The 72,089-nt window shown below is 44.8% G+C and overlaps 3 protein-coding genes across 3 annotated transcripts in view; all 3 read right to left on the bottom strand.

The window, feature by feature from the left end:
* LOC142189033 (uncharacterized) overlaps positions 1-13,495 on the bottom strand; it is a 17,123-nt gene extending 3,628 nt beyond the window's left edge. Inside the window, exons 1-3 of the mRNA XM_075262106.1 lie at positions 13,394-13,495; positions 511-690; positions 301-427 (exon numbers count right to left, since the gene is read on the bottom strand). Of these exons, the coding sequence (XP_075118207.1) occupies positions 301-427; positions 511-690; positions 13,394-13,471 (385 nt within the window). The 5' untranslated portion in view covers positions 13,472-13,495. The remainder of the gene's footprint in view (positions 1-300; positions 428-510; positions 691-13,393) is intronic.
* An 8,707-nt stretch (positions 13,496-22,202) lies between these two features.
* Positions 22,203-33,410, bottom strand: LOC142189032 (uncharacterized). Its single transcript, XM_075262105.1, has 6 exons — positions 33,306-33,410; positions 28,450-28,629; positions 28,175-28,366; positions 27,858-28,067; positions 27,650-27,776; positions 22,203-25,034 (listed from the first exon to the last, which is right to left on the bottom strand). Exons 1-6 carry the CDS (start codon positions 33,381-33,383, stop codon positions 22,450-22,452), a joined length of 3,372 nt encoding a protein of 1,123 aa, XP_075118206.1. The 5' UTR covers positions 33,384-33,410; the 3' UTR covers positions 22,203-22,449.
* Positions 33,411-58,944: 25,534 nt separating this feature from the next.
* LOC142189034 (uncharacterized) lies at positions 58,945-63,027 on the bottom strand. Its single transcript, XM_075262107.1, has 2 exons — positions 63,010-63,027; positions 58,945-60,511 (listed from the first exon to the last, which is right to left on the bottom strand). Exon 2 carries the CDS (start codon positions 60,459-60,461, stop codon positions 59,220-59,222), a length of 1,242 nt encoding a protein of 413 aa, XP_075118208.1. The 5' UTR covers positions 60,462-60,511; positions 63,010-63,027; the 3' UTR covers positions 58,945-59,219.
* Between the last annotated feature and the right edge of the window lie 9,062 nt (positions 63,028-72,089).

The following is a 72,089-nucleotide window of genomic DNA, read 5'->3' as shown; positions in this document are numbered from 1 at the left end:
TGTCAGGGCGTTCACTGTGCAATTGAAATAATATATTTATTGGTTTGGATAATTCCATGCATGGGGGACATCGGAGCAGAGATAGAGCCCCCTCCGAGTGTAACTGCTCAGTTACTGCTGTTACAGGAGACTCACAGCAGAGGGCGCTATATCCCCGTATATACAGATGTAGCAGCGCTAACCCGAACAACAACCAATGAAAAATCACTAGAAAAACATTTGCAACGGCAGAAGTTCAGCTCTGCTACACCTGTATACAAATATATATATACACACACACATCTATAGGTCTCCTCTTACCATGTGATGTCCGGGGGGGCCGGGGGTCCTCCATCATCACCTCCTTGTACCGATTCTCGTGTCCTTCTAAATACTCCCACTCCTCCATGGAGAAATAGACAGCGACATCCTGACACCTTATAGGAACCTGACAACACAATGATACAGTCATCACCCCGACCCCTCCAGTGCTGTTACTGGAGAATTTCCCAGCATTCCCAGCAGTGTCACCTCTCCAGTCAGCAGCTCCAGCATCTTGTTGGTGAGTTCTAGAATCTTCTGCTCATGTATCAGGGAGAGAGGGGGAGGGGCTGTGATGGGGCTTCGGCTCCTACTCCAACCTCCGGAGTCCTGGACATGGCTGCTGGGGGCCACACAGTCCCCCGATGTCTTCTTCACCAGTGAGTATTCCTGTGTATGGAGAGACAATGAGGGGTATAAATCCTTCCTGAGTCCATAGTAAGTCTGATAACCTGGAATATTATTAGACTCCAGATATCTTCTAGATTCACATAATGAATTTCCCATGACACCTTACTCAGAGCTCCGTAGTCTCACTGCTCTTACAGACTCAACTAAACCTTACAGGTTGATGTTAGTGCCAGGTATAAAGAACCGTGCAGAGACTCAAGCTCCTCCTGTAGTGTGATAGGGGTCTCCTTTGACAACAAAACAGAGATGACACGTGAATGGAATATTTGTATGTCTTCTGTGTTTTGTACCTGCTCCTGCTTTCGGGTACTCCTAGTAGTGTAGTGTAGCGTAGTGCTCCTTGTTTCGCATGAAGAGTGATTTGCTTCCATCTTTGTGAAGTGAAGCCGAATACTTTTTAAAGAGGACTTTTCATGGATTTGGGCACATGCGGTGTTATATACCTCTGGAAAACCGACAGTGCGCTGAATTCAGTCGGCTTTCCCGATCTGTGCCCCGGGTGAAGAGCTATCGGTGCCGGTACTGTAGCTCTTCACAGTCAGAAGGGCATTTCTGACACTGTCAGGAACGTCCTTCTTCAAAGCAGTGCCTATCGCGCTGTGCTCTGAGACCGGGGAGGAACGCCCCCTCCATCTAAGGACGAGCAGTGTGAGAAGAGGGAGGGGGCATTCCTCCCCGGTTTCAGAGCACAGCGCGGTAGGCACTGCTTTGAAGAAGGACGTTCCTGACAGTGTCAGAAATGCCCTTCTGACTGTGAAGAGCTACAGTACCAGCACCGATAGCTATTCTCCCGGGGCACAAATCAGGAAAGCCGACTGAATTCAGCGCACTGTCGGTTTTCCAGAGATATATAACACCGCATGTGCCGAAATCCATGAAAGGTCCTCTTTAACAGCGTGTGCTTTGTCCAACCACCAATTTGTGGGTGTTCCACACTATTTTTGCCTACATTGTTTGACAACTCCATGTCATATAAGGGCAGGATCGCTGCCACCCATATTGGGTCTACCTTAAGCCCATTGGTTGTTGTGACTCTTCACAATTGTAGAAGGTAAGAGGCCAATCAGGCTCTTGTACAAGTGACAATTATTATTATCACACTATTCAAAAATTGTGTGACACTATGTGCCGCTCAACGTTTTCTTGTGTTTTGTGAGTACTACCACAGTGTGTCTAGGTCATCTGCCTTCCGTCTCCTCCAGATCTTGGCTGGCCATTAGCTGCTGACTGTCCAGTAGTGGCTCCTCCTCACTGTATAGTGGAGCTGAGCCCACAGCATAGAGGACTTCTCTAGGTGAGGGGACAAAAAAGGACAGAGGCAGGATGAGGACACCTGAGGGTACAGGGCCTGCTCCCGGGCAATGCCAACTTGTGTCTGACGAACCCACAACTTTTGGTGGTGGTGGTGGGGGGTTTCTGATGTCACTTAGGATGAAGTGGATGATTGATTCAACCATTCTAGAACCCGGAACACATGACTCTTTCCTTAAGACTTGGAAGCCATGGTTTCAAGACCAACATACAGTGCCTACAAGTAGTATTCAACCCCCTGCAGATTTAGCAGGTTTACACATTCGGAAGTAACTTGGCATTGTGACATTTGGACTGTAGATCAGCCTGGAAGTGTGAAATGCACGGCAGCAAAAAAAAAAATGTTATTTCTTTGTTTAATTTTTTTTTAAATTGTGAAAAGTTTATTCAGAGGGTCATTTATTATTCAACCCCTCAAACCACCAGATTTCTGTTTGGTTCCCCTAAAGTATTAAGAAGTAGTTCAGGCACAAAGAACAATGAGCTTCACATGTTTGGATTAATTATCTCTTTTTCCAGCCTTTTCTGACTATTTAAGACCCTCCCCAAACTTGTGAACAGCACTCATACATGGTCAACATGGGAAAGACAAAGGAGCATTCCAAGGCCATCAGAGACAAGATCGTGGAGGGTCACAAGGCTGGCAAGGGGTACAAAACCCTTTCCAAGGAGTTGGGCCTACCTGTCTCCACTGTTGGGAGCATCATCTGGAAGTGGAAGGCTTATGGAACTACTGTTAGCCTTCCACGGCCTGGACAGCCTTTGAAAGTTTCCTCCCGTGCCAAGGCCAGGCTTGTCCGAAGAGTCAAGGCTAACCCAAGGACAACAAGGAAGGAGCTCCGGGAAGATCTCATGGCAGTGGGGACATTGGTTTCAGTCAATACCATAAGTTACGTACTCCACCGAAATGGTCTCCGTTCCAGACGAGCCCTTAAGGTACCTTTACTTTCAAAGTGTCATGTCAAGGCTCATCTACAGTTTGCTCATGATCACTTGGAGGACTCTGAGACAGACTGGTTCAAGGTTCTCTGGTCTGATGAGACCAAGATCGAGATCTTTGGTGCCAACCACACACGTGACGTTTGGAGACTGGATGGCACTGCATACGACCCCAAGAATACCATCCCTACAGTCAAGCATGGTGGTGGCAGCATCATGCTGTGGGGCTGTTTCTCAGCCAAGGGGCCTGGCCATCTGGTCCGCATCCATGGGAAGATGGATAGCACGGCCTACCTGGAGATTTTGGCCAAGAACCTCCACTCCTCCATCAAGGATCTTAAGATGGGTCGTCATTTCATCTTCCAACAAGACAATGACCCAAAGCACACAGCCAAGAAAACCAAGGCCTGGTTCAAGAGGGAAAAAATGAAGGTGTTGCAGTGGCCTAGTCAGTCTCCTGACCTTAACCCAATTGAAAACTTGTGGAAGGAGCTCAAGATTAAAGTCCACATGAGACACCCAAAGAACCTAGATAATTTGGAGAAGATCTGCATGGAGGAGTGGGCCAAGATAACTCCAGAGACCTGTGCCGGCCTGATCAGGTCTTATAAAAGACGATTATTAGCTGGAATTGCAAACAAGGGTTATTCCACAAAATATTACACCTAGGGGTTGAATAATAATTGACCCACACTTTTATGTTTAACATTTATTAAAATTTAACTGAGCAACATAACTTTTTGGTTTGTAAGATTTATTCATCTGTTACTAAATCCTGCTCTTGTTTGAAGTTTGAAGGCTCTAACTTATTTGCATCTTATCAAACCTGCTAAATCTGCAGGGGGTTGAATACTACTTGTAGGCACTGTATATCCATCAATACTGACTAGGTTGCTTAATTATGAAGTTCCACCTGACGTACTTAACTTTTATTTCTATTTTCCACTTCCCCCACCCCCTCTACCCCTGCCCTCTCTCCCTCCCCACATTTCCTTTTCATCTTTATCTGTTATATTATTTCTCTGTAACCACATTATTCGGCAGCTTCTCTCCTTCCAAAGTACTGAGGCTCTAGGGCTGCCCAGACGAATGGCTCCTCCACGTCTGATACTTGGATCTAAAATAGCTGTTTTCTTACGATATGCTACGCTGTATGTAATATTTTCTCATCCTTGTGCATCTCACAATTTGTATTGTGTGTTTGATGATATTTGTTATACCAATAAAATAAGAATTTAAAACAAAACAAACCATTCTAGAACCCGTTGGATTGCTGGTCAAAACACGACCATTATTTGACACTGGGAGCTCAGGCCTCTGTGTTTGACCCCTGCTGCGACCTGCCCTGCCCCTTACTCTGCTGTGACCTGTGCCTGCGCCAGAAACAGTTAAGCCTGTGCCCCTCTCCTGTGCAGGGCCTGTCGCCTCTCTGTCTGATATACTGTTACATCAAATAAGTAAATGAATTGGAAATTAATACAGGGCAAAAAGGCTGGAATTTCCCCCCTTCAACACACAACGGTGAATAAGCCCCTTACTCCCCCCCACTAATAGACACCAAGAAGAGTCCTTACAGCAGATACCTGCCGAGATTACTGTATAATACTTGTTCTTGGCCACTAATGCGCGGCAACAAGGCCTAGAATTTTACCACTCATTAGTATAATGGCAGTACAGCGAGGTGTAGTAGTTCCTGTAAGGGTTAACAGTATGTTCAGAAAGTGCTGACAGGCTGTAGCCTTGATCAGAAACAGGGACACTAGCACATTTTGGTTCCTGAAACATTCTTGTATTCTGTCATAAGATGTTTTCGCAACAAACCAGTTTGAAGTAGAATGTATGTGTTAGCGGAACTATGTAACCATACTTGGACATCGTGCCATGTGACTGTAGTATAATCACGTAGGCTATAGAAACCTGTCCATTTTGCTTTAATAAACTGAAGAATGCTGAACAAGATACCCTGGTGTCAGTCTGTATGTCTCCCGAGCTCGTAAACTTCTTCCTGATCAATCAGAAATACGACAACATAACTCGGGGGTCTTGAGCCCCTAACATTCCTATTACCAACGCTGCAGACACCCCAAATGACCCCTGTTCTGCTTCAATACTCTGTAGAAATTCCTCCCGATCCTTTCCCTACATTTCTAATGCTCTTTCCCTGAACTGCGATTGAGCAAACTATCAGTTTCATGTTTTTTCTCCCCCTTTCCCCGGCGCCTGCTGATGTCTCTCCCTACACTAAGTACAATGGAAAATGCTTGAACCTAAGTGCTAGTTCACACGGGGGCAAAGAGGCGGATTTTGACGGCGGATTTCGCCTCTTTACAATAGTGGTCTATGTAGACTGCTAGCTTTTTTATTTCTGTGAGCAGTTTTTTGCCGCTAGCAGAAAAAAGAAGCCACATGACCTTTCTTCAGGCGTTATCGCCTGACGAAAGCAATAGAAGTGAATGGGAGGGTTTTTTAATGTGCGGTTTTTTGCAGCCCATTCACTTTACGGGAGGGGGCTCCAAAATAAGCCTCAAGTAATTTACATGTGAACTAGTCCTAAGATGGCAGAGGGTAGTTATAGGGCTGTGACATCACAGGGATGTCTGACTGCTGATTGGCTGCACACCTGGCATTGTGGGTGATCCCGCGTTACCAGAGTTCCTGCCCCTTGTCCAATCATGTGCAGCAGCCAAGACAGAAAAAACTGATTTGTCAGGAAATCCGAATTAGACGTAAATCGAATATTTCCTGAAATTCGTATCAAATTCCACTTTGTCAACTTAGAATCGCTCATCTGTAGTTATAGAAACAGTCCAGAGTGTCACTGCTCTTACAGGAATGATAGAAATGTAGTACAGATACCTCTCCGCTCAGCAGATAGATGATAGAAATGTAGTACAGATACCTCTCCGCTCAGCAGGGAGATGATAGAAATGTAGTACAGATACCTCTCCGCTCAGTAGATAGATGATAGAAATGTAGTACAGATACCTCTCCGCTCAGCAGGGAGATGATAGAAATGTAGTACAGATACCTCTCCGCTCAGCAGATAGATGATAGAAATGTAGTACAGATACCTCTCCGCTCAGCAGGGAGATGATAGAAATGTAGTACAGTTACCTCTCCGCTCAGCAGATAGATGATAGAAATGTAGTACAGATACCTCTCCGCTCAGCAGATAGATGATAGAAATGTAGTACAGATACCTCTCCGCTCAGCAGGGAGATGATAGAAATGTAGTACAGATACCTCTCCGCTCAGCAGATACATGATAGAAATGTAGTACAGATACCTCTCCGCTCAGCAGGGAGATGATAGAAATGTAGCACAGATACCTCTCCGCTCAGCAGATACATGATAGAAATGTAGTACAGATACCTCTCCGCTCAGCAGATAGATGATAGAAATGTAGTACAGATACCTCTCCGCTCAGCAGATAGATGATAGAAATGTAGTACAGATACCTCTCCGCTCAGCAGATACATGATAGAAATGTAGTACAGATACCTCTCCGCTCAGCAGATACATGATAGAAATGTAGTACAGATACCTCTCCGCTCAGCAGGGAGATGATAGAAATGTAGTACAGATACCTCTCCGCTCAGCAGATAGATGATAGAAATGTAGTACAGATACCTCTCCGCTCAGCAGGGAGATGATAGAAATGTAGAGCATATGTAGAAAAAATTAGGAAGGGCACTCACCCACATCCAAGCTCGTCTTCATAAAATACTTCTTTTATTAAGGTAACAGATTTCTTTAAAATCAAGTAGTGCAGGGAGGGAATAGAGCATATCAGGCAAGTAGGCAACAGCCGTTTCGCGCAACTGTGTGCGCTTTCTCAAGCCTCAGAATGCAATAACAGATGGACAGAAAAGCAGGCTTAAGTACTGTTAAAACAATCAGGCATAATAGGAATCTCATGAGGTGGATTCAGCTTCCGCCAATGGCAAAAGCTACCATGCCCTTCATGAATATTCATACCAGCATAGGTGGACCAGAATGAAGACTGTTTGAAAGTCTTTACACCAATTAGTAATGAGCCAATGCTCAGATGTAGAGTCAGCCGAATGCACTATAGGGTTGTGCATACAAACCTCCGTGCTTCTCAATCCTCCAACGGGGAGAGGCACGGACAAGCAGCCAATCAGAAGAAGGCCTATGCGCAAACGCGCATCGATCCTCTGTGCGGCACTCCGGCATATAGACACAAGGCAGTCTGCCTATTGAAAAAGCGCCGATGCGCATGCGTGTTAAGACGCGAGGGTCTCAACATCGCGTATAAGCAGTCAATTGACTGCTACAATAAACCAGGAGCCAATCCAGGAAGCGCCGATGCGCATGCGCATTAACGCGCATCGGCATAGCCTTGTCCTTACGGCATATGCCGATATATGCCGTGCATCGCCATCCAGAAAATATTTATTAATCATAGATGTTATATTTTTTAATTACTGCATTATTTATGTTGTAGTGTTCTATGACTACTATGGCTGCATATGCTGATAGAAATTAATCAGAGAGGGCACTATTTTATAAGATCCTCCATGCCCGATTATTATTTCCAGACAAAAACATTCAGAAATATGTAGTTGAACGTGCAGTATAATAGAAGTATTTTATAACATTTTTCAAAGATGATGAGACAATTTTATACGAAAAAGAATCATATATGAATGGGATGACAAGAATTAGAAAAAGTTGTTCTTAGAGTTTCTTTACAGAAAAATACCCATATCAAGTCTATCGTTTAACCCTAAGGGGCCGGTCGCATTGGTACGTAGAATCCATTTTGCTTCACATTGAAGCAATAATTTATTATGATCCCCTCCTTGAGGGGGTAGATTCACCTTTTCTATTCCAGCAAATCTCAAACAGCTTGCATCTCCGTTGTGTGAAACAGTAATATGTTGTATTAAACGTGGGGAGCCTTTTTTAGTGGAAATAGATTTGAAGTGTTCCCGAAACCTCACATAAAGAGGACCTCTTCAGAGGAGTCAGGAAACTTGCTTTATGTAAACATTTTTCAGAGAAGTCTAATGAGAATATAAACTTAGAGGAGTTTAGCGGTGAAGTACCTTGTACTATTGGCCCTTTGGGTTTTTTTGTAAATCATCCATTAGAAAAAGAAGAGGAAAATATATTACTAGATCTAGTTGATTGGCCCGATGATAACTTTATAGCCCCCGATAACATAAAACCTTTTGATAGGGGGGTTAAATCCACTTTTAATCCGCCTATTCAACCGGGTAGTGCAATAGACCTTTTTTACCACCAAGTACTTAGGGACGTAAAAGCTCTCATTTATAAGCAAGAGGTATCCAATCTTACGTTAAAAGAAAAAACAGCTTTAGATTGGTTAAAACAACAGTCCCATCTGGTGATAAAGAAGGCCGATAAAGGCGGTAATGCCGTCATAATGAGTCGGGATTACTATCTAAAAGAGGCCGAGAGACAACTGAGTGATCAATGCACATACAAATTATTGGAAAAGAACCCAATTCCTGCTATAAATAAAAAAATACATAATCTTTTAAGATATGGAGTGGACAAAAAGGTCATATCGAAAAAAACAGCCGAAAAGTTATTTGTTGCCTTTCCTAAAAAACCATCGTGGTATTTTTTACCCAAAATACACAAAAATTTAAGACATCCGCCCGGTAGACCTATTGTGGCAGGTATCGGTTCTGCTACCGAACCTGTTTCACAATTTCTAGACTGGTTGCTTCAACCTCTCCTCCCGATGATACCTTCCTATCTAAAGGATACTAACGATTTTCTTAGACGAGTCAATGAGGTCTCCTTTGAAAGCAATATAAAACTGGCATCTATTGACGTAGAAAGCTTATATACCCGCATTCCACAACAACAGGGGGTTAATTCTATCATTAAGATCTTGAAACATGCACAAAAAGATGTCGACTTAATCGAATTTATTAAACGAGGTATTGAAACCGTATTAGGTAATAACGCGTTCATGTTTAATGAGCGCTGGTACGCCCAAATTAATGGCACGGCAATGGGCACGCCTTTAGCGTGCACCTTTGCAAATATTTTTCTTGCCGATTTCGAAGATGAATATGTGTATTCCGTAAATAATAGATTCTCTAAATTTATTCAGCTCTATCTACGGTATGTGGATGACGTCTTCTTACTATGGTCTGGCTCAGAGGAGGCTTTCTTTGAGTTCGTAAATTATCTCAACACTAATCATATGAACATGAGATTTACAGCAAAAATCAATAATGATACTCTTGAATTCTTAGACGTTTTAGTTAAAAAAACAGGGAACAGCATCTCCACGGAGGTCTACAGAAAACCCACAGCGACAAATACATTGTTGCACTATAAGAGCTTTCATGCACAATCCGTAAAAAATTCCATTCCTTACGGCCAATTCATTCGTTTAAAAAGGATAAACAGTGAGGTTGAAGTCTTCGAAAAACAGGCTGAGTCTCTGAAAAAACGTCTGAGATTAAGAGGCTATCCCGACTACGCTATTGAAAAAGCATATGTTAAATCAAAAGGCTTGGATAGAAATAAATTATTGAAAGGTCCAAATAAATGTAAGAAAACTCAGAATAGGTTTACCTTCACCTTTAAGTATAGCCCTATGGAAAAACAAATTCGATCAGCCATTTACCGTAATTGGAACATAATCCAGAGTGATGCCACTTTAGCATCAAAAGCAGAAATGAAGCCCCTTATTAGTTTTAAGCGTTGCAGAACTGTAAAAGATACATTAGTGTCCAGTCGTCTGTCGTCTAAAAAAGACCCCAGCTGGCTGGAGAAATCATGTCCAAAAGGAAATTTTTCCTGTGGACAATGTAAATACTGTCGCTATAATCTAAAGAAACATATACTACCTTTGGGCAAAATTGAACATACGGTAAATCAATTTCTGACTTGTAAAACAAAATTTGTGGTTTATGTGGTTTACTGTCCATGTGGTTACTACTACATTGGAAAAACTATTAGACCTCTTTATGTGAGGTTTCGGGAACACTTCAAATCTATTTCCACTAAAAAAAGGCTCCCCACGTTTAATACAACATATTACTGATTCACACAACGGAGATGCAAGCTGTTTGAGGTTTGCCGGAATAGAAAAGGTGAATCTACCCCCTCAAGGAGGGGATCATAATAAATTATTGCTTCAATGTGAAGCAAAATGGATTCTACGTACCAATGCGACCGGCCCCTTAGGGTTAAACGATAGACTTGATATGGGTATTTTTCTGTAAAGAAACTCTAAGAACAACTTTTTCTAATTCTTGTCATCCCATTTATATATGATTCTTTTTCGTATAAAATTGTCTCATCATCTTTGAAAAATGTTATAAAATACTTCTATTATACTGCACGTTCAACTACATATTTCTGAATGTTTTTGTCTGGAAATAATAATCGGGCATGGAGGATCTTATAAAATAGTGCCCTCTCTGATTAATTTCTATCAGCATATGCAGCCATAGTAGTCATAGAACACTACAACATAAATAATGCAGTAATTAAAAAATATAACATCTATGATTAATAAATATTTTCTGGATGGCGATGCACGGCATATATCGGCATATGCCGTAAGGACAAGGCTATGCCGATGCACGTTAATGCGCATGCGCATCGGCGCTTCCTGGATTGGCTCCTGGTTTATTGTAGCAGTCAATTGACTGCTTATACGCGATGTTGAGACCCTCGCGTCTTAACACGCATGCGCATCGGCGCTTTTTCAATAGGCAGACTGCCTTGTGTCTATATGCCGGAGTGCCGCACAGAGGATCGATGCGCGTTTGCGCATAGGCCTTCTTCTGATTGGCTGCTTGTCCGTGCCTCTCCCCGTTGGAGGATTGAGAAGCACGGAGGTTTGTATGCACAACCCTATAGTGCATTCGGCTGACTCTACATCTGAGCATTGGCTCATTACTAATTGGTGTAAAGACTTTCAAACAGTCTTCATTCTGGTCCACCTATGCTGGTATGAATATTCATGAAGGGCATGGTAGCTTTTGCCATTGGCGGAAGCTGAATCCACCTCATGAGATTCCTATTATGCCTGATTGTTTTAACAGTACTTAAGCCTGCTTTTCTGTCCATCTGTTATTGCATTCTGAGGCTTGAGAAAGCGCACACAGTTGCGCGAAACGGCTGTTGCCTACTTGCCTGATATGCTCTATTCCCTCCCTGCACTACTTGATTTTAAAGAAATCTGTTACCTTAATAAAAGAAGTATTTTATGAAGACGAGCTTGGATGTGGGTGAGTGCCCTTCCTAATTTTTTCTACATATGCTCTATTTGTTCATACTGCCTTTTTTTGGTTGTTGAGCACCCCCACAGCTCTTCACATTTAAGGTTACAATCCTCATACTAACCTTCAATTTATTGGGACTTTCATTTATATTTCTAGCAGTGCCATCCTATATTTCCTTTTCCTTAGATGATAGAAATGTAGTACAGATACCTCTCCGCTCAGCAGGGAGATGATAGAAATGTAGTACAGATACCTCTCCACTCAGCAGATAGATGATAGAAATGTAGTACAGATACCTCTCCGCTCAGCAGATAGATGATAGAAATGTAGTACAGATACCTCTCCGCTCAGCAGATACATGATAGAAATGTAGTACAGATACCTCTCCGCTCAGCAGATAGATGATAGAAATGTAGTACAGATACCTCTCCGCTCAGCAGATACATGATAGAAATGTAGTACAGATACCTCTCCGCTCAGCAGGGAGATGATAGAAATGTAGTACAGATACCTCTCCGCTCAGCAGATAGATGATAGAAATGTAGTACAGATACCTCTCCACTCAGCAGATAGATGATAGAAATGTAGTACAGATACCTCTCCGCTCAGCAGATACATGATAGAAATGTAGTACAGATACCTCTCCGCTCAGCAGATACATGATAGAAATGTAGTACAGATACCTCTCCGCTCAGCAGATAGATGATAGAAATGTAGTACAGATACCTCTCCGCTCAGCAGATACATGATAGAAATGTAGTACAGATACCTCTCCGCTCAGCAGATAGATGATAGAAATGTAGTACAGATACCTCTCCGCTCAGCAGATACATGATAGAAATGTAGTAGATACCTCTCCGCTCAGCAGATAGATGATAGAAATGTAGTACAGATACCTCTCCGCTCAGCAGATAGATGATAGAAATGTAGTACAGATACCTCTCCGCTCAGCAGATAGATGATAGAAATGTAGTACAGATACCTCTCCGCTCAGCAGATAGATGATAGAAATGTAGTACAGATACCTCTCCGCTCAGCAGATAGATGATAGAAATGTAGTACAGTTACCTCTCCGCTCAGCAGATAGATGATAGAAATGTAGTACAGATACCTCTCCGCTCAGCAGATAGATGATAGAAATGTAGTACAGTTACCTCTCCGCTCAGCAGATAGATGATAGAAATGTAGTACAGATACCTCTCCGCTCAGCAGATAGATGATAGAAATGTAGTACAGATACCTCTCCGCTCAGCAGATAGATGATAGAAATGTAGTACAGATACCTCTCCGCTCAGCAGATAGATGATAGAAATGTAGTACAGTTACCTCTCCGCTCAGCAGATAGATGATAGAAATGTAGTACAGATACCTCTCCGCTCAGCAGATAGATGATAGAAATGTAGTACAGATACCTCTCCGCTCAGCAGATAGATGATAGAAATGTAGTACAGTTACCTCTCCGCTCAGCAGGGAGATGATAGAAATGTAGTACAGATACCTCTCCGCTCAGCAGATACATGATAGAAATGTAGTACAGTTACCTCTCCGCTCAGCAGATAGATGATAGAAATGTAGTACAGATACCTCTCCGCTCAGCAGATAGATGATAGAAATGTAGTACAGATACCTCTCCGCTCAGCAGATAGATGATAGAAATGTAGTACAGTTACCTCTCCGCTCAGCAGATAGATGATAGAAATGTAGTACAGATACCTCTCCGCTCAGCAGGGAGATGATAGAAATGTAGTACAGATACCTCTCCGCTCAGCAGATAGATGATAGAAATGTAGTACAGATACCTCTCCGCTCAGCAGATAGATGATAGAAATGTATTACAGATACCTCTCCGCTCAGCAGATAGATGATAGAAATGTAGTACAGATACCTCTCCGCTCAGCAGATACATGATAGAAATGTAGTACAGATACCTCTCCGCTCAGCAGATACATGATAGAAATGTAGTACAGATACCTCTCCGCTCAGCAGATAGATGATAGAAATGTAGTACAGATACCTCTCCGCTCAGCAGATAGATGATAGAAATGTAGTACAGATACCTCTCCGCTCAGCAGATAGATGATAGAAATGTAGTACAGATACCTCTCCGCTCAGCAGATAGATGATAGAAATGTAGTACAGATACCTCTCCGCTCAGCAGATAGATGATAGAAATGTAGTACAGATACCTCTCCGCTCAGCAGATAGATGATCTCCAAGGTGAAGTCTAATATTCTTCTGGTGATCTCAGTCCTGTCCTTGTCCATCCTTGGTGGGTCATTCAGGAGAAGGAGCGTCTGGAGGAGAAGAGGAGGAAACTGGATGAGCTGGAGGATCTAGTAGTGCAGGAGAGAGGAAGGGCCTGAAATCCTCCAGGGGCCACATCATGTGTGACATACAGGAGCTCCTCACATGGATACAGGAGGATTCCCACAGACACCAGTGATGGGGCCCATTGTATGTGACTGCAGGATCATGGAACTAAGACTCTGTTCACACCTGGAGCAATGATGTCATCTTACCTTCTAGCCGCAGTGTGAACGTGTCCTGAGAGCAGTCACTGCTGTATATACAGTATATATATATATATCTATAGCCTGGGGTAATGGCTGATAACAGAGAGAGCAGTCACTGCTGTATATACAGTATATATATATCTATAGCCTGGGGTAATGGCTGATAACAGAGAGAGCAGTCACTGCTGTATATACAGTATATATATATCTATAGCCTGGGGTAATGGCTGATAACAGAGAGAACAGTCACTGCTGTATATACAGTATATATATATATATATCTATAGCCGGGGATAATGGCTGATAACAGAGAGAGCAGTCACTGCTGTATATACAGTATATATATATATATCTATAGCCTGGGGTAATGGCTGATAACAGAGAGAGCAGTCACTGCTGTATATACAGTATATATATATATCTATAGCCTGGGGTAATGGCTGATAACAGAGAGAGCAGTCACTGCTGTATATACAGTATATATATATATCTATAGCCTGGGGTAATGGCTGATAACAGAGAGAACAAGACAACAGCACTGACCACCGAGGAGCTGCAAGAGCTGAAGGACCTGTGATGATGTCACCGCTATCATGTGACCAGTGCATGGGGGCGGAGCTCAGGAGAGGAGAAGGATCGCTCCGCTATCTCTCTGCTTGACCCCTTACAATCTGTATAGCGGCTGTACAGTGACATATAGTGGTATATAGCGGCTGTACAGTGACATGTAGTGGTATATAGCGGCTGTACAGTGACATGTAGCGGTATATAGCGGCTGTACAGTGACATGTAGTGGTATATAGCGGCTGTACAGTGACATGTAGTGGTATATAGCGGCTGTACAGTGACATGTAGTGGTATATAGCGGCTGTACAGTGACATGTAGTGGTATATAGCGGCTGTACAGTGACATGTAGTGGTATATAGCGGCTGTACAGTGACATGTAGCGGTATATAGCGGCTGTACAGTGACATGTAGCGGTATATAGCGGCTGTACAGTGACATGTAGCGGTATATAGCGGCTGTACAGTGACATGTAGCGGTATATAGCGGCTGTACAGTGACATGTAGCGGTATATAGCGGCTGTACAGTGACATGTAGCGGTATATAGCGGCTGTACAGTGACATGTAGCGGTATATAGCGGCTGTACAGTGACATGTAGCGGTATATAGCGGCTGTACAGTGACATGTAGCGGTATATAGCGGCTGTACAGTGACATGTAGCGGTATATAGCGGCTGTACAGTGACATGTAGCGGTATATAGCGGCTGTACAGTGACATGTAGCGGTATATAGCGGCTGTACAGTGACATGTAGCGGTATATAGCGGCTGTACAGTGACATGTAGCGGTATATAGCGGCTGTACAGTGACATGTAGCGGTATATAGCGGCTGTACAGTGACATGTAGCGGTATATAGCGGCTGTACAGTGACATGTAGCGGTATATAGCGGCTGTACAGTGACATGTAGCGGTATATAGCGGCTGTACAGTGACATGTAGCGGTATATAGCGGCTGTACAGTGACATGTAGCGGTATATAGCGGCTGTACAGTGACCATGTAGCGGTATATAGCGGCTGTACAGTGACATGTAGTGGTATATAGCGGCTGTACAGTGACATGTAGCGGTATATAGCGGCTGTACAGTGACATGTAGCGGTATATAGCGGCTGTACAGTGACATGTAGCGGTATATAGCGGCTGTACAGTGACATGTAGCGGTATATAGCGGCTGTACAGTGACATGTAGCGGTATATAGCGGCTGTACAGTGACCTGTAGCGGTATATAGCGGCTGTACAGTGACATGTAGCGGTATATAGCGGCTGTACAGTGACATGTAGCGGTATATAGCGGCTGTACAGTGACATGTAGCGGTATATAGCGGCTGTACAGTGACATGTAGCGGTATATAGCGGCTGTACAGTGACATGTAGCGGTATATAGCGGCTGTACAGTGACATGTAGCGGTATATAGCGGCTGTACAGTGACATGTAGCGGTATATAGCGGCTGTACAGTGACATGTAGCGGTATATAGCGGCTGTACAGTGACATGTAGCGGTATATAGCGGCTGTACAGTGACATGTAGCGGTATATAGCGGCTGTACAGTGACATGTAGCGGTATATAGCGGCTGTACAGTGACATGTAGCGGTATATAGCGGCTGTACAGTGACCATGTAGCGGTATATAGCGGCTGTACAGTGACATGTAGCGGTATATAGCGGCTGTACAGTGACATGTAGCGGTATATAGCGGCTGTACAGTGACATGTAGCGGTATATAGCGGCTGTACAGTGACATGTAGCGGTATATAGCGGCTGTACAGTGACATGTAGCGGTATATAGCGGCTGTACAGTGACATGTAGCGGTATATAGCGGCTGTACAGTGACATGTAGCGGTATATAGCGGCTGTACAGTGACATGTAGCGGTATATAGCGGCTGTACAGTGACATGTAGCGGTATATAGCGGCTGTACAGTGACATGTAGAGGTATATAGCGGCTGTACAGTGACGTAGTGGTATATAGCGGCTGTACAGTGACATGTAGTCTTTATTATGTCTTTTTATACACATCATTAAGACAGCCATTAAGATAAGAACTGGGGGATCTGGCAATTGATTGTTTGTTGTTATAAGTATATAGTAATAAGCCTCTTTCCCCCCCTCCCTCCTGTAATCCTATCCCTATGTGTCCTGTTGTACATAAATATGCAGCCTGCAGAAAGTGTTTTTTAGTTATATCTGAAGAAGAAGCTCAGAGGAAAGCTTCGAAACGTCATATTCTGTCATCATTATGAGTTAGCCATTAAAAAAGGTATCACCTACTGAAGACTTGCAAAGTTTTTTTTGTTTTTTATATTTTATAACCACTGGCTAACACGGTACCAAAACAAACATTTTCCTTTTTATATAACAGCTGCCATCCTAACATATCGATATACCAAGATGTCGCCCGTCCATTCTAGCGAAAAGGCGCATACTCAAGCCCCTCCTAGAAGTACTTTGTGCAAAAGATATCAAGTACGCATGGTTATACCCCTTTGGCCTAGCGATTATGCATAAAGGAAGACGCATCACCATTAAGTCTCAGAATGATCTTACCACCCTGTGGGCCCAATTGAACATACCACCAATGGACATCCCCTCCTGGTCACCCACTCCACCACTACCTGACCTGCCTGAGCTACCTGAGGTAGACTCGTGACAACAGAGTCATCGCTTCAAGTCTCCAAGAGCTAAGAAATCTCTAGCGAGATCCAGATCCTCTGAACCATCTTGAAAACCCGCGGAGTTAGGACTCAACGGACTGTGAGTGACTCACTGTTATTTGTTGGGACTTTTATGAATACTTTCCACCTAGTTTGCTGGTTAAATATCTTATTTGCCCTAGCTTTAAGTTTAGCTTGGACCCGCTTCCAGGTGAACTGATTGAGTTAACACCCAACTGATTTATTATGTTCCAAACTGAAGAAAATCCAGCAGGCGAAATTCTTAAAATTCCAGCTTTATTAATTCATTTAAAATACCATCACAGGTTCATTGTGGCATGATAAACGGCTTCGCGCTTCGGGACTGCAACACGCAATACTTGGCAAGTAGAAGGGACGTGTTGCAGTCCCGAAGTGCGAAGCCGTTTATCATGCCACAATAACTGCATGTCTCTTGGATGAACCTGTGATGGTATTTTAAATGAATTAATAAAGCTGGAATTTTAAGAATTTCGCCTGCTGGATGCTGGATTTTCTTCAGTTTGGAATCGGTTGGCTTTTTGGGGACACAGTCCATCCTCTATCCGTGCAACACAGGACGAAAACTGGTTACCATAGCAGGGTGAGCTGGAAATTTACATACTACTACTTTGAATTGATTTATTATGTTACTTATTTGGTTGTTAAGCAGTCACTCACACTGCAGTTCAGCAGTTTTTTATGGACACAATCAACTATCCTTGACTAATCTGTAATGTCATATGCGCGATTGTTGGTTAGGTCCTCCAGTCTACATTGTAATACTGATTATTGTGTACTTTCTAGCAGTTATCTTTTCACTCCTAGTTAAGCATATTTACTCTTGACTAAGCTATACTGAAACCATTAATCCACTCCCATTTTATGCAGGAGTATGTTGTGACTAGTTCTCAGATCAGGTTACTAACTAGTTCCAATAAGAGCTCATTGTTATATTGTTACTCATACTTATTAAGTTTCTTGTGAATTTGTCAGGTTATAACTATATAACTTCACGGTTTTTCCTCTGTATTAGATTCTTGTCTTACACCCCCCCCCCTTCCTTGTTCACTATTCCTGTTCACTCCCCTCTTCTTCCCCTACCTCTTCCCGGGAGTGACCTACATATCGACATATTGATTGTCTACTAAAGCAACCCATCAGACCGATGGAACTCTAGACCCCCACTGACAGAACGGGATATCCTTCTTGCTTATTGTTCTACCCTATTATGACAACAGTCACATTCACCACGTTTAACTCAAACTGTTTAATTTCACCACAGAAGAGGCATGGAATGCTGAGAAGAAACTGAAAACTGACATTCTCCTACTCCAGGAGACACACCTGAAGGCCTCAAAGATACCGTCTTTCCCAAAACACCCATATGATTAGTGGTACTTCAATTGTAACACTTCCTCATCCTCCAAGGGTGTCCCTATAGCTATTCATCGCGAGACACCCTTCACTCTCCACCAACACTTTGATGCAGACGGTAGGTTCATCTTTCTGAGAGGGATACTGGCCTCAAGACCAGTGACAATTGGTAACATCTACGCACCTAATCAAGGTCAAGTCCCGTGGATAAAATCGGCACTCCAGGATTTACGCCAATTTGCGGTAGGAAACATCTTTCTGGGTGGCGACTTGAATGTCACAATGAATCCACTACTAGACTCGTCATCAGGCAAATCAGCGATCTCCCAGTTGGCCATCAGCTCCCTACTCAAAGCCCTCCAGGATTTACAACTGACAGATGTTTGGAGAGCTCTCCACCCCTCCGAGAGGGACTTCTCCCATTTCTCACCAAAATACAATTTGCACCAGAGACTTGATTACCTATTCTGTTCCCAAACTTTGCTGCCTTTCTCTCAGTCTGCAGATATTGATTGTGCTACGATATCGGACCGTGCACCTGTCACGGCTTCCTTCCTCATCCGAGAGATATCCCCCCGCCAGTGGTCCTGGAGGTTAAATGACGGTCTCCTAAATGATAATTCTTTGCTTTCAGAAATCTTTACCCCTGACGTCTCTGTAACTATGACATGGCCTATGTGAGAGGCCTTGTTATCTCAAAAGCAACTCTCATCAAAAAACAAAGACAAAAAGAAGTTGACTCTCTACTTGCCCAGATCAGAGCACTTGAAAGGACACATAAAATCACAAGACTTGTCTCCACTGTGATCTTTCAGCATTCAGGGAGAAGCTTAAAAGGCTGTTCCATATGCAAACTGCCAAAAACCACCTTCTCTTTAAATTTTGCCTCTAAGCACATAGAGACAAAGGTGGGAAAATGATGTCACAGATGACCAAGAAAGCTCAGGCAAAGACTCACATAGACAAAATCAAAGATGACAAAGGCAACATTGTTAAAGACACCAAAAAAATAGCTAACGCTTTCCAGACATTTTATTCCAAACTTTACATCTCCCGTCTCTGTGATGCACCTGTAGCGAATGATACCAAAGAAGCCACTTCCAACTTTCTGACCTCTTTAAACCTACCAAAGATGTCGGATCAAGCAGCAAATAAGCTATTGGACCCAATCTCCCACACGGAACTCAAAACGATTATACGAAGTTTCATACTTGGCAAGAGCCCAGGCCCAGATGGACTTACCATCTTATATTATAGAAAATTTTAAAATGTCCTACTACCCAGACTTGCAGAATTTTGTAACTCCCTACTTGAAGGTTCCCTACTCCCCAGACAGATGCATGAAGCCCAAATAACGCTCATTGCTAAAAGCAGCAAAGATCCAACCGACTGCGGGAGCTACCGCCCGGTTTCCCTACTTAATTTGGATCTAAAAATTTGGGCCAAACTGTTGGCCGCCAGGCTTCAACCTCTCCTGTCTTCCCTCATCAACGAAGAGCAATCTGGCTTCATCAAGAATAGAGAGGGGGAAGATAACTCCCACAAATTATTACATGAAATATCCCTGTCCCGGAAGTTGAGAAACAAGCTGGTACTTCTCGGCATAGATGCTGAGAAGGCATTTGATCGAGTGAGCTGGGATTTTATGCACAACACACTGGAGATTTTTGGTTTCCCTTCTTCTTTCATCTCTGCGATCTTCTCCCTCTATGCTCAACCCCATGCAAGACTTAAAATCAATGGAACATTGTCGCCATTCTTCAACATCTCTAATGGGATGAGGCAGGGGTGTCCCCTCTCACCTTCATTGTTTATCTTAACAATAGAGTCTCTCCTGCAGGCAGTTCGCATACACCCTGAGATAGAGGGAGTCCCCATAGGTGTATCTTCCTTGCACTCTGTCGCCTTCACTGACAATGTTTTGTTTTTGCTTTCGAATCCTGAAAGAGGACTACCTGCTGTAACGAATCTCCTTCATGACTATGGCAAGATGTCCAACTTCAAACCAAATCTCTCCAAATCAGAAATCCTAGTTATTTCACTACCCTCAGAAATCGTTGAAAAAGGACTCCCCTTTTGTATGGAAGTCAGACCACATCTCCTACCTAGGCATTAAACTGACTAGTGATTTACAGAAACTATTCTCGGCTAACTTCCCCCCTCTACTCAAGGAAGTGAAAACTTTGATATACTCCTATGACATACCCTACGTCTCATGGTTCGGGAGAAAGAATATCCTCCAAACCCATGTCCTACCTAAGCTACTGTACACAATTAGAATGCTGCATATCCCCCTTCATCGCCTCTCTAAGAACTCTCTTTATCAAGTTTCTGTGGGAAAATAATGCAACACAAGTACCCTTTAGACTGCTTACTCTGAGCAACGCCAGGGGCGGAATTTCCTTACCTGATGTGACGACCTACTACAAGGTGAATCTCCTGACCAGATGGCTTACCCTGAGTGTGCCTCCACAGGACTCAATGGTAAGAGAGATGGAAGTTCTACAGCATGGTGAATTACTAGACAAGCACCTTTGGACCCCAGACCTCACCACACTAAGAGATCCCCATTTTGATTCCCTTCTGAAAGGACCATGCCAAATCTGGCGTGAATTAAGTACCCGACTCATGCCGCATTATGAAAAATATTTCCCTGCTCATCTTTTACCACATCTCCTCCAGAAGCCCACCAGCAGATATGACGATTTTTGGAGATTACTAAAAGATAAGAGACTGACAGATCTCCTGGTCTATGGGAAACCTCTAGATAAAGACGCTCTGCAGACACTAATTGGCAATAAACAACTCTCTTTCTTGCATTATCAAAATTTCAGACACTGTATCGCCTCCTTACCTCGCCCGGTTACAACTGACAAACCAGTGGCCAAGTTTGAGAGGATGGTTGTCCTTAAATCTCCAAAAAAACAGAAGATTAGCTACCTGTAAAGCAGCTTTGCTAGATACCATTCCAGATTCCAAGCCGGAATATATTTCAGCCTGGGAAGCTGAGCTCGATACAACCTTCACTCAAGATGAAATCACATCCATCTTACAATCTTACATGGCTTCTCAAACTTTGTGCGGCTTCAGGAATCACATTTTAAACTCCTAGTGAGATGGCACCGTACTCCAGATTGGCTACACGCTCACAAACTGTCGTCAGACGACTTGTGCTGGAGATGCCGAACGGAAAGAGGTACCCCTTATCACATATGGTGGACCTGCCCGAAGATTAAGGCTTTCTGGTCCCAAATAACACAAGACTCAACATATCACCTCGTCCACTCTTATCTACCCACCTGCTTCTGTCCTTCTCTCATGCCCTACATCTTACTATTCGCCCAACAAAGCTAATCTCAAAACGCACTTATTTGAGGCAGCAAAGTCCCTCATACCATACCACCGGCTCACACAACCAATTCTTGAAGACGTGGTCACCGTGGTTTAAATTCAACCAAATTAGTATCTTAGCAGACACCCAGTAGACGTCTTCAAAGGTTGTTCTTTACCAAAGACCCACACTCACGAGACTATTACAGACTTTACATACATGTTACTTATTCAGTCTTTTTCAGATCATTTGAGGGTTTGACCCTCTTTGTATTGTTTCATCTCATATGCTCAAAATGTTCATACCACTGCTACCTCCTTTTTATGTTTTATTTTCTGTAAAAAAACATTTTGAAAATGTTAATAAAATGAGATATGAAAAATATAAAATATGTTTAGTTAAAAATCACTAATGCCATTGACAGAATCCCCTTAAGCCCTCTATGTCTTTGTTGTTGGGGCAGTTCCCTGATGCACCGAGGAATAGCCCACACTCCAGAATGTGTAATCACTCATTGTTTATTACAGTCCAGCAGTCCTTTCTGGGCTATTAGCCCCGATCTCTATTTAGGAGTCAAAAACTCATAACAATCATAACAATAGTCATAACAATCAGACAACGATACGTCCATATATCATATAATATACATGTCACACAGGGTCTCCTTCCTTTTTCATGGTGACAATTCAGCTTCACAGCTTATATCTACAAGACGTTTCCTCCATGGATCCCGGTCACATTGACCTCGCAGATACAAGCTAATGTCATCCAAAAAGAGACTCTTACTGGCTATTTAATGTCTGATTGTGAAGAAGAATGGTCTTATTTTCCATAAACTCTCCCGTGTGACTTCTCTGATGATCATTGAATTTGGCTTTTGAAATAAAACATTTCCCACAATCTGGACATGAATATGGCTTCTCTCCTGTGTGAATTCTTTGATGTCTATTGAAATTTGATTTATCCGAAAAACTTTTTTCACATTCAGAACATGAATATGGCTTCTCTCCTGTGTGAGTTCTCTGATGCACGACTAACGGTTTCTTTTTAAGGAAACCTTTCCCACAATCTGAACATGAATATGGCTTCTCTCCTGTGTGATTACTTTGATGTCTAATGAGACTTGATTTATCTATAAAATGTTTTCCACATTCAGAACATGAATACAGCTTGTCTTCTGTATGCGTTTTCCCATGTTTAATAAGATTTGATTTATTTGAAAAACATTTTCCGCATTCAGAACATGAATACGGCTTGTCTTCTGTATGAGTTTTCCCATGTTTAATAAGATTTGATTTATTTGAAAAACATTTTCCGCATTTAGAACATGAATATGGCTTCTCTCCAGTGTGAATTCTCTGATGCACAACAAAATTGTCCTTCTTTATAAAAGATTTCCCACACACTGAACATGAATATGGCTTCACTCCTGTGTGATCACTCAGATGTCTATTGAGACTTGATTTATCAATAAAATGTTTCCCGCATTCAGAACATAAATACGGCTTCTCCCCTGTGTGAATTCTCTGATGCACAACAAAACTATCCTTTTTCATAAAACATTTACCGCACTCTGAACAGGAATACGGCTTCACTCCTGTGTGAGTTCTCTGATGCACAATCAAATGATTCTTCATCATAAAACATTTCCCACACTCTGAACATGAATATGGTTTCACTCCTGTATGAATTTTCTGATGGGTAATGAAACTTGATTTAGCTGAAAAACATTTTCCACACTCAGAACATGAATACGGCTTCACTCCTGTGTGAGTTCTCTGATGCACAATAAAATTATTCTTCATCATAAAACATTTCCCACACTCTGAACATGAATATGGTTTCACTCCTGTGTGAATTTTTTGATGATGCAGGAGACTTGATTTATCTATAAAACATTTTCCACATTCAGAGCATGAATATGGCTTCTCTCCTGTGTGAATTCTCTGATGCACAACCAAATTTTCCTTCTTCATATAACATTTTCCACATTCAGAACATGAATACGGCTTCTCTCCTGTGTGATTTCTCTGATGTGTAATGAGTCTTGATTTACCTGTAAACCGTTTTCCACATTCAGAACATGAATATGGCTTCTCTCCCGTGTGAATTCTCTGATGCATAACAAAATTATCCTTATTCATAAAACCTTTCCCACATTCAGAACATGAATATGGCTTCTCTCCTGTGTGATTTCTTTGATGTCTATGTAGACTTGATTTATCTGAAAATGTTTTTCCACATTCAGAACACACATATGGCTTCTCTAATGTGTGATTTCTTTGATGTCTATGTAGACTTGATTTATCTAAAAATGTTTTTCCACATTCAGAACACACATATGTCTTCTCTCCTGTGTGATATCTCTGATGGCTAATATAACTTGATTTAACTGTAAAACTTTTTGGACATTCAGAACATAAATATGGCTTCTCACCTGTGTGGATTTTCTTATGTGTAATAAGTCTTGATTTATAAGTAAAACATTTCCCACATTCTGAGCATGAATATGGTTTCTCCCCTGTGTGGATTTTCTCATGGGTAATAAGATTTGATTTAGATGTAAAACATTTCCCACACACTGCACATGAATACGGCTTCTCTCCCGTGTGACTTCTCTGATGATCATGAAGTTTGGCTTTAGCAATAAAACATTTTCCACATTCTGAGCATGAATATGGCTTCTCTCCTTTGTGGATTTTCTCATGTGTAATCAGTTTTGATTTATAAGTAAAAGATTTTTTACATTCGGAACATGAATATGGTTTCTTTCCTGTGTGGATTTTCTCATGTGTAATAAGATTTGATTTAGAAGTAAAACATTTCCCACATTCTGCACATGAATATGGCTTCTCTCCTGTGTGACATCTCTGATGATCACTTAGTTTGGCTTTAGATATAAAACATTTCTCAGATTCTGAACATGAATGCGGCTTCTCTCCTGTTCCTGTATGAGTTTTTTCATGTTTTTCAAGATTTGATTTATTGTTGAAACATTTCCCACATTTTGAACATATAAATGACTTCTCTTCCGCGTGACTTCTCTCATTTGTAACAAAATTTGACTTATCGTTGAAATATTCTCCATGTTCTGAACATGAAGATGGCTCATCTCCTGGGTGAATTGTTCTCTGTGTAAGAAGATCTGAGCTCTGATTAAACTCTTCTCCATCTTCCCATTGAAACTTTTCCCCCTCTTTCTTCCTGGTACTTGTGGTCACAATCTGTGGTTGGTCAGAAGGTTCCTCATGATTCGAGGGATTATATGATGGATCTGTACTGTGATGACCTGGACGTACATTATGGGTATAAACAATATCTTCTTCTTCTACTTTATAGTTTTCCTCAAGGTTCTTACTGCGCTTGTCTGTAGGATTAAAATCGATTTGATGATAATTTTTTTCAAAACATAAAAGAAAAATTTACAACAGGCTGGAAATACAGAAGAAATATATAATATAAACAATGACAAAGCCCATAGCGAACACTAGAGGCAGCATCATCTGTGTACACAACCTATAGCAGAGTTAGGGCAGGAGTTAACCCTCTCTCCACCATATCTAGTTCCTTAAGGACCTATGATGATGTCATCCCAGCTCCTTAAGCAACAGTAGCTTCACAATACATCTCTGCACTACTACATTTGTAGTGTATGAAAAGCCTTTATAATTTCCTGCTCACATAACTGTAGCGGCCGCACTGACACCGTCTTTTATACTTTTTAGAAGCTTTATGTGTAGCAGCGGAAAACTGTATTTGTATCATTGTGATGTGTAAAGGGGTTTTCCAGGCAAAAAATATATTTTTAAAAAAGTTCTGTTAGTGCTATCAGTGGGTTAATAGGTGTCCCCCAAATACCTTTAGCAGTGTTTTGAGTGATTTTTGGCTTTCTCTGGGAGCTCATGATTTCCTCTGTATTCATTTACATGGCTAGCTTCTTGATGTCTTAGCCTACAACTACCATGATGCATTGTAGTTCCTTCAGATAAACCTCTCACTCGCTAGCCCGTGGACTACTAGCCCTATCTACATACCCAGCTACCTAATTCAGTCCCCCAAACCCCTCCTCACCTCATCATACTTATGTCAGGATACGGAGTCGCCGCGGTCTCCTTGCTGCGCGGCGTCTCCCTGGGAGACGTGTTAGGAGTTCTATTGGGTGTGCTTAGGTCATTAAGGGTTAATCTTTTCCTTGCCTTCAGTCTCCATGCCATTAGCCATCAGGTGTGTTTCTCTGCTGCTATTTAAACCCCACCCAGGCATGGATCCTTACCAGCCATTCACTTGTGTTTCCTGGTCCCCCTGCTCAGTCTGTTTCCCTGTCTGTTTGTATTCCATATGTTTCTTGGTTTTTATACCCAGCTTGTATTTTGACTATCACTTGTCTTTTGATTTGGTGCCTTAATTATATCTCCTGGCTCGACCTCTTGCCCGTCTGACCTCGCCTTCTCTTCTGTGTCTTGCTGGGACTGGTGGTCCTCCCTGGTTCCATGCTGTTTTAGTCTTTTGTTTTGCATTGCATTTACACTGTGCTTTCTGTTTAGGTGTGACCCCGTAACTCCAGTCCCTAGGACTTTCAGGGTCTCCTCTTCCCTTATCCTAGCCGCCGGATAGAAGGTTAGGAGCCGTGGTAGGCGCACTTCAATTAGGAAGTGCATTGGTCTGCCTCATCTCAGATATTACAGCATAGTTATAGCTGCAGGGCCTACGACCCCTTTTGTCCTTAGCTGCACAGTGTTGCTTTCCAGCTGTGTCACTTTGCACTGCCTGACCCTGACTCCAATCCTTACAACTTACCTGTCTTCTCATCCTGGAGATGACTTTGAGGTACCACTGTCCCCTCTTCTGCCATTTCACCTGGGATCTGGAACTGTCGCCTGTGCAATAGAAAGCCGGCAGAGGCCACGCATGCGCAATAGAACGCTGCTTGTTTTTACTTCTGCCAGAGTTCTATTGCGCAGGCGCCAATTCCAGCTCCTTGTGAAGGAAGCGACGCCCAGCAGAAGAAAAGGAAGTGAGCAGTGGTGAGTATAAGAGGGACTGAGGAGGCCGGGAGTGGAGTACTGGTGGCCTCCTGTCTCCGGAAACGCCGATAGAGAACGTTACCAGGAAATAAGAAAGTGTGCCTCGGGTGGTCACAGACATATGGGTAAATATACTTTTTTTTTTTTTTTTTTTTTAAGGAAGCAAATTAGAAATTAGGCGGGGGAGGGGGTTTAGCTAAGGGGTAAAGTTTTAATTTATCATGGAAACCCCCTTTAAGAACCACCCTTGAAGAAATCATCGAAGGTCCTTTAGCAACTAAAAATCATTTGTATACTGTGATGCATTTACACAGTACACACATGATGATGCTTCAATTGGGTATCAGTGGGAAGTATCAAAAACTTTCTTTTCATAATTTTTTTTAGATATATTTTCTGGGTCTCCATTCTCCCTTCTGCACCTGTCCAGGCTCCATTGCTCTGCTCTCTCCTGAGCCGGCCTTCCCGACCTCAAAGCCATAATCAGCTCCTGGACTGTCTGTGTGACAACTAACACTTGTACACCGAAGCACATTCAGGTCTGGATAAAAATGCCTGCCACTCCCCTTCTTCTCCCCGTAATATTATAGATCATCGAGCCGTGCAAGGACTCATTTTTTGTAGGACAAGTTGTAGATGTTACTGGTATTTTTCTGTGGGCGTTCACTGTGCAATTAAAATAATATATTTATTGGTTTGGATAATTCCATGCATGGGGGACATCGGAGCAGAGATAGAGCCCCCTCCAAGTGTAACTGCTCAGTTACTGCTGTCACAGGAGACTCCCAGCAGAGGGCGCTATATCCCCTTATATACAGATGTAGCAGCGCTAACCCGAACAACAACCAATGAAAAGTCATTAGAAAAACATTTGCAATGGCAGAAGTTCAGGACACTCCGCTACACCTGTATACAAATATATATATATATACACACACATCTATATATCTCCTCTTACCATGTGATGTCCGGGGGGGCCGGGGGTCCTCCATCATCACCTCCTTGTACCGATCCCCGTGTCCTTCTAAATACTCCCACTCCTCCATGGAGAAATAGACAGCGACATCCTGACACCTTATAGGAACCTGACAACACAATGATAGTCATCACCCCTCCCCCTCCAGTGCTGTTACTGGAGAATTTCCCAGCATTCCCAGCAGTGTCACCTCTCCAGTCAGCAGCTCCAGCATCTTGTTGGTGAGTTCTAGAATCTTCTGCTCATGTATGAGGGAGAGAGGGGGAGGGGCTGTGATGGGGCCCCGGCTCCTGCTCCCTCCTCCTCCTGGCTCTGTGATGGGGCCCCGGCTCCTGCTCCCTCCTCCTGACACACGGGGTGCCTCACACTCACCAGACGCCTTGGTTACTAGTATGTATTCCTGTGTATGGAGAGACTACAGATTACTATAAAGATTCTAAGACTCCTTCACCCGTCCAGTCATTACCTGTTATATTATTAGCGATAAGAAGGACGAGAAGCTCTCACCTCTCCAGATAGAATATCCGTAATCTCCAGGGAGAGCTCCAATATCCTTCTAGTCATGTAATTTCTGTCATTGTCCATTCCTGATGAGCGATCCTCCATCATCACCTCCTTGTACCGATTCTCGTGTCCTTCTAAATACTCCCACTCCTCCATGGAGAAATAGACAGCGACATCCTGACACCTTATAGGAACCTGACAACACAATGATACAGTCATCACCCCTCCCCCTCCAGTGCTGTTACTGGAGAATTTCCCAGCATTCCCAGCAGTGTCACCTCTCCAGTCAGCAGCTCCAGCATCTTGTTGGTGAGTTCTAGAATCTTCTGCTCATGTATCAGGGAGAGAGGGGGAGGGGCTGTGATGGGGCTTCGGCTCCTACTCCAACCTCCGGAGTCCTGGACATGGCTGCTGGGGGCCACACAGTCCCCCGATGTCTTCTTCACCAGTGAGTATTCCTGTGTATGGAGAGACAATGAGGGGTATAAATCCTTCCTGAGTCCATAGTAAGTCTGATAACCTGGAATATTATTAGACTCCAGATATCTTCTAGATTCACATAATGAATTTCCCATGACACCTTACTCAGAGCTCCGTAGTCTCACTGCTCTTACAGACTCAACTAAACCTTACAGGTTGATGTTAGTGCCAGGTATAAAGAACCGTGCAGAGACTCAAGCTCCTCCTGTAGTGTGATAGGGGCCTCCTTTGACACCAAAACAGAGATGACACGTGAATGGAATATTTGTATGTCTTCTGTGTTTTGTACCTGCTCCTGCTTTCGGGTACTCCTAGTAGTGTAGTGTAGCGTAGTGCTCCTTGTTTCGCATGAAGAGTGATTTGCTTCCATCTTTGTGAAGTGAAGCCGAATACTTTTTAAAGAGGACTTTTCATGGATTTGGGCACATGCGGTGTTATATACCTCTGGAAAACCGAAAGTGCGCTGAATTCAGTCGGCTTTCCTGATCTGTGCCCCGGGAGAAGAGCTATCGGTGCTGGTACTGTAGCTCTTCACAGTCAGAAGGGCATTTCTGACACTGTCAGGAACGTCCTTCTTCAAAGCAGTGCCTATCGCGCTGTGCTCTGAGACCGGGGAGGAACGCCCCCTCCATCTAAGGACGAGCAGTGTGAGAAGAGGGAGGGGGCATTCCTCCCCGGTTTCAGAGCACAGCGCGATAGGCACTGCTTTGAAGAAGGACGTTCCTGACAGTGGCAGAAACGCCCTTCTGACTGTGAAGAGCTACAGTACCAGCACCGATAGCTATTCTCCCGGGGCACAAATCAGGAAAGCCGACTGAATTCAGCGCACTGTCGGTTTTCCAGAGATATATAACACCGCATGTGCCGAAATCCATGAAAGGTCCTCTTTAACAGCGTGTGCTTTGTCCAACCACCAATTTGTGGGTGTTCCACACTATTTTTGCCTACATTGTTTGACAACTCCATGTCATATAAGGGCAGGATCGCTGCCACCCATATTGGGTCTACCTTAAGCCCATTGGTTGTTGTGACTCTTCACAATTGTAGAAGGTAAGAGGCCAATCAGGCTCTTGTACAAGTGACAATTATTATTATCACACTATTCAAAAATTGTGTGACACTATGTGCCGCTCAACGTTTTCTTGTGTTTTGTGAGTACTACCACAGTGTGTCTAGGTCATCTGCCTTCCGTCTCCTCCAGATCTTGGCTGGCCATTAGCTGCTGACTGTCCAGTAGTAGCTCCTCCTCACTGTATAGTGGAGCTGAGCCCACAGCATAGAGGACTTCTCTAGGTGAGGGGACAAAAAAGGACAGAGGCAGGATGAGGACACCTGAGGGTACAGGGCCTGCTCCCGGGCAATGCCAACTTGTGTCTGACGAACCCACCAACTTTTGGTGGTGGTGGGGGGGGGTTCTGATGTCATTTAGGATGGAGTCAACCGTTCCAGAACCCGTTGGATTGCTGGTCAAGACACGACCACTATCTGACACTGGATGCTCAGGCCTCTGTGTTTGACCCCTGCTGCGACCTGCCCTGCCCCTTACTCTGCTGCGACCTGTGCCTGCGCCAGAAACAGTTAAGCCTGTGTCCCTCTCCTGTGCAGGGCCTGTCGCCTCTCTGTCTGATATACTGTTACATCAAATAAGTAAATGAAATGGAAATTAATACAAGGCAAACTGGCTGGAATTTCCCCCCTTCAACACACAACGGTGAATAAGCCCCTTACTCCCCCCCACCAAGAAGAGTCCTTACAGCAGATACCTCCCGAGATTACCGTATAATACTTGTTCTTGGCCACTAACGCGCGGCAACTAGGCCTAGAATTTTACCGCTCATTAGTATAATGGCAGTACAGCGAGGTGTAGTAGTTCCTGTAAGGGTTAACAGTATGTTCAGAAAGTGCTGACAGGCTGTAGCCTTGATCAGAAACAGGGACACTAGCACATTTTGGTTCCTGAAACATTCTTGTATTCTGTCATAAGATGTTTTCGCAACAAACCAGTTTGAAGTAGAATGTATGTGTTAGCGGAACTATGTAACCATACTTGGACATCGTGCCATGTGACTGTAGTATAATCACGTAGGCTATAGAAACCTGTCCATTTTGCTTTAATAAACTGAAGAATGCTGAACAAGATACCCTGGTGTCAGTCTGTATGTCTCCCGAGCTCGTAAACTTCTTCCTGATCAATCAGAACTACGACAACATAACTCGGGGGTCTTGAGCCCCTAACATTCCTATTACCAACGCTGCAGACACCCCAAATGACCCCTGTTCTGCTTCAATACTCTGTAGAAATTCCTCCCGATCCTTTCCCTACATTTCTAATGCTCTTTCCCTGAACTGCGATTGAGCAAACTATCAGTTTCATGTCTTTTCTCCCCCTTTCCCCGGCGCCTGCTGATGTCTCTCCCTGCACTAAGTACAATGGAAAATGCTTGAACCTAAGGGCTAGTTCACACGGGGGCAAAGAGGCGGATTTTGACGGCGGATTTCGCCTCTTTACAATAGTGGTCGATGTAGACTGCTAGCTTTTTTATTTCTGTGAGCAGTTTTTTGCCGCTAGCAGAAAAAAGAAGCCACATGACCTTTCTTCAGGCGTTATCACCTGACGAAAGCAATAGAAGTGAATAGGAGGTGAAAAACGCGCGTTTTTTACCGTGCGGTTTTTTGCAGCCCATTCACTTTATGGAAGGGGAAAACCGCCTGGCGTTTTTTGAAGCGGGTTTTACAAAAAATTAGGAAGCGTTTTTATTAAGGACCAAAATAATTAAAGTAATTTACATGTGAACTAGTCCTAAGATGGCAGAGGGTAGTTATAGGGCTGTGACATCACAGGGATGTCTGACTGCTGATTGGCTGCACACCTGGCATTGTGGGTGATCCCGCGTTACCAGAGTTCCTGCCCCTTGTCCAATCATGTGCAGCAGCCAAGACAGAAAAAACTGATTTGTCAGGAAATCCGAATTAGACGTAAATCGAATATTTCCTGAAATTCGTATCAAATTCCACTTTGTCAACTTAGAATCGCTCATCTGTAGTTATAGAAACAGTCCAGAGTGTCACTGCTCTTACAGGAATGATAGAAATGTAGTACAGATACCTCTCCGCTCAGCAGATACATGATAGAAATGTAGTACAGATACCTCTCCGCTCAGCAGGGAGATGATAGAAATGTAGTACAGTTACCTCTCCGCTCAGCAGGGAGATGATAGAAATGTAGTACAGATACCTCTCCGCTCAGCAGGGAGATGATAGAAATGTAGTACAGATACCTCTCCGCTCAGCAGATACATGATAGAAATGTAGTACAGATACCTCTCCGCTCAGCAGATAGATGATAGAAATGTAGTACAGATACCTCTCCGCTCAGCAGATAGATGATAGAAATGTAGTACAGATACCTCTCCGCTCAGCAGATAGATGATAGAAATGTAGTACAGATACCTCTCCGCTCAGCAGGGAGATGATAGAAATGTAGTACAGATACCTCTCCGCTCAGCAGATAGATGATAGCAATGTAGTACAGATACCTCTCCGCTCAGCAGGGAGATGATAGAAATGTAGTACAGATACCTCTCCGCTCAGCAGATAGATGATAGAAATGTAGTACAGATACCTCTCCGCTCAGCAGATAGATGATAGAAATGTAGTACAGATACCTCTCCGCTCAGCAGATACATGATACAAATGTAGTACAGATACCTCTCCGCTCAGCAGGGAGATGATAGAAATGTAGTACAGATACCTCTCCGCTCAGCAGATAGATGATAGAAATGTAGTACAGATACCTCTCCGCTCAGCAGGTACATGATAGAAATGTAGTACAGATACCTCTCCGCTCAGCAGATAGATGATAGAAATGTAGTACAGATACCTCTCCGCTCAGCAGATAGATGATAGAAATGTAGTACAGATACCTCTCCGCTCAGCAGATAGATGATAGAAATGTAGTACAGATACCTCTCCGCTCAGCAGATAGATGATAGAAATGTAGTACAGATACCTCTCCGCTCAGCAGATAGATGATAGAAATGTAGTACAGATACCTCTCCGCTCAGCAGGGAGATGATAGAAATGTAGTACAGATACCTCTCCGCTCAGCAGATAGATGATAGAAATGTAGTACAGATACCTCTCCGCTCAGCAGGGAGATGATAGAAATGTAGTACAGATACCTCTCCGCTCAGCAGGGAGATGATAGAAATGTAGTACAGATACCTCTCCGCTCAGCAGGGAGATGATAGAAATGTAGTACAGATACCTCTCCGCTCAGCAGATAGATGATAGAAATGTAGTACAGATACCTCTCCGCTCAGCAGATAGATGATAGAAATGTAGTACAGATACCTCTCCGCTCAGCAGATAGATGATAGAAATGTAGTACAGATACCTCTCCGCTCAGCAGATAGATGATAGAAATGTAGTACAGATACCTCTCCGCTCAGCAGGGAGATGATAGAAATGTAGTACAGATACCTCTCCGCTCAGCAGATAGATGATAGAAATGTAGTACAGATACCTCTCCGCTCAGCAGGGAGATGATAGAAATGTAGTACAGATACCTCTCCGCTCAGCAGATAGATGATAGAAATGTAGTACAGATACCTCTCCGCTCAGCAGATAGATGATAGAAATGTAGTACAGATACCTCTCCGCTCAGCAGGGAGATGATCTCCAAGGTGAAGTCTAATATTCTTCCGGTGATCTCAGTCCTGTCCTTGTCCATCCTTGGTGGGTCATTCAGGAGAAGGAGCGTCTGGAGGAGAAGAGGAGGAAACTGGATGAGCTGGAGGATCTAGTAGTGCAGGAGAGAGGAGGGGCCCGAAATCCTCCAGGGGCCACATCATGTGTGACATACAGGAGCTCCTCACATGGATACAGGAGGATTCCCACAGACACCAGTGATGGGGCCCATTGTATGTGACTGCAGGATCATGGAACTAAGACTCTGTTCACACCTGGAGCAGTGATGTCATCTTACCTTCTAGCCGCAGTGTGAACGCGTCCTGAGAGCAGTCACTGCTGTATATACAGTATATATATATATCTATAGCCTGGGGTAATGGCTGATAACAGAGAGAGCAGTCACTGCTGTATATACAGTATATATATATATATATGTATATATATATATATATATATATATATATATATATTTATATCTATAGCCTGGGGTAATGGCTGATAACAGAGAGAGCAGCCACTGCTGTATATACAGTATATATATATATATATATATCTATAGCCTGGGGTAATGGCTGATAACAGAGAGAGCAGTCACTGCTGTATATACAGTATATATATATATATATATATATATATATATATATATAGCCTGGGATAATGGCTGATAACAGAGAGAGCAGTCACTGCTGTATATACAGTATATATATATATCTATAGCCTGGGGTAATGGCTGATAACAGAGAGAGCAGTCACTGCTGTATATACAGTATATCTATATATATATATATATATCTATAGCCTGGGGTAATGGCTGATAACAGAGAGAGCAGTCACTGCTGTATATACAGTATATATATATATCTATAGCCCGGGGTAATGGCTGATAACAGAGAGAGCAGTCACTGCTGTATATACAGTATATATATATATCTATAGCCTGGGGTAATGACTGATAACAGAGAGAGCAGTCACTGCTGTATATACAGTATATATATATATATATCTATAGCCTGGGGTAATGGCTGATAACAGAGAAAGCAGTCACTGCTGTATATACAGTATATATATATATCTATAGCCTGGGGTAATGGCTGATAACAGAGAGAGCAGTCACTGCTGTATATACAGTATATATATATATATCTATAGCCTGGGATAATGGCTGATAACAGAGAGAGCAGTCACTGCTGTATATACAGTATATATATATATATCTATAGCCTGGGGTAATGGCCGATAACAGAGAGAGCAGTCACTGCTGTATATACAGTATATATATATATATATCTATAGCCTGGGGTAATGGCTGATAACAGAGAGAGCAGTCACTGCTGTATATACAGTATATATATATATCTATAGCCTGGGGTAATGGCTGATAACAGAGAGAGCAGCCACTGCTGTATATACAGTATATATATATATCTATAGCCTGGGGTAATGGCTGATAACAGAGAGAGCAGTCACTGCTGTATATACAGTATATATATATATATATATATATATATCTATAGCCTGGGGTAATGGCTGATAACAGAGAGAGCAGTCATTGCTGTATATACAGTATATATATATATCTATAGCCTGGGGTAATGGCTGATAACAGAGAGAGCAGTCACTGCTGTATATACAGTATATATATATATCTATAGCCTGGGGTAATGGCTGATAACAGAGAGAACAAGACAACAACACTGACCACCGAGCAGGAGCTGCAAGAGCTGAAGGACCTGTGATGATGTCACCGCTATCATGTGATCAGGAAGTGGGGGCGGAGCTCAGGAGAGGAGAAGGATGAAGGACCTGTGATGATGTCACCGCTATCATGTGACCAGTATATGGGGGCAGAGTTTATTTCTTCATGGTTACAGCGCAGAGGGACAAACATGTCTGCGGAGACCCCGACCTAGTTATACGATATCCTCTCTATTGGTATAGTGGTATATAGATAAGATAAGATAATCCTTTAATAGTCCCACAATGGGTTTACTCAGTGATACAGTTTCATAGATGGTACAGTAGTATACATGAGTCCCCCTGCGAACTTCCGGTTGGCACATGCGCAATGGAAGGGCGGCAAGAAGACTTCCTGTTCCTTAGTGAATTAACCAGGGCTGGGTATGTACTTCAGGGTATGGTCCTCGGGTTACGACGAGCCTGCTGCAGAACCTCATTTTCTGAATGCTATACAGTGTATAGCATTCGGCAAATGAAGGCTGATTGTGTAGCAGGCTCGTCCTTGCTACGAGCAGGTAAGTATGCTGTTACCAGTTGACTTTTTCTCATTGAAATGAATAGACCAGCGTTGATTGGCCAGTTGCCAGTGATTTGGCCAATCAACGCTGGTTCTGCCAGAGGCTCGTCTGAGGAGGCGGAGTCTAACATCGGACTATTCATTCCAATGAGAAAAACTCTTGCCTGCCCGTAGCAAGGACGTGCCTGCTGCAGAATCAGTGTTCATTTGCCGAATGCTATACATATATATAGCATTCGGCAAATGAATATATATGCTGTATAGCATTCAGCAAATGAGGTTCTGCAGCAGGCTCGTCGTAACCACGAAACAGTATGCCTATACCCCTGCTAGACATGGCAAACTCTCAAAACCGGAAAGAGATCTTCGACCGGAAATAGGAAGGGCGGGACTTAATCCTTTGTTATTGTTGTCAAAGGGGGACTCATGTATATAACAAGCTCATGGCAGATAGAGAAATCCTAGGAATCACAGCAACTAAAGAAAGAAACAGACAGACTGCAGGATCATTTAGTTCTCTGTGTGAAGTGATGTTAATAATAATACGGCCGGGCTGTGGTTGGAGGACACGAGGAGGGGTCACAGCATGTAGATATAACAGGCAGAGGTGGGGACATAGGCAGCTATCATGATAACATGTGGCAGTTCTTTGGTAGGTGGTGAGATCTCCTGCTCACAGCTGATAGTTCGGTATCTTGTATCAGTGCTATTGTCCATTAACCACAGAAAATGTTCCAAATGTCCTTCATCACAGTCCTCCTCCTCCTCCAGAGAGGTCTGAAGCCATCCAGGTATACATGGTGCTGCTCTCTTGCCAAGCTTCCATAACTCCTGGGGTAGGTGGGTGATGGTTCCCAGGCTGTAACAGAGTCCCGCGTGTCCACAGTAATAGAAAGAAACACCAGTCAGCTGCAGACATCTTCACACATCAGCCATAGACACCAGAAATCATCTCCTGGAAAGAAGAAGCCCACACTTCCATGCAGGTTTCTCCTCCATGCCGCATGGTGTCCATGCTGTCCTTAGCTCCGGGGGGATGGTAACAGGCACATGTGCACACAGGAAACTCCAGCTGATTCAGGTCTTGAGTCTTGTCCATGCTTAACAATAGAAACAAAAGGAAAAAAATACTCCACAAGGTCTTCCGTCCAATTCATAGTACTAGGTTACTTGGTTACAGGATTCTTGAAGATACAGACAAAGAGAGTGAAAAGGAAAGATAAAGGTTACTCCCAGCTTGGAGCTCTGTATCAAGGCAGCCAGCCACTCAGTGCGGCGCCATCTTGGACAGTATAGCGGCTGTACAGTGACCATATAGTAGTATATAGCGGCTGTACAGTGACATATAGTAGTATATAGCGGCTGTACAGTGACATGTAGTGGTATATAGCGGCTGTACAGTGACCATGTAGTGGTATATAGCGGCTGTACAGTGACATGTAGTGGTATATAGCGGCTGTACAGTGACATGTAGTGGTATATAGCGGCTGTACAGTGACGTAGTGGTATATAGCGGCTGTACAGTGACATGTAGTGGTATATAGCGGCTGTACAGTGACATGTAGTGGTATATAGCGGCCGTACAGTGACCATGTAGCGGTATATAGCGGCTGTACAGTGACATGTAGTGGTATATAGCGGCTGTACAGTGACATGTAGTGGTATATAGCGGCTGTACAGTGACCATGTAGTGGTATATAGCGGCTGCACAGTGACCATGTAGTGGTATATAGTGGCTGTACAGTGACATGTAGCGGTATATAGCGGCTGTACAGTGACATGTAGTGGTATATAGCGGCTGTACAGTGACCATGTAGTGGTATATAGCGGCTGTACAGTGACCATGTAGTGGTATATAGCGGCTGTACAGTGACATGTAGTGATATATAGCGGCTTTACAGTGACCATGTAGTGGTATATAGCGGCTGTACAGTGACATGTAGTGGTATATAGCGGCTGTACAGTGACATGTAGTGGTATATAGCGGCTGTACAGTGACATGTAGTGGTATATAGCGGCTGTACAGTGACATGTAGTGGTATATAGTACAGTGTAATCACCCACATGCCCAATCCTTAAACGGCCACATTTCAAAACTGCTGGCCCTGGAGATGTTGCTGTTTAGACTTGTGGAGGCCTTCCGTGACCTGATGGCAGCTGCGGCACCTCGCTATGCCGTCCCTAGCTGTCACTACTTCTCCTGGTGTACTGTCCCCGCCTTGCACCAACAAGTGTCCCATAACATTAGGCGGGCCCTGAGTTCTGCGCTTTGCACTAAGGTCCACTTGACCACCGATGCATGGACAAGTGCATGCGGACAGGAACGCTACATCTCACTCACAGCACACAGGGTGAATGTAGTCAAGGCTGGGACCGGGTCCCAAACTTGGATGGCCTACGTCCTCTCCCCGCCCAAGATTCCTGGCAGGGGTTCTCACAAACCCTCCTCATCCTCCGCCATAACATCGACCCCAGATGTGAGCTGGAAACGCTGCAGAACTGACGTGGGGAGATGTCAGCAGGCCGTACTGAATCTCATCAGCTTGGGCAACAGAAAACACACTGCCCCCGAGGTGAGGGATGCCATCCTAGAGGAGACGGCAATGTGGTTTTCGCCGCTGCACCTGGGCCCAGGCATGGTCGTGTGTGATAATAGCCAGAACCTGGTAGCGGCTCTGGAGTTTGTCAGACTCAAACACGTTCCATGCCTGGCCCATGTTTTCAACTTGGTAGTGCAAAGGTTTTTAAAAACCTACCAAATGTGCCTGAGCTACTGGTGAAAGTGCGGTGCTTGTGCGCCCACTTTCGTAAGTCTACAGTAGACACTGCTAGCCTGAAAAACCTCCAGCAATGCCTCCATCTGCCTGAACACTGGCTGTTGTGCGACATCCCCACACGCTGGAACTCGACATACCGTATGTTCAGTAGGGTGTGTGAGCAGCAGAGACCTTTGATGGAGTACCATCTCCAAAACCCAAGGGTTTCTCAGTCAGCTCCCTCAGTTTGTCAACCATAAGTGGCCATGGATGGCAGACTTATGTGAAATCCTACACGTCTTTGAGAAGTCCACCAAGAGGGTCAGCTGTGACGAGGCATTAGTGAGCGTGACCATCCCGCGCCTCTGTGTAATGCCAGAATCCCTCATCACAATCAGATATACGCATTGCACGCTGAGGAGTCGGGGATAGGAGCAGAACCATCCCAGCAGGGTAGTCAGAGTCACTCCTGTCAGCTTCTCAGCGTGTAATGATGGAGGAGGATGAAGTGGCAGATGATGTCATTCTCACACACGAGGCTAGTAGGGAAGTGCAGTGCATCCCATTGCTTCAGCGCGTATGGGGCAAAGGGGAGGAGGAAATGGAGAGTGACCCTTCCGGTGGGGACAGCAAAGTCATGCCAAGTAACACTCTGGCACACATGGCTGACTTCATGTTGGGCTGCTTTACCAGTGACAAATGCATTGTCAAAATCCTGGAGAGCAACCAATACTGGAGTTTTGCAATCCTCGACCCCCGGTATAAAAATAACATCTCGTCCTTCATTCTGGTAGAGGGGAGGGCCAGTCGCATTAATGATTGGCACATCAACCCTCGCTGGCGGCAGAGAGGAGAGTTCCTCCAAGAGACTAACAACTGCCATCCGGTCCACACCCACTAGGGGAACACTCTCCGAGGTGCGGGACACGTTAATGGCACCCCCTCACCAAACTACTGTCTCTGAGGGGCCTAGTGTCACCAGGAGGGAAAAGCATAGGCACATTTTGTGTGAGTACCTGGCCAACCACAGCCCTGTACTCTCCGAACCCTCTGCGCCATACATGTATTGGGTGTCGAAGTTGGACCTGTGGCCCTTTAAGTGAGTTGAGCCTTGCACCAGCAGAGTTTTTGGCGAGGGGGTTCCAGTACGCCTATAAGTTAGCCTTTTTGGTGGGACAGAGTGTACACAAAGAACCACTTTTTTTTTTTAATGTAGATTGTGAGCCCCACATAGAGCTCACAATGCACATTTTTCCCTATCAGTGTGTCTTTTGGAATATGGGATGGAAATCCATGCAAACACAGGGAGAACATACAAACTCCTTGCAGATGGTTTTATGCCCTTGGCGGGATTTGAACACCAGGACTCCAGCGCTGCAAGGCTGCAGTGCTAACCACTGAGCCACCATGTGGCCCCACAAAGAACCACATCTGTCACTTGCTGAGAGACTCTTCTACTTGTAACTCCATATTAGAACCTGCATGTCTGTGTTTTCTTCTGATTCAAGTTTGAATTCTGTTTCTTGTCACAATTTTTGAAAAATGAAAACTGGTCAACGATTTCCTGTAGTTCTGTTTTCTCCTGGTATGTGAGATTATCAAGAGACTATGAAGAGATTAGAGTGAGAATATCAATAGATTTGTATTTGATTTATTGAGAGTTTCAGAAGAATGGTGTAATGCAGACCGAGATAGTATGGACATTTGCATATAAGGTAAAGAGGTTCCTCCCCCTTCATTCCTTCTATATATTTTTAACAGTGTTTCTATTTCACCATAGCCAGCACTCATAGGGGTCTATTAACGCGCCATCTTGTGGATGTTTTGTGAACTACACCTGCCTATACTTTTCATTGTAATTTTTGTAAAGGAGTGTCCAGTATGATCAGGTGACCTTCAGGACTCATCAAGCTCCCTTGATTGGCCTGGAGGAGGAGTTGAGTTACAGCCTCTCTAGAGAGTGGGGGTTGGAAACCCTGCGGTCTTTGTCTTTTGTGTGGAGATAGCTAGACACATGTGGAGCTGAAAATGGGAGCCAAGTCTCAGACCACTCCAAGCAGAGATATCTTCTCCTCTGTACTGAAGATTCTCCTCAGAGAGTGTTTTCCTCTGAACTTCCAAGTCTACAATTACTAAAGGATACGGACCTGTTTATCCATACATCTGGGACCTCTACACGTATCTCTCTATTCAAGTAAGTCTTTGGGACAAATCTATATTTAAGAAACCAATAGCTAGTCTGGCAGAATTTGATCGTCTCCCGCTGTCGACAACTCTATTTCCTCTCCTACATACGTGTACCCAGTTTGTTGAGGGTTAACCCCCTGGATACAGGCCATCTTTCAAAGTATATACAAGTTTAACTACCCAAGCAACTACTAATTAAACTATCCAAAGCATTCCTGCTCCAAGCTCCATCACCTGCTTAATTGGACACTACCTACAAAGATCGCTGTATTGTATGTGAAGAATTCCTCCATATGTACATTTGTATTACCTTGTCCTGCTAGTAAAAGAGCAACGGCTACCCCGAGACCTGGTTGTCTGTTGTCATTGTGAGATACCACGTGGGGGTGGGTAGTCGGGGACATCAAAAAGGAGATTTTATGCACCCAGGGACCCCCTAAAAGCTGGCCACATCTGATATATTACCAGTGATACCAGCCCTGGCCCTCCTGAGTGTTAAAATGGCATGGAGAAAAGTTTTTCTTCAAAGATAATTTTGGAATTTTTAAGGCCCTTGAGGTGAGTTGAGCCTTGTAGGAGCAGAGTTTTTGGCCCTTGGGGAGAGTTGAGTCTTGTACCAGCAGAGTATTAAGGTGCCTTCACACAGCATAGCGCGCCACTCCTTTAGACACGTATACACGTGTCCGAGCGTGGCGCTTCAATACAGAGCCCTTTGATTTCAATGGGTGCCGATATACGCGCGCTATCCATTGAAATCAATAGGTAAAAAAGCCTCTGATTGATTTCAATGGGTAGTGCGCGTACATCGGCACCCATTGAAATCAATGGGCTCTGTATTGAAGCGCCGCGCTTGGACACATGTATATGTTTCTAAAGGAGCGGCGCGCTACACCGTGTGAAGACACCCTTGGGCCCTTGAAGTGAGTTGAGCCTTGTAGGAGCAGAGTATTAGGCTCTTGGGACAAATTGAGGATTGGAGGAGCATAATATTATGCTCCTACGGGATGAATTGAGCCTTTTAGGAGCATAATATTAGGCCCTTGGGGTGAGCCTTAATAGGGTGGTATGAAATGTCGTTTTTTCAATGGTGGAGGTGGAGGATGAACTTGTGAGCTGGAACAGAAACATGGAACTGTGTCTCGTCATTATCACGGAAGACGGGATATACTGGTTGCAGTTCCTCAACCACTAAATTGCCAGGAGAGGCAGACTCTTGGGTAGGAACACGCCTGGAGGTAGTGGCTGACTGGCTGGTGGAAATGCCGCTGTAAGCATTATCCGCTAGCCATTGTAACACCTGTTCATGGTGCTTGGGCCTCGTCAGCGTTGTACCCTGCACCCTGCTTAATGTAGCCATCAAGCCAGGGATTGTGGATGGGCGCAATGCTGTCTGCCCCTCACCAGTAGGCATTGGATCCACAGTAGCTTGACCGCAGCCTGGGCCCCCAGCTGGATTTCCACGCCCCCGTCCTCGTCCCATTGCCTTACGCATTTTGAGATGTATACAAGCGTATACATGGACAGTATATATATTGAGCGTATGTGAAGTACAGTATATACCGGATGGAAAGTATACACCTTGCTTCACACCCATATGGGACAAGTATAATGAACACACAAACTGATGTATACAAGCATATTTTTGCCAAGTATACATGGACGGTAGCTATATATAGCGTATATCTAGTACTGTATATATCGGATGGGGATGGTAGGGAATTTGAGCCCTAAAAAGGACTTTTGTGAAGTTTTTGCAGGATGACTGCATATACGGGAGGTGTACATACACTCATCAAGCAGTTTATCTCTGAGTAGAGCTGTTGTTTGAATATTTCCTGCCTAACAGAAGCGAAACCCTCTCTAACCCTGAGCAGACGTCTCTCCCTGTCTCACCAAACCGCATCTAGCACGAATATGGCTGACACTATTCTTTGCTACATTGCTTGCTAGGCTCAACCTGGACACGCTGAGACAGATTTATCGTGCAACAATGTAGAAAAAAATTCTAACAATGGCAGATGCCAGGACAAGAACTGGAAACCTATCTGTAAGCGTCCCCACCAGCGGAATGTGTCTCCTCTTTTCTTACATTACCATTATTTTTATTTTTTACCAGACTTTATATATTCGGGAACTTCTATGCAATAACCCCCAATCCTATAGGCACTAATGTAGTGGAGAGAAGATAAACCTTCAGTTTTGGTGTTTCATCTTATGCAGCCAAATCTCTATTATAAGACAACGTTACATTGGCCGTACTTGTGTTAGTGGAGCTGGTGTATAATGTTAGGGACATCAAGGGGTCCCCATAATAGAGTATGTTGCTGAGTTCCAAATTAAATATCAGGCCTGAAGTAATTACGCCCATTATCAGGTCTGGAGAAGCCACACACACACAGCTGATGGTGTATCAAGTGAGTTCTAATTTAATGGTGCACAAAGGTGGTTTAAATATAATACAGACAAGAGCAGGTTGGACTATTCTAATAATATAACATGGTTGGCATAAAATGATTGGTTATAAGATAAACCTGGCACATGACTATTGGCTGAGGCCTCATGTAATCTGCATTTCATTATAGCTTAATGGACTTTGTACTTTGTCCTTAAACAAAGAAAGTTTCAAAAATACTAATGTGTGAACTAACAGCTCTCACTATGTCTATATGTATATATCATGGAAAACGAGATAAGATGTCATGTTGGTGCTAAATGAGTCTCAGTGACCTCCATATACCATGAAGATAAGAGATATACAAATAGCCAGCTGCGACTTACTTATACAGTTTATGTGTGAAAGGTTACAAGATGACTGACGAAATACAAAGATGGAGGATTCTTACTCTAACAATAACTTCACTGTCCCTGGGTTTGTGCAGCCAGTATGTAACTAATGTGTATCAATGAAGTAACAGGCCAAGATTTAATGAATATGAAGGACTTTTAGGAATAGAACATACAGAGGTAATCTTCTGACCTCACAGAGATTCTTTTGGCAATGAAAATACAATACCTGGCTCACACACTTCCTATCCACTGACACCCCCACCATCATCATGGGTGATTTTAACATCCCCATTAACAAAGACCCAGGGCCGCCATCAGGAATTTTGGGGCCCCATACAGCCTAAGTGTCTGGGCCCCCCCCCCTCCCCTGCCATTTTTGCTTTGCGCGCCGCGGGAAATTTAGCCCCACCCACTGTTATGTTGACTCCGCCCACTCATTAGTTTTCCATTTGCCCGCACACTGTATAATCCTCCTACAGTCACCCGTAAATTATATGTCCCCCTCCGTCTCTCCCCTAGCTTCATATACACCCTTCATCTGCCCCCAGATTCATGTCCCCTCCATCTCTGCCCCCAGATTCATGTCCTCTCCATCTCTGCCCCCAGATTCATGTCCCCACATCTCTGCCCCCAGATTCATGTCCTCTCCATCTCTGCCCCCAGATTCATGTCCCCACAGTGTCATGCTGTCCCTTCCTTCATCTGCCCCAGTGTCATTCCGTCCTCTCTTTCATCTGCCCCCATATTCATGTCCCCACAGTGTCATGCCGTCCTCTCTTTCATCTGCCCCCAGATTCACGTTCCACCTCCACATTAAACTTACCTTCTCCTCCGCTCCCTCGCCGCTCTCTGCGCGTCTCTCTCACTGACACATGCGGCTGAAGGAAGGAGCTGACACGGGTCAGCTCCACGCTTCGCCGCTGGGTGTCTCTCTTGCTGACACATATGCGGCTGAAGCGAGGAGCTGACCTGTGTCAGCTCCTAGCTTCGCCGCCTCTCTCGCTGACGCTGACATGTATGCGGCTGAAACGAGGAGCTGACCTGTGTCAGCTCCTCACTTCGCCGCTGCCGCCTCTCTCGCTGATACATGTGTGGCTGAGCCGGGTTCCGGCTCAGCCTCATATGTGTCACCCAGAGAGGCGGCAGTGGCGAAGTGAGGAGCTGACACAGGTCAGCTCCTCGCTTCAGCCGCATATGTGTCAGCGAGACAGGCGGCAGCGGCGAAGCGAGGAGCTGACCTGTGTCAGCTCCTCGCTTCAGCCGCGTTATGTGCTCAACTCAGATCTGCGTCCTCTGGGCGCAGATCTGAGTTGAAACAGGACATATAATGACTGCTGCCGGCGCCAGGGAGCCCAGGCCCCCCCCATTTTAAAATTTGGCCGGGCCCCTGACGCCAGTAGCAGTAGTACTGGCCTATCGGCGGCCCTGCAAAGACCACCACCGTGCTTTCAGCCTCCTGTCCCTCGTTGCCTCCTTTGGTCTCTCCCAATGGACTTCCTCAGTCACCCACATAAAGGGGCACTCGCTAGACCTCATATTCACCCGCCTCTGCTCCATATGCAGCCTTTCTAACTCTCCATCCACGCTCTCTGACCACAACCTGCTGACACTCTCTGCCCTATCCTCTCCAATAGACACCCCAACCTCTAAACCACCACGCCCCCACAGGAACCTCAACCGCCTTGACACCTGCACTCTCTCAGACTCTCTCCTACCACTCGCTGACATCTCCTCACTCCAGGACACAGATTCCGCTGCTCCCTTCTACAATACCACCATCACCACAGCCCTTGATTCTGTGGCCCCCTACACAAACACCAGAGCCCGACCGATCAATAGACAACCCTGGCACACCAACCTGACTAAAAAACTGAGACGTGCCTCGCGGGTTGCAGAGCGCCTCTGGAAGAAAAGCCACTCCCAGGAAGACTTCCTCAGTTATAAAAAGGCAGTTCTCACATTTAAGAACGCTCTCACCTCCGCAAAGCAGGTCTACTTCACCACACTCATATCTGCACTCCGTCCTCCTGCCCCCCCGCCCCCTCTGACATCACTTATCTCAGCTGACGACTTTGCCTCCTACTTCAAAATTAAAATTGACACCATCAGAGACAGCCTTGCCCTACACCCCAGACAACCCCCCTATCTAACTACTTGCTGCTCCTCATCCCTGACCTGTTTCCCCACTATCACTGATAAAAAAAACTCTCCTCCCTAATCTCCAAATCCCACCTCACCTCCTGCGTGCTCGACCCGATCCAGTCACATTTCATCCCCAAACTCACTGAAGTCATTAGTCCGGCCCTAACCAATCTCTTCAACCTATCCCTAACCAATGGATCCTTCCCCTCCGCCTTCAAACACGCCACTGTCACTCCTATACTCAAGAAACCGTCCCTCGACCCGTCCTCTCCTGCCAACTATCGTCCCATCTCACTGCTCCCGTTCGCCTCAAAACTACTTGAGCAACACGTCCACTCAGAACTCTCCTCCAATCTCTCGTCCAACCTGCTCTTTGACAGACTACAGTCAGGCTTCAGACCCCAGCACTCCACTGAAACTGCCCTAACAAAAGTCACCAATGACCTGCTAACCGCCAAAGCCAATCGCCATTACTCTGTCCTCCTCCTTCTTCTCGACCTCTCCTCTGCCTTTGACACAGTTGACCACTCCCTCCTGTTAGAAATTCTCTCATCCCTTGGTATCTCAGACCTGGCCCATTCCTGGATCTCCTCATACCTCACTGACCGCACATTCAGCGTCTCCCACTCGCACACCACCTCCTCACCACGCCCTCTCTCTGTAGGTGTCCCCCAGGGCTCTGTCCTAGGACCCCTCCTGTTCTCCATCTACACCCCTGGCCTGGGCCAACTCATAGAATCTCATGGCTTTCAGTACCACTGCTATGCTGATGACACCCAAATCTACATCTCTGGACCAGACATTACCTCCCTGCTGGCCAGAGTTCCAGATTGCTTAGCGGCCGTAGCCTCCTTCCTCTCCTCCTGCTTTCTCAAACTGAACATGGAGAAAATGGAGTTCATCATTTTCACCCCACCCCATGTGGCCCCTCCACCAGACCTATCTATCAAAGTTAACAGAACCACAATTACCCCTGTCCCACAGGCCCGATGTCTTGGGGTAACCCTGGACTCTGACCTATCCTTTAAGTCACACGTTCAAACCTTCAACACCTCCTGCCACCTCCAGCTCAAGAACATCCATCGAATCCGCTCCTTCCTCACCCCTGAAACTACCAAGATGCTCGTCCAGGCCCTCATAATCTCCCGCCTAGACTACTGCAACACCTTTCTCCATGGACTCCCAGCTAACACCCTCGCCCCCCTCCAGTCCACCCTAAACTGCGCTGCTCGCTTAATCCACCTCACCCCCCGATCCTCATCGGCTGCTCCCCTCTTCCAGTCCCTCCACTGGTTACCCATAGCCCAGCGAATTGAGTTCAAGCTATTAACGTTAACATACAAAGCCATCCACACCCTGTCCCCTCCGTATATCTCTGACCTCATCCTCACCTGTCCCCTCCATATATCTCTGACCTCATCCACACCCTGTCCCCTCCATATATCTCTGACCTCATCCTCACCTGTCCCCTCCATATATCTCTGACCTCATCCTCACCTGGCCCCTCCATATATCTCTGACCTCATCCTCACCTGTCCCCTCCATATATCTCTGACCTAATCTCCCACTACCTGCCCACACGTAACCTCAGATCCTCCAATGACCTCCTACTCCGCTCTGCCCTCATCCGCTCCTCACACAACCGCCTCCAAGATTTCTTTCGTGCATCCCCCATACTTTGGAACTCCTTACCACGACACATAAGACTGACCCCCACAATCACAGGCTTCAAGAAGGCCCTGAAGACTCCCCTATTCAGGAAGGCCTACACTCCCCAATAACACTATCACCGCACCCCCATCTGTACAGTCTCCCCCTCTCCTTCTGTCTCTCCCCCCTTCCCTCATAGACTGTAAGCCCTCACGGGCCGGGCCCTCTACCCCACTGTGCCAGTCGGTCACTGTTAGTATTATATCTACCTGTATATTCTGTGTATTGTATGTAGCCCCCAAATGTAAAGCACCATGGGATTAATATAATAATGTACAGAGCACCATGCGATTAATATAATAATGTACAGCACCATGGGAATAATATAATAATGTACAGAGCACCATGGGACTAATATAATAATGTACAGAGCACCATGGGATTAATATAATAATGTACAGAGCACCATGGGATTAATATAATAATGTACAGCACCATGGGATTAATATAATAATGTACAGAGCACCATGGGATTAATATAATAATGTACAGAGCACCATGGGATTACGGTAATATAATAATGTACAGAGCACCATGGGATTAATATAATAATGTACAGAGCACCATGGGATTAATATAATAATGTACAGAGCACCATGGGATTAATATAATAATGTACAGAGCACCATGGGATTAATATAATAATGTACAGAGCACCATGGGATTAATATAATAATGTACAGAGCACCATGGGATTAATATAATAATGTACAGAGCACCATGGGATTAATATAATAATGTAAAGCACAATGGAATTAATATAATAATGTACAGAGCACCATGGGATTACGGTAATATAATAATGTACAGAGCACCATGGAATAAATATAATAATGTACAGAGCACCATGGGATTAATATAATAATGTACAGAGCACCATGGGATTAATATAATAATGTACAGCACCATGGAATTAATATAATAATGTACAGAGCACCATGGGATTAATATAATAATGTACAGAGCACCATGGGATTAATATAATAATGTACAGCACCATGGGATTAATATAATAATGTACAGAGCACCATGGGATTAATATAATAATGTACAGAGCACCATGGGATTAATATAATAATGTACAGAGCACCATGGGATTAATATAATAATGTACAGAGCACCATGGGATTAATATAATAATGTACAGAGCACCATGGGATTAATATAATAATGTAAAGCACCATGGGATTAATGGTGCTATATAAATAAATAATAATAATACAATATCCAAATATCACCAGAAATGACAAGACTTCATGGTTCTTCCTTCACACCTGCGTTCGGGTCTGCGTTCCGGGTCTCCGACGGAAACCTGTCAGAGCGGGTTCGGCCGTGAGCGGTGGTGAGCGTTTTATGCTCTCCACCATGAAACTGTTTTTCTTTAAACCGGACACAGAGTACTGCATGTCCGACTCTGTGTCCAATTTTAAAAAAACGGTTTCGCTGTTGAGAGCATAAAACGCTCACCGCCGCTCATGGCCGGACATCTTTCAAACCCATTCAAATGAAAGAGTCCTGCAGGTTTCCGTCTCCTGCCTCTGTTTTGTGCAGGAAACGGAAACCTGAAGAACGGAAACCGGGCGCAGATGTGAACGAGCCCTTATACACACACAGAACAGATGGCTATTTGACTTTGAGAATGAGGATTTATTCCGGCAGCTGCTGCAGCGGGCAGTGCAGTAACACACAATACTGATTGGAGTCGGATTAGAGACTGAGAATTTGTGATTGATTGATACGGCTGCTATACCTGTCACTACACCGTCTGTGCACACCGTGTACTAATGGATGCTCTAAGGCTGCATTCACATGACAGAAACGTGGTCTGTGTGCCGGTCGGAGTTGCCAGCTTGAACAGTAATCGGGAGAGGAACGTCTAGAATAATAGTTACCCATGATGCTAGGATGCTGTATAATCTGTGTATTATCTCCTATCTCTCTCTAGACCTAACACTACACTATTCCCCAGAACCCCCCACACTGTATTATCTGTGTATTATCTCCTATCTCTCTCTAGTCCTAACACTACACTAATCCCCAGAACCCCCCACACTGTATTATCTGTGTATTATCTCCTATCTCTCTCTAGTCCTAACACTACACTAATCCCCAGAACCCCCCACACTGTATTATCTGTGTATTATCTCCTATCTCTCTCTAAATTTAACACTACACTAATCCCCAGAACCCCCCACATTGTATTATCTGTGTATTATCTCCTATCTCTCTAGTCCTAACACTACACTAATCCCCAGAACCCCCCACACTGTATTATCTGTGTATTATCTCCTATCTCTCTCTAAATCTAACACTACACTAATCCCCAGAACCCCTCACACTGTATTATCTGTGTATTATCTCCTATCTCTCTCTAGTCCTAACACTACACTAATCCCCAGAACCCCCCACACTGTATTATCTGTGTATTATCTCCTATCTCTCTCTAAATCTAACACTACACTAATCCCCAGACCCCCCACACTGTATTATCTGTGTATTATCTCCTATCTCTCTCTAGTCCTAACACTACACTAATCCCCAGAACCCCCCACACTGTATTATCTGTGTATTATCTCCTATCTCTCTCTAAATCTAACACTACACTAATCCCCAGAACCCCCCACATTGTATTATCTGTGTATTATCTCCTATCTCTCTAGTCCTAACAGTACACTAATCCCCAGAACCAGGGGGGGCGTGGCTTGGCCATGGAGGAGTGAGGACGTTTGTTTCCTCTGCTCCGTCTCTGGCCCTCGGTGAAACGCCATTTTTCTGCTCACCGGCACGACTTTCACTTACCTGGAGATGGGGAAGAACCGAAGGCCTTCCCAGCGGTCCTCTTCTACCCTTCCTGGACCTCCTGGACCCTCGTCTATTACCCGCTTCCTCCGGGTGCCGCACTGTGAAGAGGTCTCTTCCCCGGCCGGATCCAAGATGGCGCCCGTCACTGCAGCTACTCCACGCGGCCGGCCTTCCGCATTGCCGACTCGCTCCCCGGCTGCCTCTGATGACGCGGGCGGCCGTTCTCCTGCCTCCTGCGATGGTCTGGTCGCCTTGCCATCAGATGACTCCCGTCCACCAGCGCATCTCTCCTGCGGCTCTGCTCTTCTCTCCCCTGGAATGAGTGATGCCGGTCAGGTAGGCCGCGACTCTCCTCTGCCCTCCCTTCTGCCTGCTCATGGTACGGACAGCTCCTGGCCGTCTCTGCCGCCCTCTCCCGCAGCCCCACTGTTGTCCCCCGCTCTGGAGCCTATGCATGTCGCCCCTATGGCCCTTGCTTGGGGTGAGGACAGGTCTGCCTGGTTCCCTACTGTGTCCTCCCCCTCACAGCTGGCCCCTGCATCCCCTTCGGGCTCTACTGGTGTGTCCCTGGATCCTAGGACAGTACCCCTGTGTCATTTGGCCCCGGACTGTGCCCCTCCTGAGGACTGTGGCCTATCCCCCCTGTCTGCTGATCCCAGGGGATCTGGCCCCCCTCCTGTTGCTCCTTCCCGGCCTCCCCAGGGCCATCCAGCTTCTACTGCTTCCTTGCCGGCCCCTCCTGGATTATCTTCTGCTGTTGTGGATTGTGGGCCACGTTTTTGTATTGCGACTGACCCTGCTGGTGCTTCTCCTGCCTCCATTGCTGATACTCTTGTGGAGCTACACCGCCTTAGCGCCCACTTGGCGGCTGTCCCCACCAAGTCGGATATGGAGGACTATGTGGTGCGACTCGAGCAGTCTTACAAATCGGAACTCTCCGCTGTCCATTCCTCTGTACAATAACTGGAGACCAAAGTGGATTCCCTTGAGGCGGCCTCTGCTTCCCGCATCTCTCAGCTTTCCACCCATGAGGCGACCATTGCTTCTCACACTCAACAGCTGCGGTTTCTGTCCGATATGTTGGATGACCTGGAGAATCGCAATCGACGTAATAACATTAGAGTGCGGGGTCTTCCTGAATCCGTTGAGTCGCAACATTTGGATACTACCCTGCGCACCATCTTCAATTCCATTCTGGGGGCCCCCTTGGATTCGCCCATTGAACTTGACCGCGCGCACCGCTCCCTGGGTGCGCGCCCTCCTGATGACAATAGGCCTCGAGATGTCATCTGCAGGGTTCACCGCTACCAGCTGAAGGAGGCAATTATGCACAAAGTCCAGGAAGCCCCAAAGGTTCTGTTCCAGGACACTGAGATATAGCTTCTTCCGGACTTGTCTCGCCTCACCCTTGCTAAACGGAGGGCACTGAAGCCTCTCTTGGAAGTTCTCAACCAGCATCAAGTACCGTATACCTGGGGCTTCCCTTTCCGTCTGCAGGTCCGTCATGGCGGTCGTGTTGTCTCCATGTCCCATCCGGATGAACTTTACAATTTTGCCTCTGCCTTGGGTCTCCCGTCGGTCCCTGCCCTTTCTTGGCCTCCGTTCCCTGGTGATCTTCTGTTGGCTCCACCTGCTCGCCCTCAGAGGCGCTCTAGGAGGCGTCGTAAGACCTGCTCCCCGGAGGGGGCGGATCTGTCTTTGGCTGCTTCTGGCGCTTCCACCTGATTGCTATAGCTGCTGGTGTCGTTCCTGTTTGCTCGAAGTGGACTCTCTTCCTATTTTTGGGACATTTGTGGGAGGGTACTGGGACGTGTTTGGTTTGTGATTATTTGCAGGGTTCCCACCCTCTCTACGGAATAGTTCTTTTGTTTGGTCCGCTCTCTCCATTTCCTCTGTTTTTGTTTTTGCAGAGACGCCCTAGGCGGCGGCGTGCGGACCCCTGATGTTCTAATTTGTTGGTCAGCGTTTTATATTGTGTTAGATTATTCATGGTTTTGGTGTTTTCGCCTGGGGGCCTGGGATGGGGTGCCGGCTTCTTTATTTCGAAAAGCCCGTTTCCCACCGGGGTCTCCATGCTTTCTGTTTGCGTGGTCTTTGGCAACTCTTTTCTTTGCCGTCTCCCCACCTATTTGTGTGGAGTTCTTCCCTCCACCCCACTTGGTTGTTCTTGTTTTTCTTATTTTCCTTTCTTTTGTGTCTCTCTTCTGTTTGTTTTTCCTCTCCTTTTCCTTCTCTTCTTTGTCCTCCTTGATTGTTTTCTGTTTGTCTCCCAGTTGTTTCGTCCCTTTCTTCTTTCTTTTCTTTTCCCTTGGCCATGTCCTCTGTTAATTTTTGCACCCTCAATGCTAGGGGCCTTAATGTCCCTCAAAAGCGTAATCAGATTTTGTATCAGTTGCATAAACAGCGCTCACATGTCCTTGTTTTGCAGGAAACCCATTTTAAGAAGGACCACGTCCCGGATATTCGCAGTCGTCACTTCCCTAAGTGGTTCCACAGCGTCAATCCAGTTGCTAAGTCCAAGGGAGTCTCGATTGCTATCCAACGTTCCTTACAGCATGAGGTTCTGGACACCTGTATCGACCCCGAGGGTAGGTTTCTCTTCTTGAAATTGCACACGGGAGGTACGGTTCTCACCGTGGCCGGTTGCTAAATCCCGAATCAGGGTCAATTGGCGTACTGTAGGTCCCTTATCCGCAGATTGGCAGACTTCAGTGAGGGGGTTGTAGTTTTGGGTGGTGATTTTAATTTCGTTCTGGACCCTCATGTTGACTCCTCCCCCCCGCGTCCCTCCCACGCTCCCTCGCAATTGCGCCGTTTGTTGTCAGTCCTTCATAATTCCCAATTGGTCGATGTTTGGCGTATTCTGCACCCTCAGGGTCGGGATTATACTTATTTCTCCCCGGCTCATAACTCGTATAGTCGCATTGACTTTTTCTTGACTAGCCACCACGCCCTGTCTTGGTCCCCGGTAGTCCGTATCGACTCGGCTCTTTGGTCGGACCATGCTCCTGTCCATTTGTCCTTGGATATTCCTGGCTTGTTGCGTCGCCCTTTTAACTGGCGCTTGAACGAGGGCCTCTTGAAGGACATCTCTTGTAAGGAGGCTGTCGGGGAGACCATTCGAAATTTTTGGCTTGATCATTCTCTTGACCCTACTTCCCTCCCTATGCAATGGGAGGCTATGAAATGCGTGGTGAGGGGGGTTCTTATTCAACATGGTGCTCGTCTCAAGAGGGAGCGAGCCGTTGGGGTTACTGCCCTTTTGGACCGGATCCACGACCTGGAGCTGTCCCATAAACAGACTGGCTCCCGTTCAACCTTCACGGAGCTTATTAATGCTAGGGAGGAACTTCGCACCCTTTTGGACGGGAAATATCTGCGCTTCAGGGACCGCGTTAAAAAAACATTACTATGAGTTTGCTCCATCCGCGAGATTCCCCTGCGTACGTTCCGCGTCTGCGTACAGGGTCGGGTGGGCTTGTTCATAATCCCACTGACATTGCCGCGGAGTTCCGCTCGTTTTATTCAAACTTGTATGATATTCGCGGTCGTTACGCGGATTTGGATCCGTCGGTGCTCAGAGACAAGATCCGTCATTATGTCTCGGATACTGCTCTTCCCTCCCTTTCTTGTTCTGATGCGGAAGCCCTTGAGATGCCATTTTCGTTAGAGGAAGTCGCCGCGGTGATTCAGTCTACACCTGCGGGTAAGGCGCCGGGACCAGACGGGTTCTCCGCTCGTTTTTATAAATGTTTCAGCTCTCTCCTTTCCCCGGATCTGGCGCGGGTGTTTAATAGTGTGGGGGATTCGTCTCCGTTTTCTGTGCAATCGTTGTCTGCTCTGATCACTGTGATTCCTAAGCCTGGTAAGGATCCTGTGTGCCCGGGGAGTTACCGGCCTATTTCCTTAATTAATATAGATGTGAAATTGTATGCGAAATTGTTGGCAAATCGCCTTTCTCCCTTCATGCCTGCTTTGGTTCATAGTGATCAGGTCGGCTTTATCCCGGGTCGGGAAGCGCGGGATAATGTTTGCAAAACTGTTCTTGCCATCTCCTTAGCCCGCTCTGCTAGGGTTCCTCTTTGCTTGCTTTCGATTGATGCCGAAAAGGCGTTCGATCGCATCCATTGGGGATTTCTTCGGGAGACCCTTGTACAGATCGGTGTTGACTCAGGATTTTTGGGCAAGATCTTGGCTCTCTATGGGAATGCGTCGGCGTGTGTTCGGGCGAACGGAGTGATTTCGCATTCCTTTCCGGTCCGTAACGGTACCCGCCAAGGTTGCCCCCTCTCGCCGTTGCTCTTTGCTTTGGTGATGGAGCATCTGGCGGTGGTGTTGCGCCGTTGTTCAGATGTCCACGGTATACAATTAGGGTCCCGTGTGGTTAAAGTGGCGCTGTATGCGGACGACCTTCTGCTGTATGTCTCCGAACCGCGGGTATAATTTCTGGCTGTTTTACGGAAATTTTCCCGTTTTGGTGCCCTTAGTAATTTTAAAGTCAATTTATCTAAGAGTGAGGCCCTTAATGTCTCGCTTCCCCCTTCCGAGGCTGAATTCTTGGCGCAGTCTTTCCCTTTTAGGTGGCAACCTTCCTCCTTTAAATACTTAGGGATCCGCATTTCCCCTGACCCTGCTTCCCTGTTCCAACTTAATTATCTCCCACTTTTGGATACCATTACTACTGACCTACGTTCTTATGGCGTTCGTCTCCCCTCTTGGTTTAGCTGAATTCATGCCCTTAAGATGGATGTCCTCCCCCGATTCCTGTATTTATTCCAAGCCCTTCCCATCCCTCTCCCACGCGCTTTTTTGGCTCGGGTTCAGTCCTTGTTTGGGAGGTTTGTGTGGGGCTCTTCTCGGAGCAGACTTGGGTTCAGTACTCTTGTCAGGCGTAAGTCCAGGGGAGGCGTTGGCCTCCCGGATGTGCGCCTTTACTATCGTGCCTCGGTTTTGCTTCGTCTGTTTGATTGGCAATTCCGTCGCCATGATAAGCAGTGGGTTTCCATTGAATTCGATCTGATATCATCTTCGCTATCCTCTTGGCCGTGGACTCCACCGCATTTTCGTCCCAAATCCCCTGGCCTTTACATTCTCCCTTCGCACTTCCTGAAGGTGTGGGATCTGGTTTGTTCTTCTGGCCGCTTGGCCCGTGTCCCGGGCCCTTTGACCCCCCTCTTTGACAACCCTATGTTCCCCCCTGGATGCTCTGTTGACCGTTTCCTCTGTTGGGACAGAGTGAGTGATACTCGTCTTCAGGAGGTGGCGGGTGATTCTCCGCTCCTTCCTTTTGCCCAGCTCTGTAGCTCTCACCCTGACCTGCGCCTATCGTGGTTGGAGTACGCCCAACTTCAGTCCTTTTTGAAGCAGTTCTCGCTCGCCTCTCACCTCTCTTCTCCATCCTTAGCTTTAGAATCTTATATTGGGCGACAGACCCCTCCCCCTCGTGCTCTTTCGCTATTGTATGATGTTCTCCTTTCGGATGTCACTGCGGAACTCCATCCCTACGTCGCTGCCTGGAATGCCGACCTCCCTGTGAGTCTGTCATCTGCGGATTGGGACCGGTCCTTCCTGCTTTCTCACAGGATGGCCCTCCTGTGTAGCGCTCAGGAGAGAAATTATAAGATTCTGTCCCGGTGGTATAGGTGTCCAGTGCTTCTTCATAGGATTTTTCCTGCAGTTTCAGACTTATGTTGGCGCTGTGGCTCCGCTAGGGGCACTATGCTGCACATTTGGTGGGATTGTGACGTTCTGCGCCCCTTCTGGGATGCGGCGTTTTCTTTGTATTCCAGGGTCAGTGGGCGCTCGGTGACTGTTTCTCCCCAGCTGGCACTTCTGTCTGTCATTCCTGGCAAGCTGTCGGAGATTAAGAAGGACCTCCTGGGGCACTTTCTCACGGCCGCCAGGGCTGTTATTCCAAGACGCTGGCGCAGCCCCACCCCTCCCTCCCTGAGTTCCTCCAGGAGTTCCTTCTTATTCAGCGGATGGAGACCTTGGTGGCGGAGGACTCTCCCGCTTATTCCAAGTTTGAACTTCGATGGCATCCCTGGGTTATGTTCCAGGAATCGTCTGCCTTCTCTTCTGCCTTTGCATGAGTGTAGCATGGCCGTCTGTTTTCTTCTCCTTTTCTTCCTTGCTTCTTTCATCTTGTTTGTGGTTTCTTCGTCTTTGTCTTGTGTTTGTTTGTTTGTTTCTTGTCCACTCCTTATTCCCTCTTCTTCTTTTCGTTGGGCTGTATTTGGTTTGTGCGGAGGGGGGGTCTTTTTGGCCTCCCAGCCCGCTGATTTCTATGCTACTTCATTGTTGCTCGACTTATTTTCTTGTTGCTCGTTTTGTATTTTATTGAAAAATCTTTAATAAAACCCGTTTAAGCATAATCCCCAGAACCATCCACACTGTATTATCTGTGTATTATCTCCTATCTCTCTAGTCCTAACACTACACTAATCCCCAGAACCCCCCTGTGACGTATCGCCCCTTTCCACCCTGGCCTCCGGCCCCCAAGGCGCGAGGACACGACCCGCACCTCAGCCACCAGGCTGCAACCTGTGGCCCACCCGGCCTTCGCCACGGGCGGAAACCGCGATCGCCTTCTTAACTATACCGTCCGCTCCCACAAACCCAGAGAGAGGACCGGGCCTTATAGGATAATACGAGAAGAGCCTTCTAAAGTTTTAACATTTTATTAACCCAAGATGGTCGATACTAGGTCAACCAGAAATATATATAAAGATATACCCTGGCGGTCACAAGCTTATATGGTTACAGAGAAGGTATGTTACAGTGCAGTGAGATAAAACAGATTAAAGAGATTAAAAGATTAGAAACAGAAACAGTCCTTAGGCACCCGGCGATTCTGCAGCCAACGCATGGTACCCACAAGGCAGGAGATACAGTCCATTAAAGTCTCTGGTGGGGGCACCTGCAGCACCCCCCATAGCATATAGCAATAAAGAGAGTTTTTCCATACCGATGTAAAGAGTCCATAGTCCATGAATCCATGATCAGATAGGAGTTACATCATAGTCCTCATAATTCCATAAGTCCATTAGCGTTAAAGTAGTACATGGCTCTCTTTCAAAGTCCCTCAGCCGCATGGTATTCTTTGTCTCTCAGCACATGGGTGCACATGGCCGCTTCTGCCCCGTCCTTCCCCCCAGCAAGGGGGGAGGGGGCCACACACAGAGCCTACTTGCTCACATGTGTCCAGATGCAAGGTCAGAGAAGAACAAGAAGAACCGAATCTCCGCCCCAGGTCAATCTTATATTGACCCTGGGCTCCACCTTGAAATGACATCATCAGGGCTTTCGGACCACCCTCTATCTTGGCAATCAAATAACTATAAATGGTCATAATTCCTCATCACATGATCATACGGTCAAACCAGTGGCATGATGAAGTTCACAGCGAGTTCCCCAACACATTGACACCAAACATGATAACTCAATTACCGATGAGTAACGAGGACTAGGCCTGGGCTTTTCCCAGGCCCGTAGGTTTAAAGTTTTTGGGTTAAAAACGTGCGTCTCACTACTACGCACCAAAAGATATAATTGTCATAATGGTAGCATCTTCCCTCGGAGAGATTATTATCAAAAAACCTATAACTGTTTGAAGTTTTTACGGAGTCAAGCAGTCTACTACTAGGTGTTACTAGAACCCTCAGTGCACTGAGCCAAGATGGCCCCCTGCTAGGATTAACGAAGTTCGCACAGACATGCTAATGCCATGCCCAGGGTGAAACACAGGGATGATCAAAGCCACTTCCAGGGAGTAATCGTGGACACTATCTCTCACATCCTGCTAATCAGGTAGAGGGAATCCATCTGAGGCAAATGGGGAATTACAGACCAGCTAAGCCATCTCGACCACCACCTCCAAGATATACAGCTCTGAGGGTCAGTCAATACAATACATAGATAATTAAATATATATACAGCTGAGAATCATGATTGTAGTCCGATTCATCACACTGATACAATACATAGATAGTTATAAATATAGCTGAGAATCATGAATGGGGTCTGATTCATCACACCCCCACACTGTATTATCTCCTATCTCTCTAGTCCTAACACTACACTAATCCCCAGAACCCCCCCCCCCTGTATTATCTGTGTATTATCTCCTTTCTCTCTCCTAACACTATACTAATCCCCAGAACCCCCCACACTGTATTATCTGTGTATTATCTCCTATCTCTCTCTAGTCCTAACATTACACTAATCCCCAGAACCCCCCACACTGTATTATCTGTGTATTATCTCCTATCTCTTTCCTAACACTACACTAATCCCCAGACCCCCCACACTGTATTATCTGTGTATTATCTCCTATCTCTCTCTCCTAACACTACACTAATCCCCAGAACCCCCCACACTGTATTATCTGTGTATTATCTCCTATCTCTCTCTATTCCTAACACTACACTAATCCCCAGAACCCCCCACACTGTATTATCTGTGTATTATCTCCTATCTCTCTCTAGTATAACACTACACTAATCCCCAGAACCCCCCACACTGTATTATCTGTGTATTATTTCCTATTTGTCTTATTCTAATCTTTCTGTACAAATTTACCATCTCCACCATTATAAGCCTTTTATGCTGCCTACGAGTCATCAGTGACCTTAGACCTACAATGGTGGTTGCTCCAATCCCACCAAGGACAAAAAGAAGTTTGTATGTTCTGGGTGCTCGGTTTCCTCCTCCAAAGGCATAATGATAAGGGAATTAGATTGTGAGCCCTATATGGGACAGAGACCAACTGCAAAGTGAAATGTGCTGGTGCTATATAGTAAATGAATGGCCGGGCTCTGTGATACAACGTTACAATTAGACCTGTAGTTGTATCTACAATCAGAGCTGAGATTTATCCCTTTAAGCCCTCTATGTCTTTGTTGTTGGGGAAGTTCCCTGATGCACCAAGGAATAGCCCACACTCCAGAATGTGTAATCACTCATTGTTTATTACAGTCCAGCAGTTCTTTCTGGGCTATTAGCCCCAATCTCTATTTAGGAGTCATCCCCTACATAACAATCAGACATCGATACGTCCATATATCATATAATATACATGTCACACAGGGTCTCCTTCCTTTTTCATGGTGACAATTCAGCTTCACAGTTTATATCCACCAGACTTTTCCTCCATGGATCCCGGTCACATTGACCTCGCAGATACAAGCTAATGTCAACCAAAAATAGACTCTTATTGGCTGTTTAATGTCTGTGAACTTCAAACAAGAGTGGTCTTATTTTCCATAAACTCTCCCGTGTGACTTCTCTGATGATCATTAAATTTGGCTTTTGAAATAAAACATTTCCCACAATCTGGACATGAATACGGCTTCTCTCCTGTGTGAATTCTCCCATGTTTAATAAGATTTGATTTATTTGAAAAACACTTTCCACATTCAGAACACACATATGGCTTCTCTCCTGTGTGAATTCTCTGATGTCTAATATAATTTGATTTATCTCTAAAACTTTTTGCACATTCTGAACATGAATACGGCTTCTCTCCTGTGTGAATTCCCTGATGCACAACAAATCCAACCTTCGTTATAAAAGATTTCCCACACTCTGAACATGAATATGGCTTTTCTCCTGTGTGATTACTCTGATGTCTAATGAGACCTGATTTACTTGTAAAACGTTTTCCACATTCAGAACATGAATATGGCTTCTCTCCTGTATGAATTCTTTGATGCACAACAAAATTATCCTTGATCAAAAAACATTTTCCGCACTCTGAACACGAATACGGCTTCTCTCCTTTGTGATTTTTTTGATGTTTAGTGAGACTTGATTTATCTTTTAAACATTTTCCACATTCAGAACATGAATATGGCTTCTCTCCTGTGTGATTTTTCTGATGTCTAATGAGTTTTGATTTATCTGTAAAACATTTTCCACATTCAGAACATGAGTATGGCTTCTCTCCTGTGTGATTTCTCTGATACACAACAAAATTTTCCTTCTTTGTAAAGTATTTCCCACACTCTGAACATAAGTACGGCTTCTTTCCTGTATTTTTTCCTTGATGTTTAATGAGCCTTGATTTATCTGATTTTTTTTTTCCACATTCAGAACGCACATGTGGCTTCTCTCCTGTATGAATTTTTACATGTCTTTCAAGATTTGATGTATTGCTAAAACATTTCCCACATTCTGGACATATAAATGACTTCTCTTCAGTGTGACTTCTCTCATATGTAATAAAATTTGATTTAATGTTGAAATATTCTCCATGTTCTGAACATGAAGATGGCTCATCTCCTGGCTGAATTCTCTGTGTAAGAAGATCTGAGCTCTTATTAAACTCTTTTCCACCTTCCCATTGAAACCTTTCCCCCTCTTTCTGGCTGGTACTTGTGGTCACGATCTGTGGTTGGTCAGAAGGTTCCTCATGATTCGGGGGATTATATGATGGATCTGTACTGTGACCTCCTGGATGTACATTAGGGGTATATACCATATCTTCATCTTCTACTTTATAGTTTTCCTCAAGGTTCTTACTGTGATTTTCTGTAGGATTAAAAAGGATTTTGAGATTTTTTTTTCAAAACAAAAAGTAGAGAAATTTATTACAGGCTGGAAACGCACAAACAATATATAATATAATCAATGACAGAGAGATAGAGACATTACTCTTTAAAGGGAGCCCATCATTCAAATGCCTTTCTTTCTCAGCAACATGTTGGAATAGCCTTATAGAATAGCTATTCTTCTTCTACCTTTCGTTGTTTTCTCCATGCCGCCGTTCACTTAAAATCCTATTTTTGTTGATATGCAAATGAGTTCTCTTGCAGCACTGGGGGTGGGCCCCATCGCTCAAACAGCACTGAGGGCATCCCCAATGCTGCAAGTGAACTCTCTCAGCGAGCCTCCATCTTCGTCAGCAAGAGCCTTTTCACACGTCTTCTTTCGGCGCGCGGGGAGTCAAAATTCAATGCATGCGCAAGTCGGCTCTGCCAGCTGGCCTCGGGCAGAGCCGACTTACACATGCGTTGAATTTTGACCCCCTGCGCGCCGGAAGAAGACGCGAGAAGACGCTGTTGTTGACGAAGATGGAGGCGATGCTGGAGAATGTTCTCTCACAGCATTGGGGATGCCCCCAGTGCTGTTTGAGCGCTGGTCCCGCGCCCCAGTGCTGCGAGAGAACTCATTTGCATACCGACAAAAAACGGGATTTCAAGCGAATGGCGGCACGGAGAAAACAACGAAAAGTAGGAGAAGAATAGCCTTTCTTAAGGCTATTCCTATGTGTTACTGAGAAAAAAAGGCAATTGAATGATAGGATCCCTTTAAGGCAATAAGTCACTAAATTCTTATTCATGTAAATGAATAAATGTTTTTTAACTTTTAATTTTTTTACATTAAAAAAACTAGAAAAACATATATATAACCAGGTATGTGCACACACACATTTCCCACTGTTGAACACTAGAGGCAGCATAATCTGTGTACTGTAGTATAGCACACAACCTATAGCAGAGTTAGGGCAGGAGTTAACCCTTTGTCCAACATATCTAGTTGCTTAAGGACCTATGATTTAAAAAAAAAAAAAAAAAAAAAAAAAAATTCTGAAAAAATTTGAAGTTCAAAAAGTTCTACAATTAATAAAGAATTTTTGCAAATTTTTTTTTCTGGTAACACCATTTAAGGTGACCAACCCAATCAAATTGAATTCAGTTTCTTATAATCATATTTATGTAGTAGAAGGAATTGGCCTCTTTATCTTTATTGTGGTCCGGCCAACGTGGCTATTGGCAGAGGGGCACAGAGTGATTTGTGGGCAAATCTAATGCTCATGAAAATCGTATCAACATATGGCATAGAAAAGTGTGACAATGAATTTGGCCGCAGATCTGTTCGAAGGTTCTCCTGGGTTTGGCCAGCTGTAAGATCACTTATTCCTGGACTCCTCCCAGCATGCTCAGGGTTTGTTCCACCTTCAAACGAGGGGCCACAATACATATTCTGGCTACCAACTCCAACCTCTCCTTTCAGGTCTGTAGTAGAACATTGGAGCTGTTGCACTTCGGCAGATGGTTCCTGAGCGCTCCTACTGACACTGCCTCCGCCTGGGATGGGGCAGGTGTCCGGGCTTAGAAGGTCACCGCTGCAGGTATCTTCCTCTGGGAGGGCAAAACCCACTTGGTGCAGGATCTGAACCTGTGCCCATCCAGTCAACTAGCACCAAATACAGGTAGATGGACATAGTAATGGCCACTGGGTTTGGAGTTTTAGAAACTTTACTAGTCTTCGAGAAAGAAGAACAACTTGATACAGGAGATGAACAAAGAGATAACAACATTGTCTTCCTCTCATAGTCTTCAGCAGTCTGGCCTGTGCAAGGGGAACTCTCCCTCCCTCACATGGAGTTTGTCATACTCCGCTTTACTAGCAGCTGCACCTCCTGGGAACTGAGCTACCAATGTGCACCCTCGGAGGGTCTCCATTCTCCCTTCTGTACCTGTCCAGGCTCCATTGCTCTGGTCTCAGCTGAGTCGGTCTTCCCGAAGCCGTAATCAGTTCCTGGACTGTCTGTGTGACAACTAACACTTGTACACCGAAGCACATCAAGGTCTGGATAAAGACGCCTGACACTCCGCCTCTTCTTACTTAATGCAAAAAAACATCGAGCCATGCAAGGACTCCATTTTTATATGACGTCTTGCAGATATTCCTGGCACTATCTTACGATATGTAGAATTGTTCCGTCAGGATGTTCATCGAGCAGAAGAAATAGTATATTTATTGGTTTGGATAATTCCATACATGGGGGACATTGGAGCAGAGATAGAGCCCCCTCCGAGTGTAACTGCTCAGTTACTGCTATCACAGGAGACTCCCAGCAGAGGGCGCTATATCCCCGTATATACAGATGTAGCAGCACTAACACGAACAACAACCAATGAAAAGTCATTAGAAAAACATTTGTAATGGCAGAAATTCAGGACACTCCACTACACCTGTATACAAATATATATATACACACACATCTATATGTCTCCTCTTACCATGTGATGTCCGGGGGGGCCGGGGGTCTGTATATAATATATATATCTCCTCTTACCATGTGATGTCCGGGGGGGCCGGGGGTCCTCCATCATCACCTCCTTGTACCGATCCTCGTGTCCTTCTAAATACTCCCACTCCTCCATGGAGAAATAGACAGCGACATCCTGACACCTTATAGGAACCTGACAACACAATGATACAGTCATCACCCCTCCCCCTCCAGTGCTGTTACTGGAGAATTTCCCAGCAGTGTCACCTCTCCAGTCAGCAGCTCCAGCATCTTGTTGGTGAGTTCTAGAATCTTCTGCTCATGTATCAGGGAGAGAGGGGGAGGGGCTTTGTGATGGGGCCCCGGCTCCTGCTTCCTCCTCCTGGCTCTGTGATAGGGCCCCGGCTGCTGGGGGCCACACAGTCCCCCGATGTCTTCTTCACCAGTGAGTATTCCTGTGTATGGAGAGACAATGAGGGGTATAAATCCTTCCTGAGTCCATAGTAAGTCTGATAACCTGGAATATTATTAGACTCCAGATATCTTCTAGATTCACATAATGAATTTCCCATGACACCTTACTCAGAGCTCCGTAGTCTCACTGCTCTTACAGAAAAATGTTCGTTCTTGTACCGTGTTAGCCAGTGGGTTGGAAATATAAAAAAAAAAACAAAAGAACTTGATAGTCTTCAGTAGTTGATACCTTTTTAATGGCTAACTCATAATGACGACAGAATACTATGTTTCGGAACGCTTCGGCTCCTTTCTTGATACGGGAAGGTCCAGTCTTCGTTCTTTAATTGTATGGCGATGTGAGTTCATCCGCATTCTAAGCTGCTGTCCGGTCTCTCCAACATACAGATTATCAGTGGGACATTTGGTGCACGTTATTACATACACTACATTAGGTGTGCTGCAGGTGAACGTACCTGGGATTTTATATTCTCTGTTAGAGTTTGGTATCTCTATCCTGTCCGTCGTCAGTATGTGGAGGCAGGTTTTGCAACGTTTCTGTCTGCATGGAAATGTTCCTGTGTTAGTTGGATACAGACCCCACAGTGGAGTACTCTAAAAAACTGAAAAAAGTTATCTCTGGCCTATCTGATGGAGCCAAAGGCCTAAGCAGCCTCATACCAGCAAGTCCAAGAACGGGAACCTTTTATATGCTTCCAAAACTGCACAAACCTGGGAACCCAGGGAGACCGATCATTTCATGTGTTGGGACTCTTACTCAAAAGTTCTCTGGATGGGTGGAGGGAACTCTTAAACCCTTAGTGAAGGATACAGCCAACTACCTTCAGGACACCACAGACCTATTAAATAAACTATCCACTATAGGTCCCCTTCCAGATGGAACCATCCTGGCCACCATGGATGTAGAATCCTTATACTCCAACATCCCACACCAGGACGGTGTAAACGCCTGCCAGATTTTCATGGAAAAGCGAGGTATGAACGCATGAACAGCAGACTGGCACCGCAATGGGTAGCAAAATGGCGCTACAGTACGCTAATCTCTTCATGGCCAAGCTTGAGAGTGACTTCCTATCCACCTGCACCACCAAACCTCTGGCCTACTACCGTTTCAGGGTTACCATCCAAAAACAAATGATAACCAAATCACCAGAGCCACCAGAGTACCAAGATCGGAGTTATTAAAATACAATACCAAACAGGAAAACACTCGGGTGCCCTTGGTTGTCACATATAACCCCCACCTGGAGACGCTAAGAGGTATCACACACAAACTACATCTGCTACTACAAAAAGACAACCGTCTAACATCCATATTTCCAGATAATAATAATACATTTTATTTATATAGCGCCAACATATTCCGCAGCGCTGTACAATTTGTAGGGTTAAAATACAGACAGATACATTACAAAGAGAATCATTTCACACAATGGGACTGAGGGCCCTGCTCACAAGAGCTTACAATCTATGAGGTAGAGGGGGTGACACAGGAGGTAGCAGGGGCGGCATTACTTATACAGGGGTCAGACACTTCTGTAATAGAGGTGACTGTCATTACACAAACATAAGACTTTATGAGCCGTCACCAGTCGTGTCCTGTAACATGTGGATGGAGCTTGGACCTATAAAGTTATCCTGAGATGACATCATATCATGTGGGGTAGTGTGGGAGCGGGGACAGAGGACGGTTAAGGGTTTATGTTAGACATTGTGATAGGCTTGTCTGAAAAGATGCGTCTTTAGTTTGCGTTTGAAACTGTAGAAATTGGGAGTTAATCCCAGATCCCCCTCTCCTGTGCTACAGACAGCCACCAAACCTCAGGAATATGGTTGTCAGCAGCTCACTGTCACCTCCAACTAACACAGGAACATTTCCATGTGGACAGAAACGTTGCAAAACCTGCCCTCACATACTGACCACCGACAGGATAGAGATACCAAACTAACAGGGAATATAAAGTCCCAGGTACGTTCACCTGTAACACACCTAATGTAGTGTATGTAATAATGTGCACCAAATGTCCCACTGATAATCTGTATGTTGGAGAGACCGGACAGCAACTTAGAATGCGAATGAACTCACATTGCCATACAATTAAAGAACGAAGAATGGACCTTCCCGTATCAAAACATTTCTGCAATGAGAATCATAATATGACTGATCACATGAACGTTTTAGTTTTGAGAGGGAATTTCAGATCAAAGAGAGAACGACGCATTCATGAGTGTAAATTTATGACCCTACTCCAAACACTGGAGAGGGGGTTAAATTTGTCACATAGTTTTATGTCACTTTACAGAAACCTGTGAACTGATAAGGACCTGTAAGTGTTTACATTGTCTCTACCAATTACTAACAACCCCCCCCCCCTGGAATTCTAACCCTATATGCCTTTTTGTATATAAATGTTTTAAATTTACTTGAGAAAGGAGCCGAGAGATCCGAAACGTTGTAACCTGTCATCATTATGAGTTAGCCATTAAAAAGGGATCAACTACTGAAGACTATCAAGTTTTTTTGTTTTTTTATATTGCTCTTACAGACTCAACTAAACCTTACAGGTTGATGTTAGTGCCAGGTATAAAGAACCGTGCAGAGACTCAAGCTCCTCCTGTAGTGTGATAGGGGCCTCCTTTGACACCAAAACAGAGATGACATGTGAATGGAATATTTGTATGTCTTCTGTGTTTTGGACCTGCTCCTGCTTTCGGGTACTGAATTGTTATTGTCTATAAGCTCATACAGGATCCTGGTAATAAGGTAGCATATGTGTCACCACATCAATGTATTTCTAGAAAATGTATATTCTTTGTAGTCGGGGGTGTTGTGTGTGTTCTTATCTATTAGGCTGTGTGCACTTGATAAAGGGATAGTGATCCTGAAACGCGTAGTGCTCCTTGTGTCGCATGACGAGTGATTTGCTTCCATCTTTGTGAAGTGAAGCCGAATACTTTTTAAAGAGGACCTTTCATGGATTTGGGCACATGCGGTGTTATATACCTCTGGAAAGCCGATATGCACTGAATTCAGTCGGCTTTCCCGATCTGTGCCCCGGGTGAAGAGCTATCGGTGCCGGTACTGTAGCTCTTCACAGTCAGAAGGGCATTTCTGACATTGTCAGGAATGTCCTTCTTCAAAGCGGCATCTATAGCGCTGTGCTCTGAGACCGGGGAGGAACGCTCACACTGCTCGTCCATAGATGGAGGGGGCGTTCCTCCCCAGTCTCAGAGCACAACGCTATAGACGCCGCTTTGAAGAAGGACGTTCCTGACAATGTCAGAAATGCCCTTCTGACTGTGAAGAGCTACAGTACCAGCACCGATAGCTCTTCAACCGGGGCACAGATCGGGAAAGCCGACTGAATTCAGCGCACTGTCGGTTTTCCAGAGATATATAACACCGCATGTGCCCAAATCCATGAAAGGTCCTCTTTAACAGCGTGTGCTTTGTCCAACCACCATTTTGTGGGTGTTCCACACTATTTTTTCCTACATTGTTTGACGCCTCCATGTCATATAAGGGCAGGATCGCTGCCACCCATATTGGGTCTACCTTAAGCCCATTGGTTGTTGTGACTCTTCACAATTGTAGAAGGTAAGAGGCCAATCAGGCTCTTGTACAAGTGACAATTATTATTATCACACTATTCAAAAATTGTGTGACACTATGTGTCGCTCGGCGTTTTCTTGTGTTTTGTGAGTACTGCCACAGTGTGTCTAGGTCATCTGCCTTCCGTCTCCTCCAGATCTTGGCTGGCCATTAGCTGCTGACTGTCCAGTAGTGGCTCCTCCTCACTGTATAGTGGAGCTGAGCCCACAGCATAGAGGACTTCTCTAGGTGAGGGGACAAAAAAGGACAGAGGCAGGATGAGGACACCTGAGGGTACAGGGCCTGCTCCCGGGCAATGCCAACTTGTGTCTGACGAACCCACCAACTTTTGTTGGGGGGGTTTCTTAGGATGAAGTGGATGACTGAGTCAACCATTCCAGAACCCGTTGGATTGCTGGTCAAGACACGACCACTATCTGACATTGGGAGCTCAGGCCTCTGTGTTTGACCCCTGCTGCGACCTGCCCTGCCCCTTACTCTGCTGCGACCTGCCCTGCCCCTTACTCTGCTGCGACCTGCCCTGCCCCTTACTCTGCTGTGACCTGTGCCTGCACCAGAAACAGTTAAGCCTGTGCCCCTCTCCTGTGCAGGGCCTGTCGCCTCTCTGTCTGATATACTGTTACATCAAATAAGTAAATGAAATGGAAATTAATACAGGGCAAACTGGCTGGAATTTCCCCCCTTCAACACACAACGGTGAATAAGCCCCTTACTCCCCCCCACTAATAGACACCAAGAACAGTCCTTACAGCAGATACCTCCCGAGATTACTGTATAATACTTGTTCTTGGCAACTAATGTGCGGCAACAAGGCCTAGAATTTTACCACTCATTAGTATAATGGCAGTACAGCGAGGTGTAGTAGTTCCTGTAAGGGTTAACAGTATGTTCAGAAAGTGCTGACAGGCTGTAGCCTTGATCAGAAACAGGGACACTAGCACATTTTGGTCCCTGAAACATTCTTGTATTCTGTCATAAGATGTTTTTGCAACAAACCAGTTTGAAGTAGAATGTATGTGTTAGCGGAACTATGTAACCATACTTGGACATCGTGCCATGTGACTGTAGTATAATCACGTAGGCTATAGAAACCTGTCCATTTTGCTTTAATAAACTGAAGAATGCTGAACAAGATACCCTGGTGTCAGTCTGTATGTCTCCCGAGCTCGTAAACTTCTTCCTGATCAATCAGAACTACGACAACATAACTCGGGGGTCTTGAGCCCCTAACATTCCTATTACCAACGCTGCAGACACCCCAAATGACCCCTGTTCTGCTTCAATACTCTGTAGAAATTCCTCCCGATCCTTTCCCTACATTTCTAATGCTCTTTCCCTGAACTGCGATTGAGCAAACTATCAGTTTCATGTTTTTTCTCCCCCTTTCCCCGGCGCCTGCTGATGTCTCTCCCTGCACTAAGTACAATGGAAAATGCTTGAACCTAAGGGCTAGTTCACACGGGGGCAAAGAGGCGGATTTTGACGGCGGATTTCGCCTCAAAATCCGCCACTTTACAATAGTGGTCTATGTAGACTGCTAGCTTTTTTATTTCTGTGAGCAGTTTTTTGCCGCTAGCAGAAAAAAGAAGCCACATGACCTTTCTTCAGGCGTTATCACCTGAAGAAAGCAATAGAAGTGAATGGGAGGTGAAAAACGCGCGTTTTTTACCGTGCGGTTTTTTGAAGCCCATTCACTTTACGGGAGGGGGCTCCAAAATAAGCCTCAAGTAATTTACATGTGAACTAGCACTAAGATGGCAGAGGGTAGTTATAGGGCTGTGACATCACAGGGATGTTTGACTGCTGATTGGCTGCACACCTGGCATTGAGGGTGATCCTGCGTTACCAGAGTTCCTGCCCCTTGTCCAATCATGTGCAGCAGCCAAGACAGAAAAAAACTGTGATTTGTCAGGAAATCCGAATTAGACGTAAATCGAATATTTCCTGAAATTCGTATCAAATTCCACTTTGTCAACTTAGAATCGCTCATCTGTAGTTATAGAAACAGTCCAGAGTGTCACTGCTCTTACAGGAATGATAGAAATGTAGTACAGATACCTCTCCGCTCAGCAGATAGATGATAGAAATGTAGTACAGATACCTCTCCGCTCAGCAGATACATGATAGAAATGTAGTACAGATACCTCTCCGCTCAGCAGATAGATGATAGAAATGTAGTACAGATACCTCTCCGCTCAGCAGATAGATGATAGAAATGTAGTACAGATACCTCTCCGCTCAGCAGATAGATGATAGAAATGTAGTACAGATACCTCTCCGCTCAGCAGATACATGATAGAAATGTAGTACAGATACCTCTCCGCTCAGCAGATAGATGATAGAAATGTAGTACAGATACCTCTCCGCTCAGCAGATAGATGATAGAAATGTAGTACAGATATTTTATTATATGTGCACGGGATATATATATAATATATGTGCAATGGATATTTAATATACAGTCCTATGAAAAAGTTTGGGCACCCCTATTAATCTTAATCATTTTTAGTTCTAAATATTTTGGTGTTTGCAACAGCCATTTCAGTTTGATATATCTAATAACTGATGGACACAGTAATATTTCAGGATTGAAATGAGGTTTATTGTACTAACAGAAAATGTGTAATATGCATTAATCCAAAATTTGATCGGTGCAAAAGTATGGGCACCTCAACAGAAAAGTGACATTAATATTTCGTAGATCCTCCTTTTGCAAAGATAACAGCCTCTAGTCGCTTCCTGTAGCTTTTAATCAGTTCCTGGATCCTGGATAAAGGTATTTTGGACCATTCCTCTTTACAAAACAATTCAAGTTCAGTTAAGTTAGATGGTCGCCGAGCATGGACAGCCCGCTTCCAATCATCCCACAGATGTTCAATGATATTCAGGTCTGGGGACTGGGATGGCCATTCCAGAACATTGTAATTGTTCCTCTGAATGAATGCCTGAGTCGATTTAGAGCGGTGTTTTGAAATCTCCATCCCCGGCGTAACTTCAACTTCGTCACTGATTCTTGAACATTATTCTCAAGAATCTGCTGATACTGAGTGGAATCCATGCGACCCTCAACTTTAACAAGATTCCCGGTGCCGGCATTGGCCACACAGCCACAAAGCATGGTGGAAACTCCACCAAATTTTACAGTGGGTAGCAAGTGTTCTTTTTGGAATGCTGTTTTTTTTTTGGACGCCACGCATAACACCTTTTCGTATGACCAAACAACTCAATCTTTGTTTCATCAGTCCACAGGATCTTCTTCCAAAATGAAGCTGGCTTGTCCATATGTGCTTTTTCATACCTCAGGCAACTCTATTTGTGGCGTACGTGCAGAAACGGCTTCTTTCTCATCACTCTCCCATACAGCTTCTCCTTGTGCAAAGTGTGCTGTATTGTTGACCGATGCACAGTGACACCATCTGCAGCAAGATGATGCTGCAGCTCTTTGGAGGTGGTCTGTGGATTGTCCTTGACTGTTCTCACCATTCTTCTTCTCTGCCTTTCTGATATTTTTCTTGGCCTGCCACTTCTGGGCTTAACAAGAACTGTCCCTGTGGTCTTCCATTTCCTTACTATGTTCCTCACAGTGGAAACTGACAGGTTAAATCTCTGAGACAACGTTTTGTATCCTTCCCCTAAACAACTATGTTGAACAATCTTTGTTTTCAGATCATTTGAGAGCGGGCTGTCCATGTTCGGCGACCATCAAACTTAACTGAACTTGAATTGTTTTGTAAAGAGAGATGGTCCAAAATACCTTCATCCAGGATCCAGGAACTGATTAAAAGCTACAGGAAGCGACTAGAGGCTGTTATCTTTGCAAAAGGAGGATCTGCTAAATATTAATGTCACGTTTCTGTTGAGGTGCCCATACTTTTGCACCGGTCAAATTTTGGTTTAATGCATATTGCACATTTTCTGTTAGTACAATAAACCTTATTTCAATCCTGAAATATTACTGTGTCCATCAGTTATTAGATATATCAAACTGAAATGGCTGCTGCAAACACCAAAATATTTAGAACTAAAAATGATTAAGATTAATAGGGGTGCCCAAGCTTTTTCATAGGACTGTATGTGCACTGGATTTATATAATATATGTGCACTGGAAATATAATGTATGTGCACAGGATATTTAATATATGTGCACTGGATATATATAATGTATCTGCACTGGATATATAATATATGTGCACTAGATATTTAATATATGTGCACTGAATATTTATAATATATGTGCACTGGATATATAATATATGTGCACTGGATATTTAATATATTTGCACTGGATATATATAATATATGTGCACTGGATATATGATATATGTGCACTGGATATTTAATATATGTGCACTAGATATATATAATATATGTGCCCTGGATATATAATATTTGTGCACTGGATATTTAATATATGTGCACTGGATATATATAATATATGTGCACTGGATATTTAATATATGTGCACTGGATATATACACTCACCGGCCACTTTATTAGGTACACCTGTCCAACTGCTCGTTAACACTTAATTTCTAATCAGCCAATCACATGGCGGCAACTCAGTGCATTTAGGCATGTAGACATGGTCAAGACAATCTCCTGCAGTTCAAACCGAGTATCAGTATGGGGAAGAAAGGTGATTTGAGTGCCTTTGAACGTGGCATGGTTGTTGGTGCCAGAAGGGCTGGTCTGAGTATTTCAGAAACTGCTGATCTACTGGGATTTTTACGCACAACCATCTCTAGGGTTTACAGAGAATGGTCCGAAAAAGAAAAAACATCCAGTGAGCGGCAGTTCTGTGGGGGGCGGAAATGCGTTGTTGATGCCAGAGGTCAGAGGAGAATGGCCAGACTGGTTCCAGCTGATAGAAAGGCAACAGTGACTCAAATAGCCACCCGTTACAACCAAGGTAGCCAGAAGAGCATCTCTGAACGCCGCACAGTACGTCCAACTTTGAGGCAGATGGGCTACAGCAGCAGAAGACCACACCGGGGGCCACTCC

The sequence above is a fragment of the Leptodactylus fuscus genome, unplaced genomic scaffold, assembly GCF_031893055.1.
Source record: "Leptodactylus fuscus isolate aLepFus1 unplaced genomic scaffold, aLepFus1.hap2 HAP2_SCAFFOLD_97, whole genome shotgun sequence".
NCBI classification, from domain to species: domain Eukaryota; kingdom Metazoa; phylum Chordata; class Amphibia; order Anura; family Leptodactylidae; genus Leptodactylus; species Leptodactylus fuscus.
Note: the sequence above shows the minus strand (reverse complement) of the source record. Positions and strands in the feature narration are given on the sequence as shown.

What these genes read in the sequence shown, in the direction of transcription:
- LOC142189034 (XM_075262107.1), bottom strand. Translation starts at nt 60,461, where the DNA reads ATGGTATATACCCCTAATGTACATCCAGGAGGTCACAGTACAGATCCA.
- LOC142189032 (XM_075262105.1), bottom strand. Translation starts at nt 33,383, where the DNA reads ATGGACAAGGACAGGACTGAGATCACCGGAAGAATATTAGACTTCACC. An exon ending in TCTCCCTGCTGAGCGGAGAG is followed by an intron (nt 28,630 to 33,305) that starts GTATCTGTACTA and finishes CTCCATACACAG; the next exon opens with GAATACTCACTGGTGAAGAA. An exon ending in CGGATATTCTATCTGGAGAG is followed by an intron (nt 28,068 to 28,174) that starts GTGAGAGCTTCT and finishes CTCCATACACAG; the next exon opens with GAATACATACTAGTAACCAA.